This window comes from Arachis stenosperma, chromosome 6, assembly GCF_014773155.1.
Source record: "Arachis stenosperma cultivar V10309 chromosome 6, arast.V10309.gnm1.PFL2, whole genome shotgun sequence".
In the NCBI taxonomy this organism is placed as follows: domain Eukaryota; kingdom Viridiplantae; phylum Streptophyta; class Magnoliopsida; order Fabales; family Fabaceae; genus Arachis; species Arachis stenosperma.
The window spans coordinates 57120692-57192780 of record NC_080382.1 but is presented as its reverse complement, the minus strand read 5'-3'; the positions used below and the strand labels follow the sequence as shown (position 1 = coordinate 57192780).

The window sequence follows — 72089 nt, the reverse complement described above, 5'->3', positions numbered from 1 at the left end:
AAAGGCTTGATAAGCAAGCAACTTTGAGGATTATGCAGGACAAGAGTCAATAATTGAAGACATTATGCATCTTAACTCAAAGAGGACACAACAAAAGGAAAAATCAAAGAACTGCAACTTCAAAGGTTGTATCTGAACTTAATCCATGCTGTTGTGTGATGCTTTGAATTTGGGAATCTTTGTATGTCTTGCTTAAGTGTTTATCTAGTTGCAAGTGAAATTGTTTGCTAAAAATGCCAAGTCTGCATAATGCTTGTATCCATCACTTAGCTTTAAATATTGCTTTGTTTCCCATATGCTTAAATAAAAGAGTTTGGTTTGAATTGAAAAGTAAAAAAATCCAATGTTGCATGAGTATGAATGGAAGTTGGTGGTGGCACATGTGTTGGATTAAATGCATAACTCATGAAATAAATGTTGCATAATATCATCCCCATTCAATTGTAAGTTAGCTTGCTGTTACAAAGACTTTTATCAATAATGAAGCACCCTTGGTAACAAAAACAGAAAGAAAAAGGAAGGAAAAAGCCAAAATGGCAAGAAAAAAACAAAGAATAAAGGTTGGACACCAATGGTTTGAACCTTAGGACAAATGCCTGTGGTGTTCTTGTACTGAGATCTGCTTGGATGAGTAAATTCTAAGGGGTATTTTGAAACCCGGTCACTTAGATCAACTGATTTGGGATGGCCAATTGAAAATCCACAATAAAGAGCAACTTAGATACAAAGCACTTAGTGATCCAAAGAGATGCTGGACATCAATGATCCTAGGAAGAATTAGTGAGCTAAGTGTCTGTGGTGGAAAGATGTTGAGCAAAATAAAAGAAAATGAAGCCAAAGGCTAAGCTGCAACATTTAACACCAAACCTCTTAAAGAATAAAAAGCTTGTTAAAGCATTATAAGCCAAGAAGAGTTAGCAAGGGAGTGAGTAAAAGGTGAGTCTTATAACAGCAAGTTTAGCAAGCCTTTGAAGAAAGATATGTATTATGCAGCAGTAACAATAAGTGAGTATCATTGTCTGCATAAATGCCCCATAAATTGAAGTTCTGCTATCTGCATAATAAGGATTTGTGTTCTTTTCTTATTCATATCATTTACTCTTAGTTTTGATGCTTGCTTGGGGACAAGCAAGGTTTAAGTTTGGTGTTGTGATGACAAGTCATCATATACCCATTTTTCAAGCTAATTTCATTTGTTTTGTTAGCATTTATGCACTTTCTTGCATCCTAAGTTAGTGATTTTGAGTGAAAATGCATAACTTCTCTAAATCAAGCAACCACTATGAAATTAATGTTAAATCATGAGGTTTAAGCTAATTTTAATTGCATTTTAATTGATTTATAAGCCTCTTGAATTTAGTGATACTTTGAGTGGTTGTTTGGTTTATTATAGGTGAAGAAAAGAAAAGAAAATGAAAAGCGTGGCATAAAAAGTGTAGCCAAAGAAAGAAAAGCGTGGCCGAATCAAGATGAAGCGTGTCGCAACACAATGGGAGAAGCAACATTGCCCTCCACAAGGGCAGAATGCCCTCTAGGAGGGCAGCATCAAGTGACCGAACCAAGAAAGGCAACTCTGCCCTGCCCACTCCAAGGGCAGAGCACAAAATGGTGCCTTGGAGCAAGGAGAAGCAATTTCTGCCCTGCCCTTGTGGAGAGCAGGATCGGGCTCCATGAGGAAAGAAATTCAAGGGAAAATGACACCCATGCAAGCTACAAGTTTCGAACAAGGGACCATGAGGAAGCCAAGGACTAAGGGTAACTATGGTGCCAAGAAACCAAGAAAATAACTAGCGTGTTTGCTTCCTCCCAGGATCGAACCCACGATGTGAAGGAAGGAACCTTGCCCTGCCCTTGGCGCGGGCAGGGCAGCATTTGAAAGTGGCGCACCAACTTTGCTTCCTGGCGCACCAACCGCGCGCAACATTCCTTTCCTGGCGCACCAAAGCCTTCCCGCCCTGCCCTTGGCGCGGGCAGGGCAGCATCCCACGCGTCAACATGCATCGCGCGCACGCGCGCTTCTCAATTCTGGCAGCACCAAGCGCACGCACGCATCACGTTCTGGCGCACCAACCTTCCCGCCCTGCCCTTGGCGCGGGCAGGGCAGCCTCTGGCGCACCAACCTCGTGCCAAACGCGCACCACGCAGCACCAAGACGCATCATGGCCGCACCAACTCCAAGCACCAAGCATCAATTTTCTGCCCTGCCCTCCACAAGGGCAGGGCAGCCTCCTGGGAGTGGATTTCATGGGCCGAAAATTCAAATTAAATTCCCATTTTAATTCATTTCTTCACCAATCCAAAAGCCCATCCAAATCCCATTATCCAAGAATAGAAAGTGTATAAATAGGAGTTAGTTTGATGTAATTAGAACTTTTTTTAGCTACCTTTATGCTCACTTTTGAATTTTTACTTTTACCTTGGCTTTTGAATTTTCACTTTCACATTCCTTTGGAGCTTTGACTCTCTTGGAATTGTTCTTGAGAGAATTGGCCGAGAACTAAGAGGATCAAGGGAGAATTGATTGATCTCCTTCCTCAATTCCCTTGGGCAATTCTACTCTTCTGTTTTCTGAGTTTTGGATGTGTGAAATTGGGGAAATTCTGTCCCAATTCCCATTCTAGCTCTGTTTAAATTTGTTTTCTGCATAATTCACTTTCAATTCTGTTCTTCTACTGCTTCTTCTTTCATTTTCTGTCAATTGCTTAGTAACTTCAGATCTGGGAAGGAAATTGGGTTTTAGGCTCTGCTACCTAAGCCCTTGGGATCCTGAGATCACTTTTGGTTCTTCTGTGAACCTCTGCTACATTTCCTTTCAATTCTGTTGGAATGCTTATTGTTGCTAATTTACTTTCTGCTCAACCATTTACTGCAATTTACTTCTCCTTTGTTTAGATCTTGCAATTCCCACTCCTTAATTCCCTTTTATCTTCTAGCAATTTATCTTTCTTGCCATTTAAGTTACTGCAATTTAAGTTTCTTGCACTTTAAGTTTCAGTCATTTACTTTCTTGCTCTTTAAGTTTCTGCACTTTTACTCTTCTGTTCTTTATTTTACTGCACTTCTCCCTTCCCCCTTTACATTTACTGTCATTTAATTTCTGTTAAACACAAAACACTCAACCAAAACTTGATTCGCTTGACTAAATCACCCACTAAACTAAAATTGCTCAATCCTTCAATCCCTGTGGGATCGACCTCACTCATGTGAGTTATTATTACTTGATGCGACCCGGTACACTTGCCGGTAAGTTTTGTGTTGGATCGCTTTCCACACATCAATGGCTGGGTTGCCTCCCAGCAAGCGCTTATTTATTGTCTTTAGCTGGACCTTACTGAGCATTAATCTAGTTTCAGTATTGAGCATTTTTGCTCAAAATTGCTTTCAAGATAATGTTTGACTCTCTGTCCATTAACAATGAACTTTTTGTCAGAATTAATATCCTGAAGCTCTACATATCACATATGGTGACACACTTGTAATCACATATGGTCCTCTCCACCGGGATTTTAGTTTCCCAGGGAATAGCCTAAGCATAGAGTTAAACAGCAGAACCTTTTGTCCTGGCTCAAAGACTCTGGATGACAGGTTCTTATCATGCCATCTCTTTGCTTTCTCCTTGTAAATTTGGGCATTTTCAAAAGCACTGAGTCGATATTCCTCTAGCTCATTCAGCTGGAGCAATCTTTTCTCTCCAGCTAATTTGGCATCAAGGTTTAGGAATCTGGTTGCCCAGTAGGCTTTATGTTCCAGTTTCACGGGCAGGTGACAGGCCTTCCCAAACAGAAGCTGGTATGGAGAGGTTCCTATAGGAGTCTTGAATGTTGTTCTGTATGCCCATAGAGCATCATCCAATCTCTTTGCCCAATCCTTTCTACGGGCAATTACAGTCCATTCCAGGATTCTTTTTAGTTCTCTATTAGAGACTTCAGCTTGCCTATTGGTCTGTGGATGATATGGAGTTGCCACCTTGTGGCTAATTCCATATCGGACCATGGTAGTATAAAGCTGTTTATTGCATAAATGAGTGCCTCCATCACTGATTAGTGCTCTAGGGACACCAAATCTGCTAAAACTATGTTTCTGGAGGAACTTCAGTACTGTCTTAGTATCGTTAGTGGGTGTTACAATTGCCTCCACCCATTTAGACACATAGTCTACTACCACCAGAATGTAAGTGTTTGAGTATGATGGTAGGAAAGGCCCCATAAAGTCAATACTCCATACATCAAACAACTCAATCTCTAAGATCCCTTGTTGAGGCATGGCATAACCATGAGGCAGATTACCAGCTCTCTGGCAACTGTCATAGTTACGTAAAAACTCTCGGGAGTCTCTATAGAGTGTAGGCCAGTAGAAGCCACATTGAAAGACTTTTGTGGCTGTTCGCTCACCTCCGAAATGTCCTCCATATTATGATCCATGGCAATGCCATAGGATCTTCTGTGCCTCTTCTCTAGGCACGCACCTACGGATTATTCCGTCTGCGCATCTCTTAAAGAGATATGGTTCATCCCACAAGTAGTACTTCGCATCAGAAAGTAATTTTTTCTTTTGCTACCTACTGTACTCCTTGGGAATGAATCTTGAAGCTTTATAGTTTGCAATGTCTGCAAACCATGGCATTTCCTGAATGGCAAAGAGTTGCTCATTTGGAAAGGTTTCAGAGATCTCAATGAGGGGGAGAGACATCCCTTCTACTGGTTCTATCCGGGACAGGTGATCTGCTACTTGATTCTCTGTCCCTTTTCTGTCTCTTATTTCTATATCAAACTCTTGCAGAAGTAACACCCATCTTATGAGCCTGGGTTTTGAATCTTGCTTTGTAAGTAGATATTTAAGAGTAGCATGGTCAGTGTACATAATCACTTTTGATCCTACCAAATAGGATCTGAACTTGTCAATGGCATAAACCACTGCAAGCAATTCTTTTTTTGTGGTGGTGTAATTTTTCTGCGCATCATTTAGAACACGGCTGGCGAAGTAAATGACGTGCAGAAGCTTTTAGTCAATACACATACGCCACCCTGTAACTGTTCTTTTAGGAACCAGTTCATTTTTTTCATTATGAACCACTGTCATGCCTCCTTTTTTGGGTATAACTTGGACAGGGTTCACCCAGGGGCTATTAGAAATGGGATAAATAATCCCAGCCTCTAGTAATTTAGTGACCTCTTTCTTCACCACCTCCTTCATGGCTGGATTCAACCGCCTTTGTGGTTAAACCACTGGTTTGGCATTATCCTCCAGTAGGATCTTGTGCATGCATCTGGCTGGGCTAATGCCCTTGAGATCACTAATGGACCACCCAAGAGCTGTCTTGTGTGTCCTTAGCACCTGAATTAGTGCTTTCTCTTCCTGTGGCTCTAAGGCAGAGCTTATGATTACAGGAAAAGTTTCACCTTTTCCCAGAAATGCATATTTCAAGGATGGTGGTAGTGGTTTGAGCTCGGGTTTAGGAGGTTTCTCCTCTTCCTGAGGAATTTTTAGATCTGATTCGAGACTCTCAGCCATACTGATCTCCTGTACCAGGGAGTCAATAATATCAACACGCATGGAGTCTTTTGATGTGTCTGGGTGCTTCATTGCTTCAATAACATTCATCCTAAACTCATCCTCATTGACTCTTAGGGTTACTTCCCCTTTTTGGACATCAATGAGGGATCGTCTAGTTGCTAGGAAAGGTCTTCCTAGAATGAGAGTTGCACTCTTTTGCTCCTCCATTTCCAGCACTATAAAATCAGTGGGAAAGGCGAATGGCGCAACTGTGACAATCATGCCTGATGGGTATTTAATAGAGCCATTAGCAAGTTGAAGATATATCCTGGTTGGTTTGACCTCTTCAGTCAAGCCATGCTTTCTGATAGTGGATGCAGGGATTAGGTTGATACTTGCCCCAAGATCACATAGAGCTGTCTTGGTACAGGTACCTTCTAATGTGCATGGTATCATAAAGCTTCTAGGATCCTTAAGCTTCTCTAGTAAGCTCTTTAAAATGATTGCACTGCATTCTTCAGTGAGAAAAACTTTTTCAGTTTCTCTTCAATCCTTCTTATGATTTAAGATCTCTTCATGAACTTAGCATAAGAGGGTGTTTGCTCAAGTGCCTCTGCAAACGGAATCTTGATTTTAAGAGTCCTGAGATAGTCTGCAAAGTGGGCAAATTATTTATCCTATTCCACTTGGTGGAGTTTCTGCGGATAAGGTATTTTGGCTTTGTATTCTTCAACCTTGGTTGCTGCAGGTTCATTTCCTATAGAGGTAGGTTGAGAAGCCTTATTGAGGGAGTTATTATCAGCACTTGCAAGTGTCTGACACCTCATGGGCGTTTGAATGGCAGGATTGGGGACTGGATTGGCGTTTAACGCCAGATTCCCCCTTTTTTGGCTTTTGAACGCCAGAACTGAACATGGGTTGGGCATTTAACGCCAATTTTTCTCCCTTTTCTGGCATTTGAACGCCAGAACTGGGCGTCCACTGGGCGTTTAACGCCGGTTTTTCACCCTGTTTTGGTGTTTGAACGCCAGAATCATTCCTCTCTAGGCTCTTACTGTCCTCAGAGGGATTTTGGGTAGCAGTCTGCTCATCCTCTATTATTTGTTCTTTTCTTGGCTTTCTGCTGCTTTGAGTTGAGGTATTCAATGTTTTTCCACTCCTTAATTGAACTGCTTGGCACTCTTCTGTTATCTGTTTTGATAACTGCTGTCTTGTTTGGTTCCATGTTCCTGTTAGTATCCTTAGTGTCTTGTAACATCTCTTTAAATTCTGCCAACTATTCTGTCAGATAACATAATTGCTGATTGATTTCAGCAACTTGTTCTAGAGGACTATCTTTAGTGGATACTGCCTTAGCATCTTCTTTTATAGAGGACTCACTACTTAAGTACAGATGCTAATTTCTAGCAACTGTATCAATAAGCTCTTGAGCCTCTTCAATTATTTTTCTTATGTGTATAGATCCACCAGCTTAGTGTCTAGAGATATCTGAGCTTTTGCTGTAAGCCCGTAGTAGAAGATGTCTAACTGCACCCATTCTGAAAACATTTCAGAGGGGCATTTTCTTAGCGTCTCTCTGTACCTCTCCCAAGCATTGTAAAGGGATTCATTATCCTCTTGTTTAAAGCCTTGGATGTCCAGCATTAGCTGTGTCATCCTCTTATGAGGGAAATATTGATTCAGGAATTTGTCTGACAACTGTTTCCATGTTCTTATGCTAGCTTTAGGTTGGTTATTTAACCACCTCTTAGCTTGGCCTTTTACAGCAAATGGAAATAGTAATAATCTGTAGACATCCTAATCTACTTCCTTATCATGTATTGTGTCAGCAATTTGTAAGAACTGTGCTAGAAACTCAGTAGGTTCTTCCTGTGGAAGACTGGAATACTGGCAATTTTGCTGCACCATGATAATGAACTGAGGATTCAACTCAAAACTACTGACTCCGATGGAGGGTATACAGATATTACTCCCATATGAAGTAGTAGTGGGGTTAGCATATAACCCCAGAGTCCTTCTGGACTGTTTATTTTCACTTAGGTCCATGATGGAGAAAGGGAGATGATGTGGATTTATTTTATTTAATTTATTATATTTATTTGTAAATTTTTTTCGAAATAATGTGATAAATTAAAAAATTTGAAAATATTTTATGAGTATTTTTGAAAAAAGAATGAGGAGAGAGAAAGTGGTTAGGTGTTTTTGAAAAAGATTTGATTTTTAAAAATTTTGACCAAATCAAACTAATGAATTCGAAAATTATGAGCAATTAAAGAAAACGATATTTTTTTATTTTTGAATTTTATTATGAAAGAGAAAAACACACAAAAGACACAAGATTTAAATTTTTTAGATCCAATGCTCCTTATTTTCAAAAATTTTGGAAGAAAAACACCAAGGCACACCAAACTTAAAAATTTTAAGATCAAAACACAAAGAAGACTCAAGAACACTTTGAAGACTCACACGAATAATAAGAACAAAAAGAAAGAACACCAAACATAAAATTTTTAGAAAAATAAAAAAAATTCGAAAATTAAAGAAAAATAACAAGAGAACACCAAACTTAAAAGTTTGACACAAGATTTAATCAAAGAAAAATTATTTTTGAAAAAGTTTTAAAAGGAGGATACCTAAATACCAAGAACATAAGCACAACGCTCTAGCCAACTGAGCTATAAATTTAACGTGTTTTGAAAAAGTTTTAACATATATAATTTTTTTGAATACTGATAATTTGAAAATGCACAAGAAAAACAAGAAAAGACACAAAACAAGAAAAACTAAAGATCAAACAAGAAAAATAGCAAGAACGACTTGAAGATCAAGCAAGAACCATGAACACAAACTCGAAAATTTAAAGGAAAATAAAAACATGCAATTGATACCAAACTTAAAATATGAAAGTAAACTCATACAAAAGACTCAAAAAAAATTAAAAACTAATGAAGAAAAATAATATTTTTGGAAGATTTTTAAAAGGAATAATAAAAAATGCAATCCTAGTGACTCTAAACCAAAAAGATAAATTTTTTCCTAATCTAAGTAACAAGATAGACCGTCAGTTGTCCAAACTTGAACAATCCCCGGCAATGGCGCCAAAAACTTGGTGCACAAAAATACACTCACACTATGTAATTTCGCATAACTAACCAGCAAGTGCACTGGGTCGTCCAAGTAATACCTTACATGAGTAAGGGTCGATCCCACGGAGATTACCGGCTTGAAGCAAGCTATGGTTATCTTATTATTCTTAGTCAGGATATCAATAGTGGTTCTTAGTTTTAATTGTGAAAGGTGAAAGAGCATGAAATGAATACTTGTTACGCAGTAATGGAGAATGGGTTGGAGTTTTGGAGATGCTCTGTCCTTTGAATTTCTGCTTTCCTACTATCTTCTTCTTCACGCACGCAGGTCTCCTTCCATGGCAAGCTGTATGTTGGTGGATCACCGTTGTCAATGGCTACCAGCCATCCTCTCAGTGAAAAGGGTCCATGTACATGGCTAATCAACGGTAATGAGTTTGAAGCTCGTCACAGCCATCCCTTCCCGGATCCTACTCAGAATACCACAGACAAGGTTTACACTTTTTAGATCTCAGGAATGCTGCCAATTGATTCTAGCTTATATCACGAAGACTCTAATCTCACAGATTTGAATGCTCTGTTGTCAGGAGAGGCAGTCAAACTCGTGAACCAGGAACCCACGAGACATACATTCAATCTAAGGTAGAACGAAAGTGGATGTCAGGCACGCGTTCATAGGTTGAGAATGGTGATGAGTGTGTTGGGGCTGAGCATTGAAGCTTTCACGTGTAGAGGCCTTCCTTGGAGTTGAACGCCAGTTTGTAACTTGTTTCTGGCGTTTGACTTTAACTTGCAACTTGTTTCTGGCATTTAACGCCAGAATAGGGTAGAAAGCTGGCGTTGAACGCCAGTTTGCGTCATCTAAACTCGAGAAAACTATGAGCTATTATATATTGCTGGAAAGCTCTGGATGTCTACTTTCCAACGCAATTGAGAGCGCACCATTTAGGTTTTTGTAGCTCCAAAAATTTCATTTCGAGTGCAGGGAGGTTAGAATCCAACAGCATCAACAATCCTTTATCAGCCTCTGAATCAAATTTTTGCTCAAGTCCCTCAATTTCAACCAGCAAATACCTGAAATCACAGAAAAACACACAAACTCATAGCAAAGTCTAGAAATATGATTTTTGCATAAAAACTAATAAAAATATTCTAAAAAGTAGCTAGATCCTACTGAAAACTATATGAAAATACCCCCAAAAAGCGTATAAAATATCCGCTCATCAGTAGCTAATAAAAATTAAAAATAAAAATAAAATTAAAAACAAATAAACAGCAAAAGAAAATATTTACAGCAACCAATAATAAGGCACACGTTTGCAATTCCCCGGTAACGGCGCCATTTTTGCGAACGGATTAATTGATGGTATAGAATTTCACAAAAATAATCATGTTGTAAGTATAGCTTCTAAACCAACAAGGAATCCTTTCGTACAAAATTTTTGGTTGTCACTTAAGAAAACCCAAATAAAATTTATAACTGAAGTATTTAAACCTCGGCTCGTCTCTCAAGGAATTGCAGGGAGGTGTATTATTATTGATTATGGAAACAGGTATATTTTTGGGTTTTTTTTTTTTTTGAAATAGGGAACAAGAAAATAAATTAGCAATAAAGTAAATTAATTATCATGAACACCATTGCAAGGTATAAGAACTGGAAATCCCATTCTAGTTATACTTATCAGGTGTGATGAAAATTGTTTATTCTCCCACTTAGTTAACCCTTACTAAATAAAGGAAAGTCAAGCGGACTAATTAATTTGATTCCTTAAGTCTTAGTCAACTCCTATGGAAAGACTAGCTTTAGAGGGATCCAAATCAATCAGCAAATTCTAATTTTCAATCAACAGCTGAGTTTGACAACTCAAGTGTCACCAATTACTCAACCAAAGCAAAGGGAGGAGAAAAATCCAAATTATTTATATCCTAAAGAAAAGAAAGCAATCATAAATCTGAAATACCTCAATGTGTATGAAATAAGAAAATCAAATTAAACATAGGAATCCATAAACCAAATTGGGAAAATAAACAAACTAAAGTAATAGAATAAATAAAAGTAGAAGAGAAATTAAATTAAAGGAACATTGAACCTAGAATGAAGAGGAAATAGCCTAAAACTAATAGAAATCCTAAATCCTAAAAACTAAGAGAGAGGAGAGAGCCTCTCTCTCTAGAAAACTACATCTAAAACCTAAAATTATGAATTATCAGCCTCTGCTTATGAATGAATGGATTCTCCCACTTTATAGCCTCTAATATGTGTTTTCTGGGCCGATAGTTGGGCCAGAAACAGCCCAGAAATCGCTGGGGGCGAATTCAAATACGTGCAGGTCACTTGAATTTCTGTAGAACGATGCGTGCGCGTTGTTTTGCTGTACGGCCACTATTTTAAATTATATATCATTTCGAAGCCCCGGATGTTATCTTTCCAACGTAACTAGAACTGTCTCATTTGGACATCTATAGCTCAAGTTATGATTGATTTAGTGCGAGAGGGTTAGGCTGGACAGCTCAGCAATTCCTTCAATTTCTTGTATTCCTTCAACTTTTGCATGCTTCCTTTCCATCCTCTAAGCCATTCCTGTCCTGTAATCCCTGTAATCACTTAACGCATATATCACGACATCTAATGGTAATAAGAGAGGATTTATATTAGCAAATATAAGGCCAAAGAAGCATGTTTTCAATCATAGCACAAAATCAGGAAAGAGAATGTAAAGCCATGCATTTTGTATGAACAAGTGTATGAAAGATTGATAAAATTCACTCAATTGAGCACAAGATAAATCGTAAAATAGCGGTTTATCAAGAACACACTTACCTCTCTCATTGGTCTCACCTCTAAATATCCCGCATGGACCAACCCTCTACCTCCAATATTCAACCCTCAAGCTTCACTGCACCACTACCCTCTGTGCAAGAATACCCATATCCATCAACCCAAGAGCAACACGATCCCAATTATGCTAGTAACATGGAACAAGAGAGAAGGGATCGTCTTAGGGATGCAATAGATCGGTTACACGCGGCCTTATTTCCAAATGAGCAAGAGGAAGCCCAAAATGTGGAGGTAGGGGAGACCATTGAAGATGAAGGAGTAGTTGAAGGGAGTTGTCATGGAAAGGAAATCATCAAGGAGGAGTACGATTTTATACTAAAACAACTTGACAAAGCCACAATAGTTAAAGAGGAAGAAGTGATTGTAGACTTAGGAGATGCAGAACCTCCATAGGAAAGTCAAGTCATAAAGCCTCCTTCCAAGACATTTGAAATTGATGCTGAGGAGGGTGTATAACCTCCAAGGCATACCATGGTTGAAGACTTTGAAGAGGTTAACCAAGAGATGGAGATTAATGAAGAAGAAGCACAACCTCCCATGCCCTTGGTAAGCAATGAAGAAGAGATTGAATCGGAAGAAAGCTACCACGAGGAAGAGGTTGAAATTGAAGAAGCTTGCAAAGAGGTGGAAGAATTCAAAGGAGAGCACAAGGGAGCGGAGCTTGCATAATCATTGGATAAAAAAGAGAGAAAAGTGCGTTCCATGCGTGCGCGTGGACCACGCGCACGCGTCACATGCGACGGTAAACCTTACAGAAGGTTATGCGGGAGCTGTGTAGGAAGGGTGCCTTGCGCACGAGCCAACCCACGCGTACGCGTGGGCGATGCGTGCGCATTACCCGTATTTTTGTTAACCCACGCGTAAGCGCCAGCGACGCATACACGTGGATGGAAAATCGACTTCAATGGGTGGTTTGGCCGAGAGTTGTGTTGCCTTGGTGCTGGTATTGTGCGTTTAGCACAACCAGTGGTCACGCTTACGCATCAGTTGGATTCTTGCTCACCCACGCATAAGCATGGACGACGCTTACGCGTCGACTCTCCTTTTGAACACCCACGCGTAGGCGTGGGCGACGCTTATGCGTCGCTTCGCAGATTCCATTCTTCTACTTTTCTCTCTCCTTTCTCATTCTTTCCTCCTCCTTTCCTACTTTCATCTCCTCCCTTTTCCCTCTCATTTTCTTTTCCTCATTTCGTTTACATACTTTCATTCATTGCCTTTTAACTGTATGCATGTTTTTATTTTCTTTTCTATGTTTATTATTTTTCTATTGGTGTTAAATGTTCTTATTCCACTGTTGTATTTCTCTTGCTTTCTTTTAGTGTTTCGTGACTTGTTTCCATTGTTGGGTAATATTATTTAGATGTCAATGCTAATCTTTTATGACATTTGTATTCCATTTGCATTGATACGCACTTATATTGTCTTTCATTACCCACACTCTCTCACCCATTATTGCAATTTTTGCACTATTCATATGCCACTTGCTTCTACTGTTTTCTCACTTGCATGTTGTAGCTACCATGTAGTTGAGATCCTTATTATTTGGCATCAACCCACCCATATTCTATTTGTTTTCTTATCTTTGTTTGTGGGTTACTCTTCTTCCTTTCTCTCTTCTTTTAGGATGGCCATCAAGAGAGAAAAAGGAAAAGCTTTTAAATGGGGTGAACAACAAGTCCATATACATAATCCATTAAAGAAAGAGCATCAGTTGGAGGAACCCACCCACTTACGCATCTCAGGATGCACCGAGGACGGTGTAATCTTTAAGTGTGGGGAGGTCGACACCGACTTCCGTGGGTTAGTTAGTTCCTTCTCAACACCAATGTGGGATTTCCTTTGTTAGTTCATTGTTGAATTTGCATGGTTGATTTCATGTTTATTTGATTTTGTGCATATTTTACCAACTACTTGGTTGAAGTAATATTTTCTTTTTCAAGAAATTATTTTATAGCATTTCACTAATTTGAATTAAAACTTTTATTAAACTTTTTTGAAGAAGTATTATATTGGAACATGGTTTAGAGCTCGAACACACAAAACCAGTGAGATTTTTTAGCCTAATTGATCGGTTACATTTTATCAACCAATATTCTATTTTGTTGTGTGTGTTGTTCTCTCTAAAATTGTGATCTCTGTCTTGCTTAATTCTATATTTTCATGGTTTATTGTATGCATACACTTATGTGATTGAGGCCTTCTTTCACTAAGCTTACATACCCATATGGCCTTATCCCTTTCATTATCCTTTGCAAACCAATTTTGAGCCTATTTTACCCCTTTGTTCTTTACTTTAGCACATCACTAACTCTAAGCGGAAAACAATAATGTCCTTAATTTGAATCCTTGGTTAGCTTAGACTAGTGAAAGTGTTCATGAATTAAGTGTGGGGAAATTGGGATTGAAAATATTTGGTTTGAGAATTGGGTGTTCTATATTCTTGAGAAAACGTGAAAAATGTTGAGGACATGTTTATGCATTCAATACCTTAATCATATGCATTGGGAAAAACAAAGAAAAAAAGAAAAAAAAATTATACAAGAAAAATAAAAGAAAAAAAAGAGAAAAGAAAAAGAGCAAATAAAAAAAAAGGATCAAAATGCCCCAAAGTAAATGGTGATATCAATGCATATGAGTTGTACTTAAATTTAGAATGCATGAATATGTGAAAAACACAGTTAATGGGAAGTTAGATATTGCATTTTAATTACATGGATTGTCTTAAGTTAGGTGGGAAGTTTAGGTTAATTAATGATTCAAATTTTAGTCCACTTGGCCAAATACAATCCTACCTTGACCCTAACCCCATTACAACCCTCAAAAGACCTCTTGATTTGTGTATTGGTGCATTAAATTTTTGTTGATTGTTAGATGAAGATCAAGCCTTAGAAAGTAAGATTAGTAGAGAATTGAGAGAATCGAACCTTAATCATTTGAGTGATTAGAGTGTATACACTTCCGGTGAGGGTTCGATGCTCGATTCTTTGTTCCCGGCTTTCATGAGCTATCTTCTTCTTGCAAGTTATTTGCACTTCATTTTTATGATTTGAATTAGTGGAATCCAGTTCATTTTTTTGTTCTTGAAGATTTATTTACTTTTAACCAAGTAGGTAAAAGCATTATACATTTAGTTGCATTCATATAAATAGGTTGTATTTCATACATCCTACCATTCCTCCCTCGCTCTTTTAGTTCTCTTGAGCTTAGCATGAGGACATACTAATGTTTAAGTGTGGGAAGATTGATAAACCACTATTTTACGGTTTATCTTGTGCTCAATTGAGTGGATTTTATCAATCTTTCATACACTTGTTCATACAAAATGCATGTTTTACATTTTCATTCCTGATTTTGTGCTATGATTGAAAACATGCTTCTTTGACCTTAATTTTACAAATTTGAATCCTCTCTTAATACCATTCGATGTTGTTATATGTGTGTTAAGTGATTTCAGGGATTACAGGGCAGGAATGGCTTGGAGGATGGAAAGGAAGCATGCAAAAGTGGAAGGAATACAAGAAATTGAAGGAACTGCAAAGCTGTCAACCCTGACCTCTTCACACTCAAACTGTCATAACTTGAGCTACAGAGGTCCAAATAAGACGGTTTTAGTTGCGTTGTAAAGCTAACATCTGGGGCTTCGAATTGATATATAATTTATCAGAGTGGTCGTACAACTAGATGACGTGCATGCGTCATATCACGCACACGCGCCGCATTGACGGAAAACCTGCGTATTAAGATTCGCAACCAGCGATTTCTGGGCTGTTTCTGGCCCAGCTTTCAGCCCAGAAAATACAGATTAGAGGCTGCAGAGTGGAGGAATCAAGGGGACACTTCACATTCACATAACTTTAGGTTTTAGATGAATTTTTAGAGAGAGAGGCTCTCTCCTCTCTCTAGGATTGAGGATTCCTAGTTTCATGCTGTTGGATTGGATATTTACAGAGTCAGTACCTCCGCTGAGGACTTCATCATTCTAGTTTGCTCCTTACTTGACACTTATTCTTCCATATTATTAATCCTTGTTCAGAGTTACAATTGGATTACTTTTATGAATTTAATTTTATTATTTATTTAATTGCTTCCTATTTTATTCCAATTATCATGTCTCTTTTCTATTCCTTTTTCATAACAAGGAAGATGCTATTAATGTTGATATTCTAGCGCCCAACTTGACTTGGGAGTTGATTAAGAGGAGACCCGTGAGTTGGAATACTCAAGAATTAATTGGTAATTGGAAGTTGTTAGCTAGCACTCTAGTTACTAACGCTAATCCTTCCCATGGGAGATGATTAGGACTTATGAATAGAAGTTGGCTCCCTACTTAACTTTCCTTTAATAGATAAGGGATAACTCAGTAGAAACAACAATCAATTATTAACTGATCTTGGGAACATCCAACAAGGATAGAACTTCCGATTAATCTTCTCCTAGTCAAGGCTTTTTATTGTTATTATTTATTTTCTCTGCAATTTTCTCTTCTTGCTTCTCAACCCAAAACCCCAAATTACATGACTCATAACCAATAATAAGAACACCTCCCTGCAATTCCTTGAGAGACGACCCGAGGTTTAAATACTTCGGTTATCAATTTTATTAGGGATTTGTTACTTGTGACAACCAAAACATTTGCATGAAGGGATTCTTTGTCGGTTTAGAAGCTATACTTTCAACGAGCCCTTATTTGTGAAATTCTAGACCACACGAGAATCCGTTCGTCACACAACATTTCCGGATGGTATCTTCCATATCTCGGGCACCTTAACTCTTCCTGTTGAGCCTATGTCTGCTTAGCTCCCCCTCTTGCCTGATGATATTTGTCTGCTTACCTCCCCCTGTTCTCTTAATTCCCTTCTCTTATATTATTTTCTGTTTTCAATTATGTTTTATTATCTGTTCTCTTGTTCTTGTTGCATGGTCATCTATGTCTTAAAACTATAGAATGTTCCATACGTCCCACACCTTGCTTAAAAGAAAATTTTTAATAGAAAAAAAAAATTGAGAGATGCATGAATTTCAAGTTATATAATAAGAATAGTCAATTATTTTGATGTGGTAGCATTGCTTTTTATTTTCTGAATGTATGATTGAACAGTACATATTTCAGATTGGAGTTAAGAATGTTGGCTCTTGAAAGAATGATGAAAAAGAAGAAGTATTATTTGTAATATGAAAAATCTTAAAATTGATTCTTGAAGCAAGAAAAAGCTTCCAAAAGAAAAAGAAAAAAGCATGTTGCAATGAAAAAATATATATGCATGTGAAAAAAAATTGGCGAGAAAAAATAGAAAAAGAAAAGAAAAAAAGAAAAAGCCAATAGCTCTTTAAACCAAAAGACAAGAGCAAAAAGCCAATAGCTCTTTAAACAAAAAGGCAAGAGCATGGGTTCAAGGCTTTGAGCATCAATGGTTAGGAAGGCCTACAAAAAACAAAATCTTGGCCTAAGCACACTAAAAAGAATAGTGTCCCTAACTATATGCTTGTGGTGTGAAAGGGTCAAGTGAAAAGCTTGAGATTGAGTAGTTAAAGTTGTGATCCAAAGAAAAAAACAATGTACTTAAGAACTCTGGACACCTCTATCTAGGGATTCTAGCAAAGCTGAATCACAATCTGAAAGGGTTCACCCAGTTAAGTGTCTGTAGTATTTATGTACCCGGTGGTAATACTGGAAAACAAAATGCTTAGAGCCATGACCAAGACTCTAAAAGCTATGTTCAAAAATCAAAAAGAACTAAACTAGGAGAGTCAATGATATCATCTGGATTCTAAGTTCCTAAAGAGACCAATATTTCTGAGTTTCAATGGATAGTGAGTTACAAAAACTATTCAGAAGCAAAAAGCAACTAAGTCCCGCTCATCTACTTGAAACTGAGCTTCATTGAAAACTCTAAAATTTATTATATCTTACTCTTCTTTTTATCCTACTTTATTTTTAGTTGCTTGGGGACAAGCAATAGTTTAAGTTTGGTGTTGTGATGAGCGAATATTTTATACGCTTTTTGGCATCATTTTCATATAGTTTTCTGCATGTTTTGTTTAAGTTTTATTAGGTTTTCATAGGTTTTGGTGTAAAATTCACATTTTTGGATTCTACTTTGAGTTTGTGTATTTTTATGCAATTTCAGGTATTTTCTGACTAAAATTGAGGAGTTGGAGCAAAAGTCTGATTCAGAGACAGAGAAAGCACTACATATGCTATCTGGATCTGACCTCCTTACACTCAAAAGAGCTTCTATGGAGCTACAGACATCCAAATTGAGCGTTCTCAATGGCTATGGAAAGCTAACATCCAAAGATTTCCATAAATATATAAAAGTCTATACTTTGCTTCAGAACTAAAGGCCCAAAACTGGCGTTCAACGCCACCTTACAGCTCTAGTCTGGACTCCAAAGCCCAAAGGAGAAGAGACCATTGTCCAAACGCCCAAGATGGACCCCCTAGCCAGCGTTCAATGCCCTAGAGGCTTCCAAGCACAAGGATCTCAATCAAGCTCAGCCCAAACACTCACCAAGTAGGCCCCAGAAGTGGATTTTATCACTAAAAGACTGTTTTACCCCTCTTATGTAATCCTTAGTCATTTGATTAGTATATATAGAACAAGGATCACCCTTATTCATAATTTTATGCCATATTTTCAAATTCTACATTGTATTTTCTATCAGTTTGAGTTTCTAAACCTCTGAGATTGCGGGGAGGAGCTCTGCTGAGTTTTATGGATTAATAAAGTACTACTGTTCTATCTCAATACGTGTTTGATTCTCTATTCTAAGATGTATATCCCTTCTTCATCATTATGAATGTGTTGAACCAGCACAAGGTTATCTCATTCTACAGGGGTTCAGAGTGAGTCTTTCATCAAACAGTGATGAACCATCAGCTTGATCATACATCTCTTAGAATGCTAATCCACGACTTCGTTGGGGACTTCTCGAGACACCAGTTCAGTGAGGTATTGGGAGATTAGAGTCTTTGTGGCAAATGCTAGAACCAAAGCACACCATTCTCTAATCTAGAAGATTCGACCTTGTCTATGGCGTTTTGAGTAGGATCACTAAGGAGAATGAACTGCAGGAGTTTCACCCTCAATCAAACTAGATCCGCACTAACCCCCTAGGGTTCAGATCTGGAGGAGCATTGGCAATCTCTTAAGAAGGGTGGTGATCACATAGAAGAAATCCTTCACAGTTGAAGAAAACAGTAAGACTGGATTGATCCAGAAGAACAAAGCATCTCCAAGCCTCAACCATCTTTATGTTATTGCATTCATCATCAACAGAGTAACGTTTTATTTATTTTATTTTAATGCGAATTAAACAAACAAACAACTCTTCTATCCGCCTGACTAATATCTACAAGATAACCATAGCTTGCTTTAAATCACAATCCTCATGGAATCGACCTTGACTCACTCAGGTATTACTTGGACGACCCAGTGCACTTGCTGGTTCAATACTACGAAGTGTAATTCCGTGCTACCTGGAACCGGTACAAGATAACAAGGTATATGTAGATATATAAGCATAATAGTCATAGAGTACTAGAAGCAACCCACAGAGTTTAGGCCGACTAGTTATATACAAACATATAGAGTTCTAAAAGTTAAAATAGCATATACAATATCTCTCTCAAAGTTAGCCCCTAAGGCAAATAAAGATACAAAAATGTGAGTACTAAAACAAAATATCCAAAAGAAATCCAAAAGATGATAAAGATCCTCTGCTCTATCACTATTACGCAACTCACCGAGGTGGGTTACGACCTAAATCTAAAAAGCAACAACAAAATATGGTATGAGAACCAGAGGTTCTCAATATGGTAACTGTTCCGAAGGTTACCTGAAATGTTGAATTGGGTCTAGACGTGAAGTCCAGGTCCCTTCGAGTGGCAGCGTCTGACTTGTTGATGTCGTGGTTCCACCTGTCCGTGTTCCTCGTTAGGAGCTGGGTAGTGACACAAAAATTGTTGTCGGTCTAGATTTTTCTTCTTATAGAAAAGAATTACTTCGTTGCAAGCATAGCTCCAAACCAACAAACAACTCTCACATCAAACTAAAATATGGTGTTGTCACAAGTACGAACCCCAATGAAATTTAACCGAAGTATTTAAACTCCGGGTCGTCTCACGAAGATGGCAATGAAGTGTACGCTTATTGGCTATGAAGGAACAAGGGGTTTGATTTATAAAAGGGGCAAGAAAATAAATGGACAAGAAAATAGATGGCAAGAAAAGTAAATCAAGTAAGTAACTAAAGAGAGCAAGTAATCAAAAGAGACATCCCTGGCAAGGATTGAGAATATAGGCTTTCTATCATAGTCATACAATGATTAATTCATCCTATTTAGTCAACTCCAACAAACGGAAGAAGGTATCATGTCATCTTCACATAGGGAGAATGTCAAACAAGACTAGTTAATCATGTCACAAATATAAACAAGAATTTATCTCATTACGTCATCTCCAACATTGGAAGAAGGTGTAAGTTATCCTCCATGAGAGAAAGTCTAATAAGACTAACTAATCTCAATCCAAAAGTACTAATCAACTTACTAATGGAATTAGCAAAAGATTAGAGTCAATAGAAATCATATTAACTAACAATTCTAGATCACCAACATAAGTTAGGTTTTCATGACACAAGATTGCCTAATTACTCTTTCCAAGCCAAGAATGCTCAAAATATACTCTAAAGCTGATGCGGTTTTTATAAACCACACTTACTAACCGGCAAGTGCACCGGGTCGTACCAAGTAATACCTTACGTGAGTAAGGGTCGATCCCACGAGGATTGATGGATCAAGAAACAATAGCGTTTGATAGGATTAGTTAGGCAAGTAGAAAATGGTTTTGAGATATTCAAAGAGCTTTAAACAGCAAACTTGGAATATTAAAGACAGGCAGATAAATAAGTTGAGAATAAAGTAATGAGAAAGCAGTTAAGGTTTAAGAGTTATCTAATTTCCGGATTAATTTTTATTACTAATTAATTTAATCATGCAAGATTTAATTTCATGGCAAACTATATGTGACTAGACCCTAATTCCTTAGACCTTCCTAATCTCCTCTAAAATTCATTAATTGCCAATTCCTTGGTCAATTAATTTCAATTAGAGGGTGATGATCAATTTCTAGTTTATATGCCAAAAGAATCCTAATTATCCACAAATAAGGGGATTATATGCCACGTATCCCGTTAAATACAAACAATTAAAAATTCAGTATAATATGCTTTCAAACTGTTGTTCAAGTAAAGAGCTTTTCCAAGTTTTACAAGAACTCAATTAGAACATTGGTCATACTTCCGTTCCATCCATATTCATAAAATAAAGAACGAAAACAATTATTGAAATATAAATCAAGACATGAATTAAATTAAAAAGATCAAACGAATCAATCCATGAAAATAGACAGAGCTCCTAACCTTAACAATGGAGGATTAGTTGCTCATGGTTCAGAGTAAAAAATAAGGGTTCTGGTAACAATCTGTGTGTCCTTGTCTAAATGTACAGAGTTTCTATTTATAACTAATCCTAATAAATTATTATCTAATTATCTAAAAATAATATCTTTTCCTCAAAATCAGATTTGAATTTAAATTTGAATTAATTAACAAGCCTTCCGCTGATGGGTGGGGATCACTTGATTTGTCCATTTTGCAACTTCTAATCTGTGTTTTCTGGGCTGAAAACTGAGTCAAAACGCGGCCCAAAATCCATGCCAGCGATTTTTGTAAATTCTACAGATCGCGCACGTCACGTGTACGCGTCAGTCACGCTTACGCGTCGCTGGTCTTCTTCGCAAGTCACGCAGACGCGTCGATCACGCGGATGCGTCGCTGAGCAAATCTTCAAATCACGCGTACGCGTCAGTCACGCATACGCGTCGCCATGGATACTCCCAAATCACGCGCACGCGTGTCGCTCCTTGCAGCCATCTCCTTTGATTCTTGTGCTGTAGAAACTCCATCAAATTCCGCCGAATGCTACCTAAAATAAATAGTATTGCACAAAACTCAAAATAGCATCCATAGTGGCTAAAATATAATTAATTCTTAATTAAATTCAACAATTTAAGTGCAAATTCACTAGAAAAAGATAGACAAGATGCTCACGTATCAAAAGCCCAACCAAGCATTTTGTCAAACACTTGGTGGGTATAAATGGAAATCATGGTAAATGAGCAAGAATAATAAAATCTACCAACTACTAATTGCAAAAAAAGTTAAATCACAACTCAAATCAACAATAAAAGAACATCAAACATTAAATCTCATCAAAGAAAATCCAAATTCAACATGAGTGCATGAGCATAAAAGAGACATGAAAGTAAAATTAACATCACAAACTAAGAGAATTAAAGTGTAGAAACAAGAAGTGTAGAGGAAACAAGATGGAATCAAGAAATTGGACTTAGATCTAAGATGCGAAATAGCCTAGAACCCTAATTCTAGAGAGAAGAGGGAGCTTCTCTCTTTAGAAACTAACCTACATGATGCTAAAACTAAAGACAATTGCTTCTCCCTTTTTGATTGGGCTTCAATTCTGTATGAAATACACTCAGAAACAAGTTGGAATTGGGCCTGGGCTGCTCAGAAATCGCCCCCAGCATTTTGCCTTTAAGTGAGTCACGTGCGAGTATCGGCGCATACGCACCATGTGCGCGTACGCGTCGATTGGCTATTTCTTCATTCGCGCGGACGAGTCATTTACGCGTACGCGTCTTTATACGAAATCACTTTTGTGCATGCGTGCCTTGTACGCTCGCGCGCCCATCGATGCATTCCCAATTCTTGTTTCCTCATGCATTCTCTACTTTGCATGCTTTTCTCCTCATTTCTTCCATCCAATACTTGCCTTATGAACCTAAAATCACTCAACAAACACATCAAGGCATCGAATGGAATTAAAGTGAGTTAACATCACCAATTTAAGGGCCTAAAAAGCATGTTTTTACACTTAAGCACAATTCAAGGTAGAATTACAAAACCATGCTATTTTATTGAATAAATATGGGAAAAGGTGATAGAATCCCCCAAATTAAGCACAAAATAAACCACAAAATTGGGGTTTATCAGGTAGTAGTACCTACAAGAGACTCCGATGCTTAAGTTAGCAAGGGCTTTAGGCAGGTTTTTAGTAGAGTAGAACATTTGTTATACCTAGGGGGTGCGAGTGTATTTATAATAGAGTTTGATGATCTCCTTGGGGGCGATAATCTTATCTTATCTTATATCTTGGGTGTTTGTTGAGCTCTTATCTTTTTAGTCACTGTTATATAGGAGCAGTGACCTTGCTATGTTGGGTGCTCAGAGCCTTAGGCTCCTTAGTTGGTATTCGACCTTCTTTCAACGGGTCAAGAAGGGGTTGGAGGACCCTCCTCTAAGGTCAGCCCTTTTATATTTATGGGACCCGGCCTCATTCTTGTGACAGGGTGTGAACAGTGCCCCTGCTCGAGCTTTGACCTTTTCATAAGTCGTGCTCGAGCATTTCACGGCTTCTTTTGTCTGACACTCCTTTTCTGAGTAGGTCGGGCCACCCGCCTTTATGGGGTTTGAAAATCCAAATGTTACCCTGCTTTAAATTGGGGCTAGATTGGCGTGACAGTTTCCTTGATCCTTTTATGCATTTTTAAAGTGCAGTTCTTGGGCTTTTATTCTCTGCCAATTATAAAGGCCTTGGTGTGTGTTCTTTTTTCCGTTTTTCCTCACTTCCGCGACTCTTTAAAATCCTTTCATTGTGAAAAGAACTTCCCTTCTTCTTCATTTGTGAAAAGAACTTCTTTCCTTTAAAGAGGATCGTTCGCGTTGTTGCTATTTGTTGTGCCCTTCTTCTTCGACTCTCGCTCAGGTTGGTGTTTTGCCTTTCTTGTTTTCTTGCTGCCTTTCAAATGATCTTTTGTGAATGTTTGGTTGAAGCTTTGCTTTGCTTTTGACTTTGGTGAATGCTGGCAGTGGTTTTATTGCCTGATTCTATTTTCGATGATGATTCTCTCCATTTCTTTAAAGGAACTTTTTGCTTGACTTGCTGTCTTTGGTAAATTTATTTTGTTTCTTTTTGTTCACCTCTCTTGGTTTCGAAACTTCTATTTTTGATGGATTTTTGTTTTGCCAAAAAAAGGGTTCTTTTTAGGGTTTCGGTATCTTTGGGGGCCTGTGTTTGTTTGCATTGACTGTTTGTGTCCGTGTTGCTCCTAAAAGGTGTTGCTGCAGTGCGATGATGTCGCATGGTAGGGGTGTCTTTTAGCTGGGGAAATTATTTTTTGAAGAAATGTTGTCTTTCGATTATTTCAGGAATTATCCGATTTGTTTGCCCCTGACCGAGTTGTTTGTGGTAATGGTTTTTTTTTGCTGTTGTGTTTGTAGGTGTAGCTTTATGACTCGTAAGGTTTTAACAAAAATGTCCACCAAAGTCTCCCTGGCCTTCGTAACTGGGTAAACTCCGTATTTCTTTCCTGTGTAACTGTAGTCGATCAGGAGTATTGTGATCAGTTTCGGAGGTTCCGTAGAATATGTGTTAATAGGGAGTATGAGAAAGATTATGAGCTAGTCATCCCTGATTCTGAGGAGAGGGTTTGTCTACCTCCTTTGGATAGTTTCGAGTGTCCTTTTTCTATGCGTATGATTGTTTTTTACCTAGTTGGGCATTGCCCTTTTATTTACCGAGTTCGAGACCGAGATCTTTTGGACATGTAATGTAGCACCTTCCCAGCAGCTTCACCCTAACTCCTGGGAGTTCATGAAAAGTTTTCAGCTTCTGTGTCAAGAGGTAGGTGTCCGACCTTCAGTTAGTCTTTTTCTGTATCTGTTTGTCTTAACTAAACCCGGGGCGCAAAAGGGGAAGGTTTCCTAGATATTTTTTCGTGCTACCCAGGGTAGGAAAGTCTTTTCGATCTTTAATGACTCTTTTCATGACTTCAAAAATTATTATTTCAAAGTTGAGGTTGTAGATGATGTCCGACCTTTCATTTTGGACGATAATGATGAGCCTTCCTTTCCCCTTTGTTGGCAAGAGAACCTAGTAGTAATCAAGTATACCACAGCCAATTTAGATGAGGAGGAGCGAGCTTTTGTTGGTGTGCTAGAGGAGCACTGGGGTCGAGCTCCTCACTTGGACACAAAAAAATTCTTGGGGGATCCCAGCCTTCTCTAGTCTGAGATAGGTAGCTTCCCAACCTCTTGCCTTTCTGTGTTATGCTGTTGTTAAATTATTTGTGTTAATAGCTTCGTGGTTTCCTGCTTTTCACAGAGATGGCTTCGAAGTCCACTTCGATGAAGCTTTTATGCAACAGCAAGATGACGGTTGCTGCTAAGAATCTCTAGAGTCAAGAGGTCAGGGATTATTCTTCCCGACCTAATCCCAAGAAGCCAAGCTCGGGTCCTTCCTCTCAGAAGGTCATACCTACTCTTGCTGTCCACCTGATATCTCTTGATCGACCTTTGGCGAGTTCGGGCATGCCTTTGTCCCCCACTGCTTCAAAGCCGTCTCCTATGAGGCAGAAGACTACTAGGGAGGTGGGCAATAATGACAAGGAATTTGATGGATTTGGTTGGAGTGAGAAGCACATCTTGCCCCACAGTCATGTGCCCAAGAATGATGTATCCATTCTCAATCACCTTTAATATATGGCTCGCAATTATATTCAGATGGCTGGTCTGAATACTGCCTTGGCCAGAAAACTAAGAAAGTCTCCTGTCACTGATACTGGAATTTCTAAACTCTGCCCATACTGATGTAGAGAGGTTAAGTGGCCTGAAGGCCGAGTTGGTGGAGAGGAATGCCAAGTTAGAGTCAGATTTGGAGAAAGCCAAGACTCGGGCGACTAAGTTGGAAGCGGCATCGAAGCTGGAAGAGGATATGTAAAAGAGGGATGAGGAGAGATATTCTGGCACTTATGGGGAGTTGTTTAGCACGACGGAGGAGCTTCAGTCTGCCTGAGATGATTATGCCGAGCTCCAAAGCCACATGGTCAGGGGATGGCAGAAATGTATGAGAACCTAAAGGATCAAGTTCAAGTTATGGCTCCCGACCTTAATCTCTCTTTGTTCAGCATGGATAACATTGTGGTTGAGGGAAAAATTGTTCCTGCCCTTGACGAAGATGAAGCGCCTGTGCCCGACCCAAAGGCTCAACCCGGCCCGTCCTCTTCAGCTCCTGAGGCCCGAGTTGGGGATCCTCCCGAGGTTGTTTTTATGGATGTTTCTCCCGAGATTATCGAGGCAGTTCCAGTTTTCGTGCTCTGTCCGTCTTCTCCAGCAAAAGATGCCGTGTCAGGCGAGAACCTTAACCCTTTGTGATCTTTCTAGTTTAGTTGTTCTTGAGATGACCCAACTTGTGGGTCTTATTGACACTTTATTTTGTAATTGATCATAGCGTTTTGAATTTTACCTTACCTTTAGTTATTTTGCAACTTTTAAGTAATGTCCAGGACTTTTTTCATGATACTTTTTGTTGAGTATTTGTGTTTTGATCTTTGAGTCTCCTTAGTTTCCCTTTTTAAGTCCAACTTCGTGTAGTGAAGCTTCTTCAAAGTAATTTTTGCAACTCTATTTTTTGTTTGACATGTTTGTAGATTGCTTTGTACGAGTTGCCTGTAAAACTTCTTACATTAATTTGTACCTCGTCACTTCATCTTGCCGACTGCCTTACGTCGGGCAATGATTTTTGCAGTTTGCCGAGCTTAAATTAATGCGTTCGAAAATAGAAAACTTTGAGAAAGGCAACTACGAACTTTATTAACGTCATAAGAATTCCTTTACAAAGATAGTCATTAAAGGCTTAGGTTCCCATAGCCCTTGTCCTAGCGCCTCATTAAAAAACCCTTATCATTGGAGAAAAATAGTGCTCCTAGGTTCAAGGCTTTTCTAGCTATAATATCTTTTCAGGTTACTGATGAGCGGATAATTTATACGCTTTTTGGCATTGTTTTTATATAATTTTTAGTATGATTTAGTTAGTTTTTAGTATATTTTTATTAGTTTTTAAGCAAAATTCACATTTCTGGACTTTACTATGAGTTTGTGTGTTTTTCTGTGATTTCAGGTATTTTCTAGCTGAAATTGAGGGACCTGAGGAAAAATCTGATTCAGAGGCTGAAAAAGGACTGCAGATGCTGTTGGATTCTGACCACCCTGCACTCAAAGTGGATTCTATGGAGCTACAGAATTTCAAATGACGTGCTCTCAATTGCGTTAGAAAGTAGACATCTAGGGCTTTCCAGCAATATATAATAGTTCATACTTTACGCGAGTTTTGACGACGTAAAATGGCATCAAAACGCTAGCTCTCTGCCTTTTTCCGGCGTCAAAACGCTATAACTGGCATAAAAGTTGGAGTTAAACGCCCAAACTGGCACCAAAGCTGGTGTTTAACTCCAAGGAAGACCGCTACACGTGAAAGCTTCAATGCTTAGCCCAAGCACACACCAAGTGGGTCCGGAAGTGGATTTCTGCATCATTTACCTATTTTTGTAAACCCTAGTAGCTAGTTTGATTATAAATAGGACCTTTTACTATTGTATTTTCGTCTTGGAATCTTTGGAACATTTTTCCTTAGACTTGGGGGATGGCCTCTCGGCCATGCCTGGACCTTCATCACTTATGTATTTTCAACGGTGGAGTTTCTACACACCGTAGATTAAGGTGTGGAGCTCTGCTGTTCCTCGAGTATTAATGCAATTACTACTATTTTCTATTCTATTAATGCTTATCCCTGTTCTAAGATATCCATTCGCATACAAGAACATGATGAATGTGATGATTATGTGACGCTCATCATCATTCTCAACCTATGAACGCGTGCCTGACAAACACTCCCGTTATACATGCAAACAAGCTTGAATGCATATCTTTTAGCCTCCATTCCAAAAGATCAGAGTCTTCGTGGTATAAGCTAGAATTATTGGCAGCTATTCTTGAGATCCGAAAAGTCTAAACTTTATCTGTGGTATTCCGAGTAGGATTTGGGAAGAGATGACTGTGACGAGCTTTAAACTCGCGAGTGTTAGGCATAGTGACAGACGCAAAAGGATCACTGGATTCTATTCCAACATGATCGAGAACCGACAGATGATTAGCCGTGCGGTGACAGCGCATTTGTACCATTTTCACTTAGAGAACGGGAAGTAGCCATTGACAACGGTGATGCCCAACATACAGCTTGCCATGGAAAGGAGTATGAAGGATTGGATGAAGGCAGTAGGAAAGCAGAGATTCAAGAGGGATGAAGCATCTCCATACGCTTATCTAAAATTTGCACCAATGAATTACATAAGTATCTCTATCCTTATTTTATGTTTTATTTATCTTTTAATTATTAAAACTCCATAACCATTTGAATCCGCCTGGCTGAGATTTACAAGGTGACCATAGCTTGCTTCAAGCCGACAATCTCCATGGGATCGACCCTTACTCAAGTAAGGTTTATTACTTGGACGACCCAGTACACTTGCTGGTTAGTTGTGCGAAGTTGTGAAAAAGAGTTGAGACTAGAATTGTGCGTACCAAGTTGTTGGCGCCATTGTGTATCATAATTTCGTGCACCAAGTTTTTGGCACCGTTACCAGGGATTGTTCTAGTTTGGACAACTGACGGTTCATCTTGTTGCTCAGATTAGGTAATTTTCTTCTTGTTTTAACCATTATTTTATTTTCAAAAAATTTTCAAAAAAAATTCTTTCAAAATTTTTCTTCTTTTTCATTTTTTTCCAAAATAATTTTCGAAAAATACAAAAAAAAAATCATAAAATCATAAAAACTCAAAAATATTTCATGGTTCTTGTTTGAATCTAGGGCCAAATTTTAAGTTGGTGTCAATTGCATGATTTTAATTGTCTTGCAATTTTTGAAACACATGCATTGTGTTCTTGATGATCTTCAAGTCGTTCTTGATGAATTTCTTTGTTTAATCTTCATGATTTATTGATTTGCACTGCATGATGTTCTACATATGCATTCTTGAATTCATATGGCCCAAACATGAGAAAGTTCTAAGTTTGGTGTCCTCTCAGTTTTCTTTCATTAAGAAAACTGAGTTCTTGATGTTCATCTTGGTCTTCAAGACTGTTCTTGGTGTTCATCTTGACGTTCATAATGTTCCTGCATATATCTTGTGTTTTGATCCAAGAATTATATGTTTTGACTCATTTTGTTGTTTTTCAAAATTGAAAACATATCTTCTTGAATAAAGGATTTAGCAAAATGAAGATCCAAGAACATAAAGCAGAGGAATTAAAAAGAAAAAGCTGGGTGTTCAAAACGCCTAGTGAAGAAGGAAAACTGGCATTTAAATGCCAGCTAGGGTACCTGGCTGGGCATTTAAACGCCCAAACCATGCAGCAATTGGGCGTTAAACGCCCAAAACATGCAGCTCCTGGGCGCTTAATGCCAGGATGACACAAGGAGAGGAATTTTGTTTTCAAATCAAATCTTTTTCAAATCTTCATATTTTTTTTTCAAAATCAAAACTTTTTCAAATCAAATATTTTCAATCATATCTTTTTCAAAATCATATCTTCTCAAACATCTCTTTTTCAAAAATCAAATCTTTTCCTCATATTTTCAAAAATCTTGATTCGAAAATTTCAAGTTTGTTACTTTCTTGATTAAGAGAGATTCCATATTTGAAATTTAGAATCATATCTTTTAGTTTCTTGTTAATCAAGGCATTAATTTTAAAAATAAAATCTTTTTAATTTTTTTTCAAAAATATCTTTTTTAAATCATATCTTCTTTTTAAAAATCCTTGATTTCAAAATCTTGCGCTAACTTCTTATCTTTTTCAAATTTATTTCTTATCTTTTTCAAAACCACCTTTTGACTCTTAATTTTCGAAAACATTTAACTTTTTTTTAAATCTCTCTTAATTAACTAACTATTTTAAATTTTAATTTTCGAAAATTTATTCCCCTCTCTCATTTTTTTCTATTTAAACACTAATATTCCTCCTCTATTGTAAATTCGAACTCCATCTCTCTTTGAGTGTTCGAATTCTTTCTTACCTACCTCATCCTTCCATTCTTGTTTTCCTATGACACCTCAAGGAATCTCTATACTGTGACATAGAGGATTCCATATTTTCTTTGTTTTCTTCTCTTTCATATGAGCAGGAACAAAGATAAAGGCATACTTGTTGAAGATGATCCTGAACCTGAAAGGACTCTGAAGAGGAAGCTAAGAGCAGCTAAAGCACAAAACTCTGAAGAGGACCTCACTGAAATTTTCGAAAAGGAAGCAGCAAAAGAAACAATTATGGTCGAACCAAACAACAATGCAAGGAAGATGCTTGGTGATTTTACTACACCAACTTCCAACTTCTATGGAAGAAGCATCTCAATCCCTGCCATAGGAGCAAACAATTTTGAGCTAAAGCCTCAATTAGTTTCTCTACTGCAACAGAACTGCAAGTTTTATGGAATTCCATCAGAAGACCCTTATCAGTTCTTAACTTAGTTCTTGCAGATCTGTGATACTGTTAAGACGAATAGAGTTGATCCTGAAGTCTACAAGCTTATGCTTTTCCCTTTTGCTGTAAGAGACAGAGCTAGAACATGGTTGGACTCACAACCTAGAGATAGCCTGGACTCTTGGGATAAGCTGGTCACGACTTTGTTAGCCAAGTTCTTTCCTCCTCAAAAGCTGAGCAAGCTTAGACTGGATGTTCAGACCTTCAGACAAAAAGATGGTGAGTCCCTCTATGAAGCTTGGGAAAGATACAAGCAACTGAGCAAAAAGTGTCCTTCTGACATGCTTTCAGAATGGACCACATTAGATATATTCTGTGATGGTTTGTTTGAATTTTTCAAGATGTCACTGGACCACTCTGCAGGTGGATCCATTCACGTAAAGAAAACACCCGCAGAAGCTCAAGAACTTATTGAAATGGTTGCAAATAACCAGTTCTTGTATACCTTTGAGAGGAATCCTGTGAGTAATGGGACGCTTCAAAAGAGAGGAGTTCTTAAAATTGATGCTCTAAATGCCATACTGGCTCAGAACAAAATATTGACCCAACAAGTCAATATGATCTCTCCGAGTCTGAATGGATTGCAAAATGCATCCAATAGTACTAAAGAAGCATCTTCTGAAGAATAAGCTTATGATACTGAGAACCCTACAATGGCAGAGGTGAATTACATGGGTGAAGCCTTTGGCAACACCTATAATCCTTCATGGAAAAATCATCCAAATTTTTCATCAAAGGATCAACAGAAGCAAGGATTCAATAATAACAATGGTGGAAGAAACACGTTTAGCAATAGCAAACCTTTCCCATCATCATCTCAGCAACAGACAGAGCATTCTGAGCAGAATCCTTCTAGCTTAGCAAACATAGTCTCTGATCTATCTAAGGCCACTCTTAGTTTTGACTAAAACAAGATCCTCCATTAGAAATTTGGAGGCACAAGTGGGCCAGCTGAGTAAAAGGGTTACTGAAACTCCTTCTAGCACTCTCCCAAGCATATACAAAAGAGAATCCCAAAGGAGAGTGCAAAGCCATTGATATAATCAACATGGCCGAAACCTTAGAGGAGGAGGAGGACGTGAATCCCAATGAGGAAGACCTCAGGGGACATCCAATGGTCAGTACGGAATCCCCTAATGAGGAACCAAAGGAATCTGATACTCATACAGAGACCATAGAGATTCTCTTTTACCATTCATGAGCTCTGATAACTATTCATCTTCTGAAGAGGATGAAGACATTGTTGAAGGGCAAGCTGCCCAATATTTAGGAGCAATCATGAAGCTGAATGCCAATCTATTTGGTAATGAGACTTGGGAGGAAGAGCCCCCCTTGCTCACCAATGAACTAAATACATTGGTTCAGCAAAATTTACCTCAAAAGAAATAGGATTCTGGTAAATTCTTAATACCTTGTACCATAGGCACCATGACTTTTGAAAAAGCTCTGTGTGACCTGGGGTCAGAAATAAACATGATGTCCCTCTCTGTAATGGAGAGACTGGTAATTTATGAGCTACAGGCTACCAAAATCTCATTGGAGATCGCAGATAAATCTATGAAAAAGGCTTATGGACTAGTAGAGGACGTGCTAGTGAAGGTTGAAGGCCTTTACTTCCCTACTGATTTCATAATCCTTGACACTAGGAGGGATGAGGAGGAATCTATCATCCTTGGAAGACCCTTCCTAGCCACAGCAAGAGCTGTAATTGATGTTGACAGAGGAGAGTTGATCCTTCATGTGAATGAAGAATGCCTTGTAGTAAAAACTCAAGGTCCTCCATCTGTAACCATGGAGAGTAAGCATGAAGAGCTTCTCCCAGTATAGAGTCAAACAGAGCCCCCACATTCAAAACTCTAAGTTTGGTGTTGGGAGGCCACAGCCAAACTCTTAGTTTGGTGTTGAGAGATCTCAACCATACTCTGATCATCTGTGAGACTCCATGAGAGCTCACTGTCAAGCTATTGACATTAAAGAAGCGCTTATTGGGAGGCAACCCAATTTTATTTTAATTTTATCTATATTATTTTGTTTCGTTTTAGGGTGATGATCATGTGAAGTCATAAACACAATTACAAAAATAAAGAAAAAGAAATCAAAAATAGCATTGAAAACAGCACACCCTGGAGGAAGAACTTACTGGCATTTAAATGCCAGTAAGAGTAGCAAAATGGGCGTTTAAACGCCCAATCTGGCACCTTTCTGGGTGTTTAAACACCAGAATAGGGCACCAGACTGGCGTTTAAATGCCAAAATAGGGCAACAAACTGGCATTTAGACGCCAGAATAGGAAGGAAAGCTGGCGTTTAAACGCCAGAACAGGGCAGCAAACTAGCGTTTAAATGCCAGAATTGCACTCTAAAGAGCTTTGAACGCCCAATTAGAGCAGAGATGAGAATTCCTTGACCCCTCAGAATCTGTGGACCCCACAGAATTCCCACCAACCTCACCTCATTCTCTCTCCTCTTCACACCTTTCTACAACACTCTTCCCCAAATATCTTCCCCAAAAACCCCACCCACCTTCAAAATTTAAAACCATTTCCCTCACAAACCCACCCAAACCTTTCGGCCACTCTCCCTCCCTTTTCCTATAAATACCCCTCTTCACTCCTTCATCTTCACATATCATACCCACCTTCCCCTCTCCTTGGCCGAACCCTATACACCCTTCATCTCCTCCATTTTCTTCTTCTTCTACATCTTTCTTTCTTCTTTTGCTCGGGGACGAGCAAATATTTTACGTTTGGTATGGTAAAAGCATTGCTTTTTGTTTTTCCATAACCATTTATGGCACCTAAGGCCAGAGAAACCTCTAGAAAGAGGAAAGGGAAAGCAACTGCTTCCACCTCTGAGTCATGAGAGATGGAGAGATTCATCTCAAAGTTCTATTAAGACCACTTTTATGAAGTTGTGGCCAAGAAGAAGGTGATCCCTGAGGTCCCTTTTAGGAGAGGAAGTAGAATTTCATGAAATCATACATCTAGAACTCTATAAGGTGGCTAACAAGCCCTCACCTTTGGCAAGATTAGCCTTTCTTCATCTCATATGTCATCTTTGCTATTCAACTGGGATTGTCATAGAGGGAGACATCCTCATTGAAGAGGACAAGCCCATCACTAAGAAGAGGATGGAACAAACTAGAGAACCTATTCATGGCACTCAACAAGAGCATGAGGAAGTTCCTCATCAAGAAATTCCTGAGATGCCTCAAGGGATGAAATTTCCTCCACACAATTATTGGGAGCAACTCAACACTTCTTTGGAAAGCTTGAGTTACAACATGGACCAATTAAGGGTGGAACACCAAGAGCACTCCATCATTCTCCATGAGATTAGAGAAGATTAAAGAGCTATGAGAGAGGAGCTACAAAGGCAAGGAAGAGACATAGAGGAGCTCAAGAGCACCATTAGTTCTTCAAGAGGAGGAAGACGTCACCCTCACTAAGGTGGACTCATTCCTTAATCTCCGTGTCTATTTATTTTTCTATTTTTGATTTTTATGCTTGATGTTCTATCTATGTTTGTGTCTTCACTACATGATCATTAATGTCTATTGTCTATGTCTTAAAGCTATGAATAACTCCATGAATTCTTCACCTCTCTTAAATGAAAAATGTGCTTAATTACAAAAGAACAAAAAGTACTTGGATTTCAAATTTTATCTTGAAACTAGTTTAATTATTTTGATGTAGTGGCAACACTTTTTATTTTCTGAATGAATGCTTAAATAGTGCATATTTTTTATCTTGTTGTTTATGAATGTTAAAATTGTTGGCTCTTGAAAGAATGATGACCAAAGAGAAATGTTATTGATAATCTGAAAAATCATGAAATCGATTCTTGAAGCAAGAAAAAGCATTGAATGAGAAAGCTTGTGAAAAAAAAATTAGTGAAAAAAAAGAAAAAAAAGAAGAAGGGAAAGAAAAAGAAAAAGCAAGCAGAAAAAGCCAATAGCCCTTTAAACTAAAAGGCAAGGGTAAAAAGGATACAAGGCTTTGAGCATTAATGGATAGGAGGGCCCAAGAAAATAAAATCCAGTCCTAAGCGGCTAAATCAAGCTGTACCTAACCATGTGCTTGTGGCATACAGGTCTAAGTGGAAAGCTTGAGACTGAGTGGTTAAAGTTGTGATCCAAAGCAAAAGAGTGTGCTTAAGAACTCTGGACACCTCTAACTGGGGACTTTAGCAAAGCTGAGTCACAATCTGAAAAGGTTCACCCAGTTATGTGTCTGTGGCATTTATGTATCCGGTGGTAATACTAGAAAACAAAGTGCTTAGGGCCACAGCCAAGACTCATAAAGTAGCTGTGTTCAAGAATCATCGTACTGAACTAGGAGAATCAATAACACTATCTAAAATTCTGAGTTCCTATAGATGCCAATCATTCTGAATTTTAAAGGAGAAAGTGAGATGCCAAAACTGTTCAGAAGCAAAAAGCTACAAGCCCCACTCATTTAATTAGGACCAAGTTTCATTGATACTGTGGGATTCATTGTATATTCTCTTCTTTTTATCCTATTTTGTTTTCAGTTGCTTAAGGACAAGCAACAATTAAAGTTTGATGTTGTGATGAGCGGATAATTTATACGCTTTTTGGCATTATTTTTATATAATTTTTAGTATGATTTAGTTAGTTTTTAGTATAGTTTTATTAGTTTTTAAGAAAAATTCACATTTCTGGACTTTCTATGAGTTTGTGTGTTTTTCTGTGATTTTAGGTATTTTCTGGCTAAAATTGAGGGACCTGAGCAAAAATCTTATTCAGAGGCTGACAAAGGACTGCAGATGCTGTTGGATTCTGACCTCCCTGCACTCGAAGTGGATTTTCTGGAGCTAAAGAACTTCAAATGGTGCGCTCTCAATTGCGTTGGAAAGTAGACATCAAGGGATTTCTAGCAATATATAATAGTCATGGCGTCAAAACGCCAGCTCTCTACCCTTTTCTGGCGTCAAAATGCCATAACTGGCATAAAAGTTGGAGTTAAATGCCCAAACTGGTACCAAAGCTGGTGTTTAACTCCAAGGAAGACTTCTACACGTGAAAGCTTCAATGCTCAGCCCAAGCACACACCAAGTGAGCCCGGAAGTGGATATCTGCATCATTTACCTATTTCTGTAAACCCCCTAGTAGCTAATTTTTTTTCGCTACCTTTTTTTTCACTGCTTTTTCTTGCTTCAAGAATTAATTTCATGATTTTTCAATAACTATTCTCTTTGATCATCATTCTTTTAAGAGCCAACAATTTTAACATTCATAAACAACAAGATCAAAAATATGCATTGTTCAAGCATTCATTCAAAGAACAAAAAGTATTGCCACTACATCAAAATAATTAAACTAGTTTCAAGATAAGATTTAAAATCCAAGTACTTATTGTTCTTTTGTAATTAAGCACATTTTTCATTTAAGAGAGGTGAAGGATTCATGGGGTTATTCATAGCTTTAAGACATAGACTCTAGACACTAATGATCATGTAGTGAAGACACAAACATAGATAGAACATACAGCCTAAAAATCGAAAACAGAAAAATAAATAGACAAGGAGATTAAGGAATAAGTCCACCTTAGTGAGGGTGGCGTCTTCCTCCTCTTGAAGAAATAATGGTGCTCTTGAGCTCCTCTATGTCTCCTCCTTGCCTTTGTTGCTTCATCTCTAGTGATTTTGGTGCTCCTATCCTTAGTTGCTCCCAATAGTTGTGTGGAGGAAAATGTATCTTTTGAGGCATCTCAGAGATTTCTTGGTGAGGGAATTCCTCATGCTCTTGTTGAGGTCCATGAGTGGGCTCTCTTATTGTGCAGTCAAATGCTCTACTACTGTGCTATGGACCCTTGAGATGAATCTCTCCATCTCCCATGACTTAGAGGTGGAGGCAGTTGCCTTCCCTTTCCTCTTTCTAGAGGTTTTTCTGGCCTTAGGTACCATAAATGGTTATGGAAAAACAAAAAGCAATGCTTTTACCACACCAAACTTAAAATATTTGCTCGTCCTCGAGCAAAAGATGAAAGAAAGATGTAGAAGAAGAAGAAAATAGAGGAGATTGAACGTGTATGTGTTTCGGCCAAGGGGAGGGAAAGGTGTGTATGATGTGTGAAAATGAAGGAATGAAGATGGGTATTTATTTGAAAAGGGAAGGAAAGTGGCCGAAAGGTTTGGGTGGGTTTGGGAGGGAAATGGTTTTGAATTTTGAAGGTGGGTGGGGGTTTTTGGGGAAGAGTTAAGAAAGTGATTGGTGAAGGGTATTTGGGAAAGAGTGTTGTAGAAGGGTGTGAAGAGGAGAGAGAGTGAGTTGAGGTTGGTGGGGATCCTGTGGGGTCCACAGATCCTAAGGGGTCAAGGAATTCTTCATCCCTTCTCCAATTAGGTGTTCAAAACGTCTTAGAGTGCAATTCTGGCGTTTAAATGCCAGTTTGCTGCCCTGTTCTGGCGTTTAAACGCCAGCTTTCCTTCTTGTTCTGGCGTCTAAATGCCAGTTTGTTGGCCTGTTCTGGCATTTAAACACCAGTTTGGTGCCCTATTCTGGCGTTTAAAGGCCCAGAAAGGTGCCAGATTGGGCGTTTAAACGCCCATTTTGCTACCCATACTGGCGTTTAAACGCCAGTAAGTCCTTCCTCTAGCGTGTGCTATTTTCAATGCTATTTTTGATTTTTTTTGTAATTGTCTTTGTGACTTCACATGATCATCAACCTAAAAGAAAACAAATAATATAGATAAAATTAAAATAAAATTGGGTTGCCTCCCATTAAGCGCTTCTTTAATGTCAATAGCTTGACAGTGAGCTCTCATGGAGCCTCACAGATGATCAGAGTATGGTTGAGATCTCTCAACACCAAACTTAGAGTTTGGCTGTGGCCTCCAACACCAAACTTAGAGTTTGAATGTGGGGGCTCTGTTTGACTCTATATTGGGAGAAGCTCTTCATGCATACTCCCCATGGTTACAGATGGAGAGCCTTGAGTCTTTACTACAAGGCATTCTTCATTCACATGAAGGATCAACTCTTCTCTGTCAACATCAATTACAGCTCTTGCTGTGGCTAGGAAGGGTCTTCCAAGGATGATGGATTCATCCTCATCCCTCCTAGTGTCTAGGATTATGAAATCCACAGGGAAGTAAAGGCCTTCAACCTTCACTAGCACATCCTCTACTAGTCCATAAGCCCTTTTCATAGATTTATCTGCCATCTCCAATGAGAATGTGGCAGCCTGTACCTCATAGATTCCCAGTCTCTCTATTACAGAGAGGGGCATCATGATTATCCCTGACCCCAGGTCACACAGAGCTTTTTCAAAGGTCATGGTGCCTATGGTACAGGGTATTAAGAATTTACCAGGATCCTGTTTCTTTTGAGGTAAATTTTGCTGAACCAATGTATTCAGTTCATTGGTGAGCAAAGAAGGCTCTTCCTCCCAAGTCTCATTACCAAATAGCTTGGCATTCAGCTTCATGATTGCTCCTAAATATTGGGTAACTTGCCCTTCAACAATGTCTTCATCCTCTTCAGAAGATGAATAGTTATCAGAGCTAATGAATGGTAAAAGGAGGTCCAAGGGAATCTCTATGGTCTCTGTATGAGCCTCAGATTCCTTTGTTTCCTCATTAGGGGATTCCGTACTGACCATTGGACGTCCCCTGAGGTCTTCCTCATTGGAATTCACGTCCTCCTCCTCCTCCAAGGTTTCGGCCATATTGATTATATCAATGGCCTTGCACTCTCCTTTGGAATTCTCTTCTGTATTGCTTGGGAGAGTGCTAGGAGGAGTTTTAGTAACCCTTTTACTCAGCTGGCCCACTTGTGCCTCCAAATTTCTAATGGAGGATCTTGTTTCAGTCATGAAACTAAGAGTGGCCTTAGATAGATAAGAGACTATGTTTGCTAAGCTAGAAGGATTCTGCTCAGAATGCTCTGTCTGTTGCTGAGATGATGATGGGAAAGGTTTGCTATTGCTAAACCCGTTTCTTCCACCATTGTTATTATTGAAGCCTTTCTTCTATTGATCCTTCCATGAAAAATTTGGATAATTTTTCCATGAAGGATTATAGGTGTTGCCAAAGGCTTCACCCATGTGATTCACCTCTGCCATTGCAGGGTTCTCAAGATCATAAGCTTCTTCTTCAGAAGATGCTTCTTTAGTACTGTTGGATGCATTTTGCAATCCATTCAGACTCTGAGAGATCATATTGACTTGTTCGGTCAATATTTTGTTCTGAGCCAGTATGGCATTCAGAGCATCAATTTCAAGAACTCCTCTCTTTCGAGGCGTCCCATTACTCATAGGATTCCTCTCAGAGGTATACATGAACTGGTTATTTGCAACCATTTCAATAAGTTACTGAGCTTCTGCAAGCGTTTTCTTTAGGTGAATGGATCCACCTGCAGAATGGTCTAGTGACATCTTGGAAACTTCAGACAGACCATCATAGAATATATCTAATGTGGTCCATTCTGAAAGCATGTCAGAAGGACACTTTTTGGTCAATTGCTTATATCTTTCCCAAGCTTCATAAAGGGATTCACCTTCTTTCTGTCTGAAGGTTTGAACATCTCCTCTAAGCTTGCTCAGCTTTTGAAGAGGAAAGAACTTGGCTAAAAAAGCTGTGACCAGCTTATCCCAAGAGTCCAGGCTATCTCAGGGTTGTGAGTCCAACCATGTTCTAGCTCTGTCCCTTATAGGAAAAGGGAAAAGCATAAGCTTGTAGACCTCAGGATCAACTCCATTGGTCTTAACAGTATCACAGATCTGCAAGAACTCAGTTCAGAACTGATAAGGGTCTTCTGACGGAAGTCCATGAAACTTGCAGTTCTGTTGCAGTAGAAAAACTAATTGAGGCTTTAGCTCAAAATTATTTGCTCCTATGGCAGGGATTGAGATGCTTCTTCCATAAAAGTTGGAAGTTGGTGTAGTAAAATCACCAAGCATCTTCCTTGCATTGTTGTTTGGTTCGGCCATAATTGTTTCTCTTGCTGCTTCCTTTTCGAAAATTTTAGTGAGTTCCTCTTCAAAGTTTTGTGCTTTAGCTGCTCTTAGCTTCTTCTTCAGAGTACTTTCAGGTTCAGGATCAGCTTCAACAAGTATGCCTTTATCTTTGTTCCTGCTCATATGAAAGAGAAGAAGACAAAGAAAATATGGAATCCTCTATGTCACAGTATAGAGATTCCTTGAGGTGTCAGAGGAAAACAAGAATGGAAGAATGATGTAGGTAAGGAAGAATTCGAACATTCAAAGAGAGATGGAGTTCGAATTGACAATGGAGTTGGAATCTTAGTGTTTAAATAGAAAAAGATGAGAGAGGGGAAGAAATTTTTGAAAATTAAAATTTAATATAATTAGTTAATTAAAAGGGATTTTAAAAAAAGGTTAATATTTTTCAAAAATTAAGAGTGAAAAGGTGGTTTTGAAAAAGATACGAGATAAATTTGAAAAAGATAAGAAGTTAGAGCAAGATTTTGAAATCAAGGGTTTTTAAAAAAAAGATATGATTTGAAAAAGATATTTTTGAAGAACAAATTAAAAAGATTTGATTTTTAAAATTAATGACTTGATTAACAAAAAACTAAAAGATATGATTCTAAATTTCGAATATTGAATCTCTCTTAACAAGAAAGTAACAAACTTCAAATTTTTTAATCAAGATTTTTTGAAAATATGAGGAAAAGATTTGATTTTTGAAAAAGATATGTTTGAAAAGATATGATTTTGAAAAAGATATGATTGAAAATACTTGATTTGAAAAAGATTTGATTTTGAAAAAAATATGAAGATTTGAGAAAGATTTGATTTGAAAACAAAATTCCTCTCCTTGTGTCATCCTGGCGTTAAACGCCCAGGAGCTGCATGTTTTGGGCGTTTAACGCCCAATTGCTGCATGGTTTGGGCATTTAAACGCTAGTTTTCTTTCTTCACTGGGCGTTTTGACCGCCCAGTTTTTCTTTGTAATTCCTCTGCTTTATGTTCTTGGATCTTCATTTTGCTAAATCCATTATTCAAGAAGAGATGTTTTCAATTTTGAAAAACAACAAAATGAGTCAAAACATATAATTCTTGGATCAAAACACAAGATATATGCAAGAACATTATGAACGTCAAGATGAACACCAAGAACAATCTTGAAGATCAAGATGAACATCAAGAACTCAGTTTTCTTAATGAAAGAAAACATGGAGGACACCAAACTTAGAACTTTCTCAAGTTTGGGCCATATGAATGCATGAATGCATATGTAGAACATCATGCAGTGCAAATCAATAAATCATGAAGATCAAACAAGGCAATTCATCAAGAACGGCTTGAAGATCATCAAGAACACAATGTATGTGTTTCGAAAATTGCAAGACAATTGAAATCATGCAATTGACACCAAACTTAAAATTTGGCCCTAGATTCAAACAAGAACCATGAAATATTTTTAGTTTTTATGATTTTATGAAATTTTTTTGTATTTTTCGAATAATATTTTGGAAAAACGAAAAAGAAGAAAAATTTTAAAAGATTTTTGAAAACTTTTTTAAAACAAAATAAGAAGAAAATTACCTAATCTGAGCAACAAGATGAACCGTCAGTTGTCCAAACTCGAACAATCCCCAGCAACGGTGCCAAAAACTTGGTGCACGAAATTGTGTTCTCTAACAATGGTGCTTAACTTGGTATGCGTGTTCATAATCTCAACACTTTCTTCACAACTCCGCACAACTAACTAGCAAGTGCACTGGGTCGTCCAAATAATAAACCTTACGTGAGTAAGGGTCGATCCCATGAAGATTGTCGGCTTGAAGCAAGCGATGGTCACCTTGTAAATCTCAGTCAGGCGGATTAAAATGGTTATGGAGTTTGATAATTAAAATATAAATAAACATAAAATAAAGATAGAGATACTTATGTAAATTATTGGTGGGAATTTTAGATAAGCGTATGGAGATGCATTGTTCCTTTTAAATCTCTGCTTTCCTACCGCCTTCACCCAATCCTTCATACTCCTTTCTATGGCAAGCTGTATGTAGGGCGTCACCGTCGTCAATGGCTACTTCCCATCCTCTCAGTGAAAAAGGTCCTCTACGGTTTCCCGCATGGCTAATCAGCTGTTTGTTCTCGATCATGTAGGAATAGGATTTACTATCCTTTTGCGTCTGTCACTACGCCCAACATTCACGAGTTTGAAGCTCGTCATAGTCATCCCTTCCCAGATCCTACTCGGAATACCACAGACAAGGTTTAGACTTTTTGGATCTCAGGAATGGCCGCCAATGGATTCTAGCTTATACCACAAAGACTCTGATCTCAAGGAATTGAAGGCTCTGTTGTCAGGAGAGGCAATCAAACGCATGGACCAGGAATCCAAGAGATACACACTCTAGCTTTCGCAGGTAGAACAGAAGTGTTTGTCAGGCAAGCGTTTATGAGTGAGAATGGTGATGAGTGTCACAGATCATCACATTCATTAGGTTGAAGTGCGAATGAATATCTTAGAATAAAAATAAGCATGAATTGAACAAAAAACAGTAGTAATTGCATTAATACTTGAGGAACAGCAGAGCTCCACACCTTAATCTATGGTGTGTAGAAACTCCACCATTGAAAATACATAAGAACAAGGTCTAGGCATGGGCGAATGGCCAGCCTCCCCAATGTCTAAGGAAAACGTTCCAAAGATGTCAAATTCCAAAGATGTCAAATACAATAGTAAAAGGACCTATTTATAATGAAACTAACTACTAGGGTTTACAAAAATAGGTAAAAAATGCAGAAATCCACTTCCGGGCCCACTTGGTGTGTGCTTGGGATGAGCATTGAAGTTTTCATGTGTAAAAGGCTTCCTTGGAGTTAAACACCAGCTTTGGTGCCAGTTTGGGCGTTTAACTCTAACTTTTATGCCAATTCTGGCATTTTGACGCCAGAAAAGGGCAGAGAGCTGGCGTTTTGACGCCATTTTACATCATCAAAACTCACGCAAAGTATGAACTATTATATTTTGTTGGAAAGCCCTGGATGTCTACTTTCAAACGCAATTGAGAGCGCGCCATTTGGAGTTCTGTAGCTCCAGAAAATCCACTTCAAGTGCAGGGAGGTCAGAATCCAACAGCATCTGCAGTCCTTTGTTAGCCTCTGAATCAGATTTTTGCTCAGGTCCCTCAATTTCAGCCAGAAAATACCTGAAATCACAGAAAAATACACAAACTTATAGTAAAGTCCAGAAACGTGAATTTTGCTTAAAAACTAATAAAAATATACTAAAAACTAACTAAATCATACTAAAAACTATATAAAAACAATGCCAAAAAGCGTATAAATTATCCGCTCATCAATGACCCTGGGGGATTCTTCATCTACTTCTATGGGAATCATTACCTCCATGCCATAGGCAAGTCGGAAAGGTGATTCTTGTGGAGTGTGGTGTGGTCATAATACTTGAGCGACTTCGTCGGCCCAAGCTCCTTTTGCATCTTGTAGTCAGTGTTTTAACCCGGCCAATACGACTTTGCTTAATGCTTCGACTTGTCCATTGGCCCGAGGATGCTCTACCGAGGTGAACTGCTACCTAATTTTTAGGTCAGCCACCAATTTACTGAAACTTAAGTCGGTAAATTGGGTTCTGTTGTCTGTGGTGATGGAGTGGAGAACTCCAAACCTTGTGACAATGTTCTTGTATAAGAACCTTTGACTTTTTTAAGCTGTGATAGTGGCTAAGGGCTCTGCCGCAATCCACTTGGTGAAGTAGTTGACCCCTACTATGATGTATATAACTTGGCCTGGGCCTTGTGGGAATGGTCCGAGCAGATCAAGTCCCCATTTTGTGAGTGGCTAAGGTTAAGTAATGCTGATGAGCTCTTCAGAAGGTGCAACATGGAAGATAGCATGTTTCTGATAAAGTTGGTATGTTTTGACAAACTCGGCCCCTTCCCTTTGTAAAGTCAGTCAAAAGAAGCCAATTCAGATTACTTTCTTGGCAAGGGCCCGAGCACCTAGATGGTTTCCGCACATGCCATTGTGGACGTTCTCTAAGACTTCCTTTGTGTTCGAGGTCGGGATGCATTTTAAGAGGGGTGTTGAAATCCCGCTTTTGTATAAGACATCATGGACCAACGTGTAGTTTTATACTTCTTTTATGAACCTTTCGGCCTCCTTTTCCCCTGTAGGAAGGGTCTCAAATTTAAGGTAATTGACTATGGAAGTCATCCACCATAACTGTTGATTGGATATAGTTAGTACTTCCTCCTCTTTTGAAATCGATGGAGACTGTAGAGTCTCTTAGATGAGACCTCTGTTATTGCCCCTGGCTAGGTGCTGGCTAGCTTTTGAAAGGGCATCTACTCAGGCATTGTATTCCCGGGCTATATGTCAGACCTCACTTTCTTTAAAGTATGTGAGCTCTTCTTGGGTTTTGTTCGGGTACCACTTCATGGTGGGGTCTTTGGCCTGATAATTCTCGTTGATTTAGAAAGTGATTACTTGCAAATTGCTAAAAGCTGTTATTTTCTCTACTCTAACTTCTTTAGCCAGCTTCATGCCAGGCAGTAAGGCTTCGTATTCTGCTTGGTTGTAGGAGGCAAGGAATTCGAACTTCAAGGATAGCTCTATCCGCGTTCTTTTATCACTTTCTAGTATGATGCCTGCTCCACATCCAGCTTTGTTCGACAAACCGTCTAAATACAGGCTCCATATGATGGGCGCCCCTGGGCTGTCGGTGTATTCAGTGATGAAGTCAGCCATATATTGTTATTTGAAGGCTATCCGAGGTTCGTACCTGAGGTTAAACTCGAACAGTTCCACTGCCCATTATAGGATCCTTCCTGCTAGGTCTGTCTATTGTAGAATGTACTTCATTGGTTGATTAGTGCGAACCCTAATAGTGTGAGCTTGGAAGTTGGGACGGAGCCTTCGGGATGTAAGAATAAGGGCATAAGCAAATTTTTCTATTTTTTGATAGTTCAGCTCGGCCCCTTGCAAGGCATTGCTGACGAAGTAAATGGGTTGCTGCTCTCTTCTATTTTCTCGGATCGGCGCTGAGGCTATTACTCGACTTCCAACGAACAGATATAGCATGAGCTCTTCTTCTTTGGTAGCTCGGGTAAGAATGGGTGGTTGTCCTAAGAATGCCTTGAAGTCTTGAAAGGCTTGTTTGCATTCTGGGGTCCACTCGAATTGTTTGCCTTTTCTCAGGATTGAATAAAAGGGAAATGACTTTAAGGCTGATCCGGCTAAGAATCTGGATAGGGCTGCTAGCCTTCCATTCAGTTGTTGTACCTCTTTAATGCAGGTTGGGATTTTCATGTCGAGTATAACCCAGAATTTATCTGGGTTTGCTTCTTTGCCTTTTTGGGTCAGCATGAACCCTAAGAAGTTTCCATCTTCTACTGCAAAGGTATATTTTGTGGGATTTAGTCTCATCTCGTACTTTCGTATAGTGGAAAACACTTCAGAGAGGTCGGACAGTAATGTGTCGTCTTCTTGAGTTTTGACAAGCCTGTTGTCCACGTAAACTTCAATCAGTTTTCCTATGTGGGTGGAGAATACCTTATTCATCAGTCGTTGGTATGTAGCCCCTATGTTCTTTAACCCGAATGGAATTACTACGTAATAGTATTTTGCTTTTGGGGTTATGAATGAGGTCTTTTCTTGATCAAGTTTGTGCATCGGAATTTGATTTTATCCCGAGTAGGCATCCATGAAAGAGTGGTATCTGTAACCTGATGCCGAATCGACTAGTGCGTCGATGTTGGGAAGAGGATAAAGATCTTTAGGACAAGCTTTGTTGAGGTCAGTGTAATCGACACACAATCTCTATTTCCCATTTTGCTTTTTTACCAACATAATGTTGGCTACCCAAAGTGGGTATTTCACCTCCCGTATGAATCCTTCTTCCAGGAGGGCCCGTACTTGTTCCTCCTTGACCCGTGTCCGCTAGGGTTTGAGCTTACTGCGTTTCTACTAAACAGGTCAAGAACCAGGATATACAGCCAACTTATGGCACATCAGGTCGAGGTCTATACCGGGCAAATCAGAACCTTTCAAGTGAAGCGGTCGGAGTTCTTCCTGAGTAAGTCAATGAGTTATTTTTTTTAGGTTTTCTGTTAAGTTTGCCCCTATGCTTGTTGTTTTGTCAGGGGAGTTTCCAATCTGGACCTCTTCGATTTCGCCTTCGGGTTGGGGACATAGTTCTTCATGAAATCGGGTACTCCCTAATTTGGTAGTGTTGACTTCCTTTCCACCTGAGTTAGCTTTCAAGCTAAGGCTCTCTTATAGCATTTTCTTGCGAGTTTTTGGTCCCCTTTTATAGTAGCAATTCCTTCAGTCGTGGAGAACTTCATACAAAGATGAGGAGTGGAGACGACGGTAGCAGGCCTACTTAAGGTTGTCCGACCTCTTAAGGCATTGTAGGCCGAGTTTACATCGACTACGATGTAGTCGATGCTTAAGGTCCTTGACTGTGCACCCTTTCTGAAGGTAGTGTATAGCGAGATATATGCGGGAGGTTGGATTGGGGTGTCCTCTTATCCGAACAAGCTGTTAGGGTATGCCTTTAGGTCTTTTGTTTCTAGTTTAAGCTTGTCGAAGGCAGACTTAAACAGAATATCAGCTGCGCTTCCTTGATCTATCAAGGTACGGTGGAGGTTTGCATTAGCTAGGGTCATTGTTATCACTACAGGGTCATCGTGTCCAGGTAGTAGACCCTGTGCGTCTTCTTTTGTGAAAGAAATGATTGGTAGGTCGGTCTGTTGACTACTTTCCCCGACTTGGTACACCTCTTTGAGGTGTCTTTTCCACGAGGATTTTGTCATTCCTCCCCCTGCGAATCCTTCGTTATTTATATGGATATGTCGCTCCGGGGTGTGCGGAGGGCGTTGTTGTAGTCTTTCTTTTTCTTCCCTTCTTTTCTTCCTCGGGTCGTCCGACCTTTTTGCTAGATATCTGTCGAGCCGGCCCTCTCAAGCCAGCTTTTCTATGACATTTTTCAGTTCATAGAATTCGTTGGTGGGGTGTCCATAGAGTTTGTGGAATTCCCAGTATTCGGTTTGACTTCCTGTTTTCTTGTGTTTGATCGGACGTGGACGTGGATTTTCTCTATATGGCAAATTTCTTTGTAGACGTCCACCAGGGAAACCTTGAGAGGAGTGTAATTGTGGTATTTTCTTGGGCTCCCGTTCTCTATCTCGAGGTGAGTATGGTAGATTAGACTTTGAAGAGGGTTCTCTTAGTCTAGAATTTTCTTCCATGTTGATGTATTTTTTGCCCTCTCATGTACCTCATTTAAGGAAGATGGGTGTCACTTGGATATGGACTGGCTGAATGGCCCTTCTTTCAGGTCGTTGTTTTATTCCTAGCAAGCATTGTTGGGGGCATGCTTCAGTTGGCAGGTTATGGATTTCCAAGCAACCATTATTGAATCTTTTCATGTAGTCCCAGAGACTTTCCTTGTCTCCTTGTTTTATTCCTAGAAAGCTCGGGACGTGCTTTATTTTATCCTTCTGAATGGAGAATCTAATCATGAATTTCCTGGCCAGGTCGTCGAAACAGGAGACCGACCTTGGGGGCAAGCCATCGAACCACTTTATCACAACCTTTGTTAAGGTGATCGGGAAGGCTTTGCATCAAGTTGCATCAGAAGCGTCGGCCAGATACATATTGCTTCTGAAGTTACTAAGGTGGTGGCTCGGGTCGGACGTCCTGTCGTAGAGGTCCATGTCCGGTGACTTGAAATTTCTAGGAACCTTAGCCTTTATGATCTCTTCTGTCAATGGATCTTGTCCTCCTAAAGGGCTTTTGTCCCACCCGGACCTTGTAGTCCAGGTTCAGAGGTCTGTCTCCATCTTCTGGAGTTTCTCTTCTAGCTCCCTATGCCTCCTTACCTCTCTTCTCAATTCCTGTTCAACTTCTCGCTGTCGCTCGGCTTCGTGTTTGAGCTGTCTCAAACGATCTTGCTGTCCATGAACCATTCTCAGTATTTCAACCGTTTAGGGGTGTTTTGCCCCTTTGGGATGCGTGTGTCAGAATGAATTTTCATCGAATGAGGGTTTTCAGGGGGTGTCTCCCCGTGGGGTTCCTGTGTGCGTTGTGGTATAGGGGTGGTGCGGGAAAATTGAATTTTCCACAACTCAATCGGCAAGTGCACCAGGTCATCCAAGTAATGCCTCAAGTGAGTGAGGGTCGAATCCCACGAGGATTGCCGGATTGAGCAAGCTGTGGTTATCTTGGAGATTTTAGTCAGGCGAATAGAAAGGTAGTTTTGATTGTTGTAGACGCATAAACAAACAATATCAAAAGCAATAAATGGATAGGATAAAGACAGTAATTAGCAGTAGTTAAGGCTTCAGAGGTGCTTCTTCTTCTGAATTAACACGTCATTCTCTATACTTCAACGATGAATGATTCCTCCAATGGCAAGACTGTATGTGATTAAGCCATGGGTTGTGGTAATTAATCTCCTCAGGTCTAGACCAAGCATCCAAATGGACTAGATCAATCTCGGAGATGGTGAAGCGCACACAAGTCAATCTGTTTGTTGACCCTTGATGATCGGATTTTTTATGGTTTAGAATTTCACAAATGAATTCTCGTTGTAAGTATAGTTTCTAAACCAACATAGAATCCTTTCATACAACATTTGGTTGTCACAAGTAACAAACCCCTATAAAAAAAACCGAAGTATTCAAACCTCGGGTCGTCTCTCAAAGGAATTGCATGGAAGTGTTCTTGTTATTTGTTATGGACACGTATATTTTGGGGTTTTTAAGATAAGAAACTAGAAATGTAAATTGGAAGAATTAAAGAAATAACAAATAAAGCTCTTGGAAAGGTATGAGAACTAGAAGTCCGATTCTCATTCTCCTCATCAATTGTGATGACAAATGCCCATTGCTCACACTTAGTCAACCTCTACATATGAAGGAAAGTTAAGTGGATAAATCAATTTCATTCCTCAAGTCCTAGTCAACTCCTAAGGAAAGACTAGCTTTAGTGGAATTCAAATCAACTAGCAACTTCTAATTATCAATCAATAAAAGCATTGGATAACTCAAGAGTCACTAATTACTCAACCTAAGCCAAGAAGAGAAAAAATCTACTCTAACATCCTTCCAAACATTTTATCAAACACTTGGGAGGCATAAAATAAAAGCATAGAAAAGTAATAGGAGAACATTAAATCTAAACCACCAACTATAAATATAAATGAGGACAAATGAAGGAAGAAGCAATAAACATAAAATATCTCAACTTGCTTTAATAAGAAATTGAATCTAACATGGAGTTCATAAACCAAATTGGAGAAATAAACAACTCAACAAGAGAAATAAATAAACTAAATTACTAGAACAATTAAAGTAGAAGAAACCTAAATTGAAGAAAGGTAGAATTATGAAATTGAGAAGCAATAAACCTAAAAACCTAAAACCTAGAGAGAGGAGAGAGGAGAGAGCCTCTCTCTAGAAAATTACATCTAGACAATAAAATTATGTGAATGAGAAGTGTATGAGTGATTTCCCCACTCTCCAGCCTCTAATCTGTGTTTTTCGGGCATGAAACTGGGCCAAAAATAGCCCAGAAATCGCTCCCAACAATTTCTGATACGTCCAACACGTGGCTCTGTCACGCGTACGTGTCGCCCACGCGTACGCGTCGCTGAACTATCGCAAGGTCACGCGTACGCGTGATCCACGCGTGCGCGTCACCTAATTGCATGGTAACTATAGCAAATTGCATATCATTTTGAAGCCCCGTATGTTAGCTTTCCAACGCAACTGAGACCGCCTCATTCGCACCTCTGTAGCTCAAGTTATAGTCCATTTAGTACGAAGAGGTCAGGGTTGATAGCTTAGCAATTCCTTCAATTTCTTGTACTCCTTCCACTTTTGCATGCTTCCTTTCCATCCTCTAAACCATTCTTGCCCTATAATCCCTGAAATCACTTAACACACATATCAAAGCATCGAATGGTAATAAGAGAGGATTAAAATTAACAAATTTAGGGCCAAAGAAGCATGTTTTTAGTCATAGCACAAAATTAGGAAGGAAAATGTAAAACATGCGAATTCAATGAATAAGTGTGAGAATAATGGATAAAATCTACTAAATTAAGCACAAGATAAACTGTAAAATAGCGGTTTATCAATCTCCCCACACTTAAACATTAGCATGTCCTCATGCTAAGCTCAAGAGAAACTATAAAAAAGTGAAAAGTAATGGTAGAATGTATGAAATGTAACCTATCTATATGAATGCAACTAAATGTGAAACGCTTCTACCTACTTGATTAAAAGTAAATAAATCTTTTAAGAACAAATATGAACTGGATTTCACTAATTCAAATCATAAAAATGAAGTACAAATAGACTTGCAAGAAGAAGATAGCTCATGAAAGCCAGGAATAAAGAATCGAGCATCGAACCCTCACTCGAAGTGTATACACTCTAATCGCTTAGGTGTTTAAGGTTCGATTCTCTCAATTCTCTACTAAGCTTGCTTTCTAAGACTTGCTCTTCATCTAACAATCAACAAAAATTTAATGCACAAATACACATATCAAGAGGTCTTTTAAGTGTTGTAATAGGGTTATGGTAAAGGTAGGATTGTATTTGGTTAAGCGGACTAAAATCTGAATCCTTGATTAACCCAAACTTTTCATCTAACTTGAGACAGTCCATGTAATCACAATACAAAATCTAACTACCCATTAACTATATTTTCCACATATTCATTGCTATCACCATATACTTTGGGGCATCTTGTCCCCTTTTATTATTTGCTCTTTTTTTTTTCTTTTTTTTCCTCAATGCATATGATTAAGGTATTGAATACAAGAATATATTATCAACTATTTTTTTTCACATTTTCACCAAAAATATACAATATACCCAATTTCCAAACCAAATGCTCCCAAACCGATTTCTCCACACTTAAATCATGAGCACTCTCACTAGTCTAAGCTAGCCAAGGATTCAAATTAAGGACATTATTATTTTCCACATAGAGTTAGTGATGAGCTGAAGTAAAGAACAAATGGGTAAAATAGGCTCAACTTTGGTTTGCAAAGGATAATGAAAAGGTTAAGGCCATATGGGTAAGTGAGCTATAGTGAACAAAGGCCTCAATCATATAAGTGCATGCATACATCAAACAATGAAAATATAGAATTAAGCAAGACGAAGATCACAATTTTAGAAAGAACAACACACACCAAAATTAAAATATTGGTTGATAAAATATAACCAATCAATTAGGCTCAAAATCTCACTGGTTTTGTGTGCTTGAGCTCTAAAACCATGTTCCAAAAAAAATTTCTTCAAAGAAGTTTAGCAAAAATTTTAATTCAAATTAGTGAAATACCTAAAATAGTTTCTTGAAAAGAAAATCATTACTTCAACCAAGTAGTGGTAAAATATGCACAAAGTCTAACTACAATGCAATCAAACATGCAAATGCAACAACTAACTACAAATAAGAGTAATAATTAGTGTTGAAAAAGAAAATAACTAACCCACGAAAGTCGGTAGCGACCTACCCACACTTAAAGATTGCACCGTCCTCGGTGCATGCAAAGATGTGCAAGTGGACGGGCTGCTACAACTGCGGAGTTCCTTCAAAAGCTTGTGTAGAGTGACTTGTTGTTCGCCCGATTTAGAAGTTTTCCGTTTCCCTTCTTGATGGCCATCCTGAAAGAAGAGATAGAGGAAGAAGAGTAACCCACAAACAAAGATATGTAGACAAATAAGATATAGGTGGGCTAATGCCAAATAATAATGAGGGTCTCAACTATATGGTAGCTACATCATGCAAATGAGAAAACAATATAGGTGAATGGCATGTCAATTATCGCTTGATGCAAGAGGAAAGTCAAAGCATAAGTAAATAAAAAGAATACTCGGAAGCATCAAGTTCAAACAAGAATTGACATAGACAAGATTAGTGATAAGCATGAGAGTATTTGGTCTCATCGTAACTCAATTAAAATGAAGCACAAAAACTAAGAATAAAGAGTTAGAAAGGACTAAAGTACTAATCTTGTGTGTGTGGCACAAAGTGCAAATAGTAAGTAAGAAAGAATGGGTTATGAAAGACAATATAAGTTCATGTCAATGCACAAAGAATACAAGTGTCATAAAAGATTAGCATTGACCTATAAATAATATCACCCAATAATGTAAAACAAGTCACTGAACACCAAAATAATGCAAGAAAGATGCAACAGTTGAATAAGAACAATTAACACCAATGGAAAAATAAGAAACTTAAAAAAAATAACAACATGCACAAAGTTAAAATGCGATGAATGAAAGTATGCACATGCAATGAGTAGAAGAAAATGAAAGAGAATAAGGAGGAGAAGTGAAAGAAATGAAGAAGAAGAAAATAATAAAGGAAGAAGAAAGAAGAAAAGGAGAGAAGAAAGAAGTAGAATGGAAAATAGGAAACAGAGGTGACGCGTGCGCATACATCACGCGTACGCGTGAAAACAGAAATGACCATTCGACACGTAAGCGTCCTCCACGCGTACGCGTGGATTCCCGAAAATGAATAGCGACACGTGAGCGTCAGTCACGCGTACGCGTGACTACTTGGTGCTAAACGCACGATTCCAACACAGTGGCAACCCAACTCTCTGTTAAATTACCACATTTTGCCGATTTTCATGCCACGCGTACGCATCGTCGACGTTTACGCGTGGATGTTAAAAAATGCAGGTGATGCGTACGCGTGAGTCACGCGTACATGTGGGATGGACTGTGCGCCAGGCACCACTCGCGCGCGGTTTAAGCGCAACTTTTTGTTCATTTTTGATAAAGAGCAAACCCCCATGCGACGCGTGCGCGTCATTGACGCTTACGCGTCAAGTGCAAATTTTTTTTTATAGGCAAATATGAAGAATTGAAAAAGGATGACACACATGTAATGAAACAAGGATAAGCAATTAAATAAATAAATAAATAATATAGAAAAGGAAGAGTATAGAATTTCATGTATAGAATTTCACAAATGAATTCTCGTTGCAAGTATAGTTTCTAAACCAACATAGAATCCTTTCATACAAACATTTGGTTGTCACAAGTAACAAACCCCTATAAAATTAAATCGAAGTATTCAAATCTCAGGTCGTCTCTCAAAGGAATTGCAAGGAAGTGTTCTTGTTATTGGTTATGGACACGTATATTTTGGGATTTTTAAGATAAGAAACAAGATATGTAAATTGCAAGAATTAAGAAATAGCTAATAAAGCTATTGGCAAGGTATGAGAACTAGAAGTCCCATCCTCGTTATCCTCGTCAATTCTGATGACAAATGTCCATTGCTCCCACTTAGTCAACCTCTACCTATGAAGGAAAGTCAAGTGGATAAATCAATTTGATTTCTCAAGTCCTAGTCAACTCCAAAGGAAAGACTAGCTTTAGTGGAATTCAAATAAACTAGAAACTTCTAATTATCAAACAACAAAAGGATTAGATAAGTCAAGAGTCACTAATTACTCAACCTAAGCCAAGAAGAGAAAAATCTACTCTAATATCCTTCCAGGCATTTTATCAAACACTTGGAAGGCATAAAATAAAAGCATAGAAAAGTAATAGGAGAATATTAAATCTAAACAACCAATTGCAAATATAAATGAGGACAAATGAAGGAAGAAGCAATAAACATAAAATACCTCAACTTGCATTAATAAGAAATTGAATCTAACATGGAGTTCATAAACCAAATTGGGGAAATAAACAACTCAACAAGAGAAATAAATAAACCAAAGTACTAGAACAATTAAAGTAGAAGATACCTAAATTGAAGCAAGGTAGAATTCTGAAAGTGAGAAGAAATAAACCTAAAAACGTAAAACCTAGAGAGAGGAAAGAGCCTCTCTCTCTAGAAAACTACATCTAAAACCTAAAATTATGTGAATGAGAAGTGTATGAGTGATTTCCCCACTCTGCAGCCTCTAATCTGTGTTTTTCGGGGTTGAAAATGGGCCAATAATAGCCCAGAAATCGCCCCAAGCGATTTCTGATACGTCCAGCACGTGGCTCTATCACGCGTACACGTCGCCCACGCGTACGTATCGTTGAACTTTCGCAAGGTCACGTGAACACGTGATCCACGCGTGTGCGTTGCCTAACTGCGTGGAAACTATGGCAAATTGCATATCATTTTGAAGCCCCGGATATTAGCTTTCCAACGCATCTAGGGCCGCCTCATTTGGACCTCTGTAGCTCAAGTTATGGTCCATTTAGTACGAAGAGGTCAGGATTGACAGCTTAGCAATTCCTTTAATTTCTTGTATTCCTTCTACTTTTGCATGCTTCCTTTCCATCTTCTAAGCCATTCCTACCATATAAACCCTGAAATCACTTAACACACATATCAAGGCATCAAATGGTAATAAGAGAGGATTAAAATTAGCAAATTTAGGGCCAAAGAAGCATGTTTTCAATCATAGCACAAAATTAGCAAGAAAAATGTAAAACATGCGAATTCAATGAATAAGTATGAGAATAATGGATAAAATCCACTAAATTAAGCACAAGATATACGGTGAAATAGCGGTTTTTCAATCCTACTGAAAACGCCACAGACAAAGTCAGATCTTTTATATCAGAGACTGCTGCTCTTATGGTTCTAGCCCTTAGAGCGAGAAACCTCAATTGCCCCTGACTAACAGGGTTATATGTCACACACCACAATTAATCCAAATAAATCTGTTGGAACTCGTGATGCATCCTCAAGCTATAGCTCAGCACTATTCGGGTCAAGACTCGTAAAGAACTCATGTAGAATCGAGATTCATAAGGATGAAGAATGAATATGCATCATCGAATAGAATCACACATTCATTGGAATAGAAAAGTAATTGTATTAATCCATAAGAACCAGCAGAGCTCCTAACCTTAACCTAGGAGGTTTAGGAGATCATAATTTACAGAGAAACTTAGGTGAAAAGCATGGTATCCGTCCTCCCTCGGAGGCGTGTCTAATTACTCAGTGTTCTCCTCTTTAAATAGGAGATGCTAACCCTAAAAGATCTTAATTTAAAATTGAAAGTACAAAGATATGCGAAACTAAGCTACGGAGTGCTAAAATCCACTTCCGGACCTAATTGGTGAGTGTTTGGGCTGAGCTTGGCATCCAAATTGAGGGACTGGGCATTAAACACCCACTAGGGAGTGTCCATGCTGCTTTCTTGGTCCCTATGTGGCGTTGAACACCAGTTTGGGCGTTCAACTTGGGAGGTTGGTCCTTCTTGGGTGTTGAACACCAGAAAGGAGGTAGTTTAGGCGTTCAACGGCCGTTTTGGGCAGTCCAATCTGAAGAAAAGTATACACCATTATATATTTCTGGAAAGCTCTGGAAGTTACTTTCCAACACCGTTGAGAACACGTCAATTGGAACTCTGTACCTCCAAAAATTCTAATTTGAATGCACGAAGGTCAGATTCGGACAGCATCTGCTATGCTTCCTTACCTTTGAATGAGACTTTGCCAAAACTTGCCAAAATCACCCAAAATTCACGTAAAACAATAAAAAGAAAACATAAAAGCTTAAAGTAGCTTCCAAAAAGTGATTTTTGCATTAAAACCAACTAAAAATAATAAAACTTAACTAAATATACTGGAAACACTAAGAAAATGACATAAAAAAGTGTATAAAATATCCGTTCATCAGAACACCAAACTTAAACTGTTGCTTGTCCTCAAGCAACCAAAAACAAGTAGGACTAAAACAAAGAGAGAGATACAATACGTCTTAAAGTTTTTCAATGAAGCCCAGTTCCAAATGATGAGCAGGGCAAACAGCTCTTTACTTCTGAACAATTTCGGCATCTCATTTTCCTTTGAAGTTCAGAAATATTGACATCTCTTGGAACTAGAATTTGGATGATATTATTGATTCTCTTAGTTTAGCTCTTCTTTATTCTCTTGGAACACAGCTTTTTCTTTTGGTGCTTTGCACCTTTTTTAGCCTAGCCATGACTCTAAGCATTTTGTTTTCCTGTATTACTACTGGATACATAAACGCCACAGGCACTTAACTGGGGGAACTCTTTGGATTCAAATTTAGCTTTGCTTAAATTCCCAGTCAGTGGTGCCCAGAGTTCTTAGGCGTACTCTTTTGCTTTGGATCACGACTTTAACTGCTCTGTCTCAAGCCTTTCACTTGAAACCTTCACACCACAAGCATTTAGTTAGGGATAGCAGCTCATTTGAGCTTTTTAGGCTGATTTTTAACCCTCTTGACCAATGATTCTTAAAGCCTTGGATCCTTGCTCTTTTGATTTTCTTTTATGAGCATTCTTTTTCTTTTTCTTTTTATTATTTTTTTTTTCATTTTTTTGCTGCTTTTTCTTGCTTCAAGAATCAATACTTTTGATTTTTTTCAGAATGTGAATAATACTTCTCTAGATCCTTTATTCTTTCAAGATTTAATACACTCAACTTCAATCTCAATCATGAACTATTAATTCATACATTTAGAAATAAATGCAAGGCCACCACATCAAAACAATTGGATTGATTCACGATAAACTTAAATTTCATGCATCTCACTCTTTCTTTTTCAAAAAAAAAAATTCTTTTAAGCTTGGTGAGGGATACATAGGATATCTTATAACCAAAATAAAGAAAAGTAAATAAAACTAAAAAAGATCAAAATATTGCTTGTGATCATGCTGAAGTTAGATTGGAAGATAGGAAATAAGATAAAGGAAGGGATAACGAAACTTAACCACTTCATTTATAGTGGCTGCTGATGAAGATGATCTACCTTTCTTTAGCATAAACCAAGAGCTTGCTCTATAATACCAAACTTAAAAAGTTTGCTTGTCTCCAATCAAAGGAGACATAGTTCTTGCTATTCTCTCATAGGGTAAGTGGAGTTTGTGTGGGACCCACTGACTGAGAAAGCTGCAAAACTCAAGTTGCCTGTCCCTGCGTGGCATTCAATGCCAGCAGTTGGCATTGAACACCTATTGGAGGCCAAAATGGTGGTGTTGGCTGCTCCATGGAGGGCATTGAACACCCAGCTCTATCCTTGGCTAGCGTTCAATGCCAGGAACACCTCTTAATAGGCATTTAACACCCAAAAGGGGACAAGGGGATGGTACTTTTCAGCTCCTGAATGGGCGTTAGACGCCCATCTTCCTCCTTGTCTGGCATTCAATGCCAGCAAGGGGCTCTCCCCAGGGTGTTCTAGTTTCCCTCTCCGGCATCTCTGTCTCTATCCTAAGTGCTACACATGATCACAAATGTAAAAAGAAAACAAGGAAAAAACTGGAAATTAACTAACAAGAGTTCAAAAAAAAAAAAACAAAAAAAAATAGAAGAAGTAAAAACAATAGTGCTCTACTCATGGTTAGATTGCCTCCCAACAAGCACTCCTTTAATGTCATTATCTTGACACTTGATTATTAACTTTCTTCCTCTTCTTCCATTTGGTTAAAAGAAAAGACACTATGGGAGAAATGTAAAATATTAGTGCCCTCGGATGTGAATCCCTCCAAACAAGCCTTCTCGTGTTGTTATCAGAGTTATTCTCCTTGCTTCTTAGGGTAGGGGTTGGATTGTTTCTCCATCCCCTATGCATCTTCCTCTTGGGATCTTCCTCCCTGGTGGGTAGTGACTACCCAACACCAAACTTAGTTTTGATGTCTGATAAAACTGTATGAGTTTCTTCCAAGGGAGGAGGATTCAGCATTACACTCTACATGTAGGTACCTCCTATGTCAGGGGGTCTTGGAAGTTTAGAAACCTTGAAAACCATGAAGTTTTCATGCAACCTTAGTGCCATTTTTTTCTCTCAACATCTATCAGAGCTCTTATAGTGGTTAGGGATAGTTTTCCTAGAATGATGGAGTCATCTGTTTCTTTTCCCTTGTCAAGCATCACAGAGCTTGCTGGGGGTAATAGCTCTCAAATCATGTCTAGTGGGTTTTCCACTAGCCCATGTGTCTTCCTCAAGGATTGGTCATTTAATTGCAAGGTGATCCTTGTCATTTGTGCCTCTTGGGTTCCCAGTTTCTTCATCACAGATAGAGGTATCAAATTAAAACTTAAGCCAAGATCATACAAGGCTTTTCCAAAAGTGATCTTTCCAATAGTACATAGAATCTGAAAGCTCCCTGGATCTGGCATTTTCCTTGGTAGCTCATTTTGAATTAGTGTACTGTACTTCTTAATAAGTACCTCTATTTTATGTCCCTTTAAAGCATTCTTTTCAGGGGGTAAGCTCTTTACAACCTCAGCAGCAAGAGCATTGATTTGTAGTGTCTTAGAGACTTCCAAGAACTGTGAGTAGTTCTCATCCTTTTGGGACTTCAGAGGGTGTGGTAATAGCCTTCCTTCTTGAGCCTTTTCTTTATTTAGTTCCTCAATAGTGTGTACCATCTTAGACTTAGCCTCTTTGGTCCTGATGTCAGCCTTATATTTTTCTCTTGGATTTACCTTTGTGTCTCTAGGAAGAGTGTTAGGAGGCCTCTGAAGTTTCTGAGGGTATGGCATCCTGGTCATGTACTCAGGTGTGATGTGTGGTATAGAATGATTGTTAATGGTGCCAAAAGGAGGACTACCAGCGTGCTTATGAGGGGTTTTCTTTGGAATCACATATGCTTGATCCTCCATTTTTAGGCGTTCAACGCCCAGGCTGGTCCCTTCCTAGCATTGAACACTAGGCTGCCCCCTTTTGGGTGTTAGACGCCCAAGATGATCCCTTCTGGGCATTGGACGCCCAAGGTCCTACCCTGGGTTATTGTGTTTTCGCCTTCTGTCATTTCTTCTTGAGAAAAGTTACTACTCATATCACAAGAAGTATCTGGAGGAGCACTATGAAGCTCAGCAACTTGATTCTGCATGCTACTCAATTGTTAGGTGCGAGTATACATTTGTTACAATGAGTGTATGTACTGGTAAATTGCAAACCTCTCAATGAGCTCCTGTGCCTCTTCAAGCGTCGTCTCCATGTGCAGAAAACCACATGTAGAGTCATCCAATGACCTTTTGGCCACCTCACAGAGACCTTCGTAGAAGATGTCTATCTTGACCCAATCTGAGAAAACATCAGGAGGGCAATTCCTTATCAACCGCTTGTACCTCTCCCAAGCATCAAAGAGGGACTCGCTCTCTCTTTGCCTGAAAGTCTGTATGTCTGTCATTAACTTTATCAACCTCCCCGATGGAGAGAATCTGTTCAGGTATTTGTTAACAAGCTTATCCCAAGTGTTCAAACCACCTCTGGGTTTAGCATGCCACCAATCCAGTGCTTGACCCCTCACAGCAAATGGCAAGAGTCTTAGCCTGGCAGCTTTAGGTTCTACTCCACTGGTCTCTATAGTGTAACAGAACTGCAGGAAGTCGAAGATGAATTTCTTGCAGTCTTCCTGTGGGCTTCCATGAAACTGAAAATTTCGCTGCATTAGCTTGATCAGGTCTATGCTGACCTTAAATTCATAGAAGCCAGGAGAGCCCGCAGTTCTCCTGGATTGTGTTTTCCCCTTTGGATCCATAGTGACTTTGGTGTTCCTATATACACAAATAAGAGACAAAGAAAAATAGGGGGAGCCTCTATGTCAAAGTCTAGAGAGCTCCCAGTGAGATATCCTAAAGAAACAAGAATGCAAGAATCAAAAGAGAGGATTTTCAAAGTTTTTTTTAATTTAAAAAATAAATAAAAAATAGAAAAGTATAATTAAAAATTTCGAAAATTAAAAAGAAAAAGTTAATTAAAGATTTTGAATTTCAAAAATTAGAAAGAAAAAGTCAAGAGAGGGAAAGAAGATATGATAAATTTAAAAAAATTTAAAGATTTTAAAATTCAAATTTTAAAATAAAGCAAAACTAGTAAGATACTAAAACTTAAAATTTTATTTGAAATGAGATAAGATAACAAAATTTTTTTGAAAATTAAATTTTGAAAAAGATAAGATAAAGATTTAAAACAGGAAAACATGATTACTAATCAAGATCCCAGATTCTTAAAATTAAAATAAGATAAAACAAATAATTAACTAACAAGATTTGAAAATAAAATAAAAATTTGATTTTGAAAATTTTTTAAATTTAAAAAAAGAAAGAGTCAATCAAATATTTTAAGATTTAAACTTGGAAACAAAAAGTCAAAAAAGATAAGATAAGATTTTAAAATTTTATAAAAAAAGATTTGATTTTTTTTTTAAATTTTGAAATTAAAAGGAGAAAGAAAAGGAATGATTTTGAAATTCAATTTTTAAAGAAATAAATACTAACTAAACACTAAACTTTTAAATTTTGAAATTAAAAAGAAAGATAAGATAACAAAATTTTAAAATCAAAGAAAAAGATAAGATAGAGATTAAAGATAAAAATTTAAACAAGAAAATTAAATTAAATGAAAAGATACCAATGGCACACCAAACTTAAAATTTTGAATTAAAACAACAACAATTTCGAAAAATTAAAATGAAAAATACTAAAAGACACTAAACATAAAAATTTTGAAATCAAAGACACTAAATTTTCAAAAATTAAAAAGGAAAAACACTAAAGGACACCAAACTTAAAGATTTTGAAATCAAACAAGGAAAAATTCCAAGAAAAGTTCGAACACCAAGAAAGAAAAGTAAGAACAATTTTCAAAGACTTAAGAAAACAACAAAAATCCAAAGGGACACTAAACTTAAGACCTGACACAAGACTCAAACAAAAGAAAAATATGACTAAAGATAAATTATTCAAAAAGATTTTTTTAAAGAGTTTTTGAAAGTTAACAAGAAAGGAAATTAAAAGAAAGCTAGTAAAAAGTACATGATATAAGGAGCAAAACAATCGGTAGTTTGTCAATCTCGAACAACCCCGGCAACGGCGTCAAAAACATGGTGCAAGAAAATTGAATTTCCTACAACTAAACCAGCAAGGGCATTGGGTCGTCAAAATAATAATTCAGGTGAGTGAATGTCAAATCCCACGAGGATTGCCGGATTGAGCAACATGTGGTTATCCTGCAGATTATAGTCAGGCGAATAGAAAGGTAGTTTTGATTGTTGTAGGCGCATAAACAAACAATATCAAAAGCAATAAATGGATTGGATAAAGATAGTAATTAGCAATAGTTAAGGCTTCGGAGGTGCTTCTACTTCTGAATTAACACGTCGTACTATTTACTTCAATGACGAATAATTCCTTCAATGGCAAGACTGTACGTGATTAAGCCATGGGTCCTGGTCATTAACCCCCTCAAGTCCAGACCAAACATCCGAATGGTCTAGATCAATCTGGGAGAGGGTAAAGCGTGCGCAAGTCAATCTCTTTATTGATCCTACTCAAAACACCATAGACAAGGTCGGATCTTCTGGATCAGAGACTGCTGCTCTTATAGTTCTGGCCCTTAGAGCCACAGGAACCTCAATTTCCCCTAACTAATGAGGTTATATGTCACATACTCCAATTAATGCAGATAATTTTATTAGAACCCGTGATGCATCCTTAAGTTGTAGCTTAATACAATTCGAGTCAAGACTCATAAGGAACTCATGTAGAATTGAGATTTTTAAGGATGAAGAATGATAATGCATCATAGAATATAATCATACATTCATTGGAATAGAAAAGTAATAGTCTAAATCTATAGGAATCAGCATAGCTCCTAACCTTAACCTAGGAGGTTTAGTAGCTCATAATTTACAAAGAAACTTAGGTGTAAAGCATGGTATCCATCCTCCTTTGGAGGAGTGTCTAATTCCTCAATGTTCTCCTCTTTAAATAGGAGATACTAACCCTAAAAGATGTTAATTTGAAATTGAAAGTACAAAGATATGCATAACTAAGCTAAGGGTGCTAAAATCCACTTTCGGGCCCACTTGGTGAGTGTTTGAGCTGAGCTTGGCGTCCAACTTAAGGGAGTGGGTGTTGAACACCCACTAGGGAGTGTCAACACTGCTTCTTTTCTCCCTTTGTGGTGTTGAACACCAGTTTGGGGGTTCAACTTGGGAGGTTGGTCCTTCTTGGGCGTTGATCGCCAGAAAGGGTGTAGTTTGGGCATTCAATGCCTGTTTTTGGCAGTTCAATCTGAAGAAAAGTATAGATCATTAAATATTTCTGGAAAGCTCTGGAGATTAGCATTTAAATGTTGTTAAGAACATTTCAATTGGAACTTTGTAACTCCAGAAATGCTCATTTGAATGCATAGAGGTCAGATTCTAATAACATCTATTATGCTTTCCTTGCCTTTGAATCAGACTTTGCCAAAACTTGCCAAAATCACCCAAAATTCACCTAAAATCATAAGAAAAATACAAAAGCTCAAAGTAGCATAAAAAAAGTGAATTTTGCATTAAATCCTACTAAAACATAATAAAACTTAATAGAATATACTGAAAACACTAAGAAAATGACATCAAAAAGTGTATAAAATATCCGTTCATCAAGGGGGGAGCATGACGGCGTGATCCTCCGTCTGTGCTCCTTCTTCAGGTTCGAATGCGATATTCCCGCTGTCTGGTTGGTTGTCCACCATGGTCGTAGGATGACTTCCAGGTCCCCGGCAATGGCGCCAATATTCCAAGGGTGACCTGAAACATTTTGTCGGGTATGAACGTGAGGTCCAGGTCCCTTCAAGTGGCAGCGTCCGACTTGTGATGCCGTGGTGCTACTTGTCCGAGTTCCTCATGAGGAGGTGGTGGGAGTGGTACCTACACGAGACTCCGATGCTTAGGTTAGCAAGGGCATTAGACAAGGTTTTAGTAGAGTAGAATGTGAGTTATACCTGAAATTTTTTTGAAATTTTGAAAACCTTGAATAAGCAAATCAATTAATGATCAAGAAAATAAAGGGGAAAGAATGAGAAAGCTGAAGGCTCTGAGTACCAATGACAATTCATTTGTCAAGTACTTGTGGTGTTTATGTATCAAGCAAAAAGCTTGAAAACAAAACACTTACAGTCAAGGCTTGGCTCAAGTGCAAAGCACTCCTTCAAAGCTCAAGGCTTTGAGCATCAATGATTAGAGAGTAAAGAAAAGAAACAAATAATTTAGAGTCGTAGTTTTCAACAAATGTGGTAGTTATGTATCAAGTGGTAATACTTGAAAACAAATCATTTAGAGTCGTAGCTTTCAACAAATGGTGAAAGAACCCAAGAAGCTAAGCTAAAAAGAGAATGAAAAGCTTCTTTCAAGAAAGGAACATAAATAGAAGATTTCATAAAATGAGCTAGATAGAAGCATCAATCATTTGAATTTCTTTTGTGATTGTAGCATGCATAAGAAACTAGCCAACCAAGAACATAAAATTGCTACTCTTCTCACCTTGGATTGTCAAACTCAATTGCATGATTCTTTATTTGCTTGAGGACAAGCAAAGTTTAAGTTTGGTGTTCTGATGCATGGGCATCATGTTGTTTATTTCTTTGGTTTTTCATATCATAATTTAATTAATCATGCTTAATTATTGAATGCTTTTGTGCTTAAGTCATATATTACTTTCATCTCTTTGATTTGATTTAATTTGTAGAAAATGGTGGAAAAAGAAGTAAAAAGCACAAAACAAGCATGATAAATGATAGGAACAATCTGGCTACAGAAGTAGCGCTTGTGCTGGAGCTCAAACTGAAGAATGGGGCTGGCTTGGGAGGCCTCAGCACTCACTCCCGCGCTCACTTTCACACTAGCAAAAGAGCGCCAGTATGAAGGGTTATGCGTACGCGTGGGCGACGCGTACACGTAACAGAAAGACCCAGCGTTTGCCCTCAAAGCTCGCACACAAGCGCCTAGTGACTCAACGCTTGCCCCTCATGCTCGTTGCAGTACTCGCCCAAAAGCACCTTCGACAAAGGGTCACGTGTACGCGTAGGCGACGCGTACGTGTGACTGGCGCTCACTCCCACGCTCTCGTGCACGCTCACTCCCACACTCTCGTGCACGCTCACTCCTACCCTCTCGTGCACCCAGTGCCCATGCAAGCGCCAAGCACCCCTGGAGCATGTCACGAATGCTCGCCAAACTAACACTTGGCCCCAAGAGTGCCCACACATGCAAATGACACCTGGAGCTTGGTTTTGGTTCAATTTCAAGCAAGCAAAGCCCACTAATATCACTTAATTAAGGCCACAAGAAGCATCTAGAATGGTTAATTTTCATTTCATTGTAATTTGTTATATTTCATTTGTATTTGTAATTTGGGAGATCCTATATAAAGGCCTTAGTTTCATAGAATTAGGCATCATCTATTATTCGGGATACACACCCATTCACACACTCTTAGCACATACCACTGGGAGTGGGTCTCGGACCCCTCCCTTTCCACGCCTCTCTTCTCTTCCATGTTCTTACATATCACTTTGTAAATATTTTAGTTATGAATTACTAACTCTTTCCATTGGGAAAGAGAGATCTATTGCTATTTGATGGATTAAATTGTTTTTATTCTTCTTCTTCTCTACTTCTCTCTTTGATTTACTTGAAAGATTTTGTTCTTCATTCAAGCATTCAATTATCTTAGGAAAGAGATTGAATGTACTTGGATTCTATGTAAACCTTGGAAAAAGAATTATAGAATCATGCTTGAAATCTTTCTCACATTAGAGTAGGTTTGGGGTTGGTCGGATATAGTGCTATATAATTCTCCCAATACTTAGATCTATGAAAGTGTGTGGTATAGTCAGGGACCAATCTTCATCTCATGAGCAACTAGATCAAGGAATTGGCAATTGTTCAAGGAGAGAGAGATTGAATCACCAAGTGATTGGGGTTCAATCACTCATGATTGCCAAGAGATCAATGAGTTGCATGATTGAAGATGAGATGAAAGCAATTGATCTGGAGAATTCAATATCTCTCTATCCCAATGTTCATTTTATTTTTATTTCTTATATTTACTTTATAGTCATTTACTTTCTTGCACTTTATTTTCCTGTACTTTACTTTTCTTGCCATTTACTTTCTTGCACTTTATTGCTTTTCTTTACTTTCATGTCATTTACATTTTATGCTGCTTATCACCCAATTATGCTTGTCTAACTAGAATAATCAATTAACTATTGATTGTTTAATCCTTTAATCATCGTGGGATCGACCTCACTCTAAGTGAGTTTTATTACTTGATACGACCCGGTGCACTTGCCAGTAGTTATTACAGAGAATTATATTTTTCGTCATCAACTGTGATATCACATTGTCGGTTCAACTGCCAACCCGACACATCCCGATGGGAATGTCGCCTTTTAGTCACGAATATAAATGGGAACTCCCAGGGATATCGTGCTCGACACGCAGTCCAGGGATATAGTGCCCATCACACTCTTGTGATTCCAAAAGGATGCGAGTGGGATACTCAGCCACAAACCTCACATCTCAACGTAAACGGGACTAACCACCACCCTTACACCTCCACCACGACCTCGATAGGCGAGATTAACGTATCATTCCTGCCAGGCGCATAACATCTCAACAATATCAATGTAAAACAGTGTATATTAATGGTTCTTAGTGATCACCCTCAATATTCAATAATTTTCTCATTCATCTCTGAGTCCCTGACCCGTCATAACCATCATCAATTCCTTGACTTCACAAACATGTCATCAACTCTCAAGTTTTCATAGTCATCAACAATATAATACCCCACCGATCCATTCACAACTTCAAAACCCTAATTCTCCATCTTTTAATCATGTTATTAGAAAATATCTAGTGAAACTCACTTTTTGTATTGGTGCACGGAATTGTGATCATCAATGGCGCCATCAACATGGTACGCTCATTGCAATCTCAACCCTCTATCACAACTCCGCACAACTAACCAGCAAGTGCACTGGGTCGTCCAAGTAATAAACCTTACGCGAGTAAGGGTCAATCCCACGGAGATTGTGGTATGAAGCAAGCTATGGTCACCTTGTAAATCTTAGTCAGGCAGACTCAAATGGGTATAGATGATGAATAAAACATAAAGATAAAGATAGAGATACTTATGTAATTCATTGGTAGGAACTTCAGATAAGCGTATGAAGATGCCTTCCCTTCCGTCTCTCTGCTTTCCTACTGTCTTCATCCAATCCTTCTTACTCCTTTCCATGGCAAGCTTAAGCAAGGGTTTCACCGTTGTCAGTGGCTACCTCCCATCCTCTCAGTGGAAATGTTCAACGCACCCTGTCACGGCACGGCTATCCATCTGTCGGTTCTCGATCAGGCCGGAATAGAATCCATTGATTCTTTTGCGTCTGTCACTAACGCCCCGCCCTCAGGAGTTTGAAGCACGTCACAGTCATTCAATCATTGAATCCTACTCAGAATACCACAGACAAGGTTAGACCTTCCAGATTCTCTTGAATGCCGCCATCAGTTCTTGCCTATACCACGAAGATTCCGGTTAAAGAACCCAAGAGATAAACATTAGAGCCTTGTTTGCTTGTAGAACAGAGTGGTTGTCAGTCACTTGTTCATAAGTGAGAATGATGATGAGTGTCACATAATCATCACATTCATCATGTTCTTGGGTGCAAATGATTATCTTAGAACAAGAACAAGCGGGATTGAATAGAAGAACAATAGTAATTGCATTAATACTCGAGGTACAGCAGAGCTCCACACCTTAATCTATGGTGTGTAGAAACTCCACCGTTGAAAATACATAAGAACAAAAGTGATCATTGGTTTTGGCCCCAGAGAGGGAACCAGAAGAACCAAGATGAAAATACAATAGTAAAAGGTCCTATATATAGAGAACTAGTAGCCTAGGGTGTACAGAGATGAGTAAATGACATAAAAATCCACTTCCGGGCCCACTTGGTGTGTGCTTGGGCTGAGCAATGAAGCATTTTCGTGTAGAGACTCTTCTTGGAGTTAAACGCCAGCTTTTATGCCAGTTTGGGCGTTTAACTCCCATTTTGGTGCCAGTTCCGGCGTTTAACGCTGGGAATTCTGAGGGTGACTTTGAACGCCGGTTTGGGCCATCAAATCTTGGGCAAAGTATAGACTATCATATATGGCTGGAAAGCCCAGGATGTCTACTTTCCAAAGCCGTTGAGAGCGCGCCAATTGGGCTTCTGTAGCTCCAGAAAATTTACTTCGAGTGCAGGGAGGTCAGAATCCAACAGCATCTGCAGTCCTTTTCAGTCTCTGAATCAGATTTTTGCTCAGGTCCCTCAATTTCAGCCAGAAAATACCTGAAATCATAGAAAAATATACAAACTCATAGTAAAGTCCAGAAAAGTGAATTTTAACTAAAAACTAATAAAAAGTATACTAAAAACTAACTAAAACTACTAAAAACATACTAAAAACAATGCCAAAAAGCGTATAAATTATCCGCTCATCACAACACCAAACTTAAATTGTTGCTTGTCCCCAAGCAACTGAAAATCAAATAAGATAAAAAGAAGAGAATATACTATAGACTCCAAATTATCAATGAAACTTAGCTCCAAATTAGATGAGCGGGACTAGTAGCTTTTTGCCTCCGAACAGTTTTGGCATCTCACTTTATCCTTTGAAATTCAGAATGATTGGCTTCTTTAGGAACTCAAAATCCAGATAGTGTTATTGATTCTCCTAGTTAAGTATGATGATTCTTGAACACAGCTACTTATTGAGTCTTGGCCGTGGCCCAAAGCACTCTGTCTTCCAGTATTACCACCGGATACATACATGCCACAGACACATAATTGGGTGAACCTTTTCAGATTGTGACTCAGCTTTGCTAGAGTCCCCAATTAGAGGTGTCCAGGGTTCTTAAGCACACTCTTTTTGCCTTGGATCACAACTTTATTTCTTTCTTTTTCTTTTTCTCCCCTTTTTTTTCGCTTTTTCTTCTCTTTTTTTTTGTATTCACTGCTTTTTCTTGCTTCAAGAATCATTTTTATGATTTTTCAGATCCTCAGTAACATGTCTCCTTTTTCATCATTCTCTCAAGAGCCAACAATTTTAACATTCATGAACAACAAATTCAAAAGACATATGCACTGTTCAAGCATACATTCAGAAAACAAAAAGTATTGTCACCACATCAAACTAATTAAGCTAGTTTTAAAGATGAATTCGAAATCCTGTACTTCTTGTTCTTTTGTGATAAAAACAGTTTTCATTTAAGAAAGGTGATGGATTCATAGGACATTCATAACTTTAAGGCATAGACACTAAGACACTAATGATCATAAGACACAAACATAGACAAACATAAGCATGAAAATTTCGAAAAACAGGAAAATAAAGAACAAGGAGATTAAAGAACGGGTCCACCTTAGTGATGGCGGCTTGTTCTTCCTCTTGAAGGTCTTATGGAGTGCTTGAGCTCCTCAATGTCTCTTCCTTGTCTTTGTTGCTCCTCTCTCATGATTCTTTGATCTTCTCTAATTTCATGGAGGAGGATGGAATGTTCTTGGTGCTCCACCCTTAGTTGTCCCATGTTGGAACTCAATTCTCCTAGGGAGGTGTTCAGTTGCTCCCAATAGTCTTGTGGAGGAAAGTGCATCCCTTGAGGTATCTCAGGGATTTCATGATGAGTGGGATCTCTTGTTTGCTCCATCCTTTTCTTAGTGATGGGCTTGAGGTCATGCCTTCTCAGTTGAACCGGCTTCCCTCTTGAGTTTCTCTTTCATTGAACGCCCTTTTCATAAATGTCTATGAGGACTTGATCCAACCTTTGATCAAAGTTGACCCTTCTTCATGGCCACAACTTCATAGAAGTGGTCTTGATGCACCCTTGAGATGAATCTCTCCATCTCCCATGACTCGGAGGAGAAGGCTTTTGCCTTCCCTTTCCTCTTTCTAGAGGTTTCTCCGGCCTTGGATGCCATAAATGGTTATGGAAAAACGAAAAAGCAACGCTTTTACCACACCAAACTTAAAAGGTTTGCTCGTCCTCGAGCAAAAGAAGAAAGAAGAGAGTAGAAGAAGAAGAAATGGAGGAGATGGAGGTGGCTTTGTGGTTCGGCCTTTATGGGTGGGTTTGGGTGGGTAAGTGGTTTGAATTTGAATGGTGAGGTAGGTGGGGTTTTATGAAGGATGGATGTGAGTGGTGAAGAGGAAGATGAGATTTGATAGGTGAAGGTTTTTTGGGAAGAGGTGTTGAGGTGATTGGTGAATGGGGAAGAAGAGAGAGAGTGGTGGGGTTGGTGGGGATCCTGTGGGGTCCACAGATCCTGAGGTGTCAAGGAAAAGTCATCCCTGCACCAAATGGCATGCAAATTCACGTTTTGAGTCAATTCTGGCGTTAAACGCCGGGCTGGTGCCCATTTCTGGCGTTTAACGCCAGGAGCTTGCCCTTTTCTGGCGTTTAACGCCAGTCTGGTGCCCCTTTCTGGCGTTAAACGCCCAGAATGGTGCCAGACTGGGCGTTTAACGCCCATCTGCTAGCCTCACTGGCATTTAAACGCCAGCAAGCTCTCCTCCAGGGTGTGCTATTTTTCTTTCTGTTTTTCATTCTATTTTTGCTTTTTTCATTGATTTTGTGACTTCTCATGATCATCAACCTACAAAAAACATAAAATAACAAAAGAAAATAGTCAAAATATAATATTGGGTTGCCTCCCAACAAGCGCTTCTTTAGTGTCATTAGCTTGACAGAGGACTCTCATGGAGCCTCAGAAATGCTCAGAGCTATGTTGGAACCTCCCAACACCAAACTTAGAGTTTGAATGTGGGGGTTCAACACCAAACTTAGAGTTTGGTTGTGGCCTCCCAACACCAAACTTAGAGTTTGACTGTGGGGGCTCTGTTTGGCTCTGTTTTGAGAGAAGCTCTTCATGCTTCCTCTCCATGATGACAGAGGGATATCCTTGAGCTTCAAACACCAAGGATTCTTCATTCACTTGAATGATCAACTCTCCTCTATCAACATCAATCACAGCCTTTGCTGTGGCTAGGAAGGGTCTGCCAAGGATGATGGATTCATCCATGCACTTCCCAGTCTCTAGGACTATGAAATCAGCAGGGATGTAGTGGTCTTCAATCTTCACCAAAACATCCTCTACAAGTCCATGAGCTTGTTTTCTTGAGTTGTCTGCCATCTCTAATGAGATTCTTGCAGCTTGCACCTCAAAGATCCCTAGCTTCTCCGTTACAGAGAGAGGCATGAGGTTTACACTTGACCCTAAGTCACACAGAGTCTTCTTGAAGGTCATGGTGCCTATGGTACAAGGTATTGAAAACTTCCCAGGATCTTGTCTCTTTTGAGGTAATTTCTGCCTAGACAAGTCATCCAGTTCTTTGGTGAGCAAGGGAGGTTCATTCTCCCAAGTCTCATTTCCAAATAACTTGTCATTTAGCTTCATGATTGCTCCAAGGTAGTTAGCAACTTGCTCTTCAGTGACATACTCATCCTCTTCAGAGGAAGAATACTCATCAGAGCTCATGAAAGGCAGAAGTAAGTCCAATGGAATCTCTATGGTCTCATTTTGAGCCTCAGATTCCCATGGTTCCTCATTAGGGAACTCATTGGAGGTCAGTGCACGCCCATTGAGGTCTTCCTCAGTGGCGTTCACTGCCTCTCCTTCCTCTCCAAATTCGGCCATGTTGATGACCTTGCACTCTCCTTTTGGATTTTCTTCTGTATTGCTTGGAAGAGTATTAGGAGGGAGTTCAGTAACTTTCTTGCTCAGCTGTCCCACTTGTGCCTCCAAATTCCTAATGGAGGACCTTGTTTCAGTCATGAAACTTTGAGTGGTTTTGATTAGATCAGAGACCATGGTTGCTAAGTCAGAGGGGTTCTGCTTAGAATTCTCTGTCTGTTGCTGAGAAGATGATGGAAAAGGCTTGCCATTGCTAAACCTGTTTCTTCCACCATTATTGTTGTTGAAACCTTGTTGAGGTCTCTGTTGATCCTTCCATGAGAAATTTGGATGATTTTTCCATGAAGAATTATAGGTGTTTCCATAGGGTTCTCCTAGGTAATTCACCTCTTCCATTGAAGGGTTCTCAGGATCATAGGCTTCTTCTTCAGATGAAGCATCCTTAGTACTGCTTGGTGCATTTTGCATTCCAGACAGACTTTGAGAAATCAAATTGACTTGTTGAGTCAATATCTTGTTCTAAGCCAGAATGGCATTCAGAGTATCAATCTCAAGAACTCCTTTCTTCTGATTTGTCCCATTGTTCACAGGATTCCTTTCAGAAGTGTACATGAATTGGTTATTTGCAACCATTTCAATTAGTTCTTGAGCTTCTGTAGGCGTCTTCTTTAGATGAAGAGATCCTCCAGCAGAGCTATCCAAAGACATCTTGGATAGTTCAGAGAGACCATCATAGAAAATACCTATGATGCTCCATTCAGAAAGCATGTCAGAAGGACATTTTCTGATCAATTGTTTGTATCTTTCCCAAGCTTCATAGAGGGATTCTCCATACTTCTGTCTGAAGGTTTGGACTTCCACTCTAAGCTTACTCAATTTTTGAGGTGGAAAGAACTTTGCCAAGAAGGCATTGATTAGCTTTTCCCATGAGTCCAGGCTTTCTTTAGGTTGTGAGTCCAACCATGTCCTAGCTCTGTCTCTTACAGCAAAAGGGAATAGCATAAGTCTGTAGACCTCAGGGTCAACCCCATTAGTCTTGACAGTGTCATAGATTTGCAAGAATTCAGCTAAGAACTGATGAGGATCTTCCAATGGAAGTCCATGGAACTTGCAATTCTGTTGCATTAGAGAAACTAATTGAGGCTTAAGCTCAAAGTTGTTTGCTCCAATGGCAGGGATAGAGATGCTTCTCCCATAGAAGTCGGGAGTAGGTGCAGTAAAGTCACCCAGCACCTTCCTTGCATTATTTGCATTGTTGTTATTTTCGGCTGCCATGAGTTCTTCTTCTTTGAAGATTTCTGTTAGGTCCTCTACAGAGAATTGTGCCTTAGCTTCTCTTAGCTTTCGCTTCAAGGTCCTTTCAGGTTCAGGGTCAGCTTCAACAAGAATGCTTTTGTCTTTGTTCCTGCTCATATGAAAGAGAAGAGAACAAGAAAACGTGGAATCCTCTATGTCATAGTATAGAGATTCCTTGAGGTGTCAGAGGAAGAGAAAAGTAGAAGACAGAAGTGGAAAATTCGAACTTATCAAAGAAGAAGGAGTTCGAATTTTTCATTAAGGAATAGTGTTGGTCCATAAATAGAAGGATGTTAGAAGAAAGGAAGTAATTTTCGAAAATTAAGTAAAAGACTTTGAAAATATTTTGAAAAACACTAATTGATTTTCGAAAATAAAAGTGGGAAAGAAATCAAGTGATTTTTGCAAAAGATTTTGAAATTAGAAATCAAAAAGATTTGATTGAAAACTATTTTGAAAAAGATGAGGTTAAGAAGATATGATTGGTTTTAAAAAAAAAAATATGTGATTGAGAAGATATGATTTGAAAACAATTTTAAAAAGGGATTTGATTTTAAAAATTTATGACTTGCCTAACAAGAAAAGATATGATTCAAACATTAAACCTTTCTCAACAGAAAAGGCAACATACTTGAAATGTTCAATCAAATCATTAATTGTTAGCAAGTATCTTTGAAAAAGGAAAGAAATTGATTTTGAAAACATTTGATTGAAAAGATATGATTTGAAAAAGATTTGATTTTGAAAAACTTTGAAAACTTGAAAAAAAATTGATTTGAAAACAAAATCCTCCCCCTTGTGCCATCCTGGCGTTAAACGCCCAGAATGGTGCACATTCTGGCGTTTAACGCCCAAAACTATACCCTTTTGGGCGTTAAACGCCCAACCAGGTACCCCGGCTGGTGTTTAAACGCCAGTCTGTCCTTCTTCACTGGGCATTTTGAACGCCCAGCTTTTTCTGTGCAATTCCTCTGCTGTATGTTCTGAATCTTTAATTCTCTGTATTATTGACTTGAGAAGACACAAATTAAAAATATTTTTGGATTTTTAATAATCAAAATGCAACTAAAATCAAATAACAATGCATGCAAGACACCAAACTTAGCAGTTTGTATACCACTGACACTAATGAGAATGCATATGAGACACACAAAACACTCAAGTCAAGAGAATTTAAAGATTAGAGTAAGAAATCATCAATAACATCTTGAAGATCCTTAAGACACATGAATGAATGCATGCAATTGATCTGGAGAATTCAATATCTCTCTATCCCAATGTTCATTTTATTTTTATTTCTTATATTTACTTTATAGTCATTTACTTTCTTGCACTTTATTTTCCTGTACTTTACTTTTCTTGCCATTTACTTTCTTGCACTTTATTGCTTTTCTTTACTTTCATGTCATTTACATTTTATGCTGCTTATCACCCAATTATGCTTGTCTAACTAGAATAATCAATTAACTATTGATTGTTTA

At 38.6% G+C, this 72089-nt stretch overlaps 1 non-coding gene across 1 annotated transcript; it reads left to right on the top strand.

Annotated features, from left to right (window-relative positions):
• The first annotated feature begins 38331 nt into the window (after nucleotides 1–38331).
• Nucleotides 38332–38439, top strand: LOC130937404 (small nucleolar RNA R71). The gene has a single exon (XR_009068626.1). It is a non-coding gene; the product is annotated as a small nucleolar RNA R71 (small nucleolar RNA).
• The last annotated feature ends 33650 nt before the right edge of the window (nucleotides 38440–72089 follow it).